The sequence below is a fragment of the Gallinula chloropus genome (genome assembly GCF_964237585.1).
Source record: "Gallinula chloropus genome assembly, chromosome: 11".
In the NCBI taxonomy this organism is placed as follows: Eukaryota; Metazoa; Chordata; class Aves; order Gruiformes; family Rallidae; genus Gallinula; species Gallinula chloropus.
Genome location: NC_140096.1, coordinates 9,807,748 through 9,868,695, shown reverse-complemented (window position 1 = coordinate 9,868,695; position 60,948 = coordinate 9,807,748). Strand labels below are relative to the sequence as shown.

General features: G+C 60.3%; 1 protein-coding gene across 1 annotated transcript; it reads right to left on the bottom strand.

The window, feature by feature from the left end:
• Positions 1 to 4,512: 4,512 nt before the first annotated feature.
• NALF2 (NALCN channel auxiliary factor 2) lies at positions 4,513 to 27,579 on the bottom strand (the record flags this gene model as incomplete). Its single annotated transcript, XM_084269319.1, has 3 exons — positions 4,513 to 5,175; positions 5,537 to 5,708; positions 26,809 to 27,579. 3 exons carry the CDS (start codon positions 27,577 to 27,579, stop codon positions 4,757 to 4,759), a joined length of 1,362 nt encoding a protein of 453 aa, XP_084125445.1. The 3' UTR covers positions 4,513 to 4,756.
• Between the last annotated feature and the right edge of the window lie 33,369 nt (positions 27,580 to 60,948).

Here is a 60,948-nt window from a genome sequence, read left to right as displayed (position 1 = left end):
TGTCCCAGGATCCCAGTGTGTTCCTGTCCTGATGCTGTCTCCATCTATCCCTACATCCATCCCATCCCTTTCCAGGCTGGCAATGAGGGATCACCGTCTATCACACCCGCTGTGTGCCACTTTGAGGGCAGAGCCTTGCAGCCCAGGGCTGAGCACAAGGCAGTGCCCCTTCCCATGGGATGGGGATGTGGGGGGGGAGAAGGACCCCAGCCCACCAGCTGTGTACCATCCACCTCACCAGCCAGAAGAGATGTACAGAGCTCAGCAACAGGCAGCTCCATCCCCTCCCCAAGAGGGATCCAGCCCTGGGAGCAGCAGGTAGCAGGGATTTGCTTTCCCCTCTTTCAAGCGTGGGCAGCAGCCCCGTCTCCCAGCAGCGCCCGCGGCCCTGAGTGGCAGTGAATGAACTGCCCTGACATCTCCTATTGAAGCAAAGCAAAATGTGTTGAACAAAAACCAGTTCAAGATGTTTTCTGAGTGTTGCCAAGTTACTCAACATGTTCTGCTTTAGTTGTCAGATGCTTTCAAAGCGATTTCCCTAACTCAGAGCACGAATGGTGAGGGCTCTCCCTGGGAATCTTTTGCCTGGGGCTACCATGGATCTTGTATTTTCATAAGAAAAAGGCTCAACTAATGATTAATCTTCACCAGAGGAAGCAGGGCCTTTCTTTGGGGTTTTTCTTCAGTTATTTTTAATTAATTTGTACAACTGGCAGTTACATTAAAGTGCAAAGCCCAGGAGTAACGCTCCAGCCAGGCAGGACCCAGCTACCTTCCCTCCTGCACCCCGTGGGTTTGGCACTGGCTCCCCAAGCTCCTTGGGGCACAGAAAGCTTCTTGCCAGGGAGGAATCACTGCTTCCCAACAGGCATCTTCCTCTGAGCAGAGATAAGCTTATCCCTGGAAATAAAGGCTGGGCTTTACACATTAATCCCAACCCATGGAGCTTACTTTGGGGGTGAAGAATCAAGATCATGGAAGGAAACAGAGGAAGCACCTCAGGTTTAGATTCCTGGTAGGATAAATCCCGGTGTTTTCCAAGGTACCAGGTGGCTGCAGGAGTGTGGCTCTGCAAAAGGCTCCCATTCCCTAGCTGGCTTGGGCACAGGAGGCCTGAACTGTACCTGCACAAGGAAGGAAAACCCCTTCTCTCCTTATCCCAGGTGCGTTCACTCCATGTTTTAAGACAAATAATGTGGAATCAGCCAAGATGATGTGAACGTCTCCATCCCAGGCTTCTCTCTGGTACAGCAAAGAGAAACCCATCCTGGATAGAGGATTCTAAAGGAGAAACCAAGCCTGGATGGAGGATTCCTAAGGTTGTAATGTCAGACCAAAGAGAAGACTCTTAACCACCGGCCTGCGACATACACCGCTCCCAGCTGCTCCGTCCTGCTCTGGGAGTCTGGATTCACTTAACGAGATTGGCAAAGTGTTGAATACAGCATATGGTGCCCTAAAACCACAGAACTTATTGACAGCAGCCCAGACTCGCTAAATAAAAGAACTCCTTCCAAGAGCCTGGGTCTGTGAAGACTCAGCACTTTCCTCCCAGTCACACTAGGTAGGATCCCAGCCCCGCGCCTGCCAGCGCGGCTCTGCAGCCCCCTGCCCAGGGACCCCGCATCCTCCCTGCCGACCCAGCACCTTATCCTCACACAGACACCTCCTTAGAGGACATGTGGATCTCTGTAACTGCCCTGCAGAGCCTCCTTGCCCTCCTGACGAGGCCGAAGTCATGACACCTCCTCAAAACCCCCACTCCAGACCCTGTTTTCAAAGCTGCCCCGCTCCCCTGGCTCACTGGGATGTCACACAGGCTCCCTGCTACGGAAGGTGAAGCCCTTTGCCACAGCTCCCAGGCTGACCCAGCAAAGCCCTGCCAGCCTCCCCTAGTCCCTGAAGACAACCTGACCTCACCCCCACAGCTCTGCAGGCATCAGCCAGCACAAAACCTCCACGCTCAGTGCCACCTCCTGAGCCTGGATGGATGCTGACGGTGCCATCCTATCGCTCCGCTCGCATCCCTTGAGCATGGTCCTTGCACCAGATCCACATCCGAGCCCATAACCCCCTCCACAGCATGTCAGGGAGCACACAGGCTCAGTGTCTCCCCAGCAGACAATGAAGAGGGCCAGTGAGTCAGGGCCACTGGCTGACGCACCACACTGGGCTATTCTCCCTCTAGATGAGTGGCTGGAAGATTGGATGCAGCCTATCTCCGGGAGAGGCGCCTGGAATTAGCTTAACTCTTGGCAGGACATGAAAAATCTAATTTCCTTCAGAGTGAACTGGATCTGGCTGTCTTGAGGCAGCCACAGGACCGTGCTCCCTCCCTCTGCCTGGCTGGACGCGGCTGCTCGTCACCGGTGCAGCCACACGACTCATTTCGCAGCAGCGAAGCCAACGGAGGAGTCAGGTCCCTATTTGCTCAACCTGCCACACATCCATGTGCTCAGGATGGTGGAAACCAGGCTGGAAACATGGATGCTGGGAGGAACCACCAAAACAAGGGTCACCCCACCTTTCCTGGGTAGCAACAGCAAGGAAATCTGCTTGGGAAACGCCCTCTGCATCTTCTGTGAGCCTCTGCACCCAGGGAAACTGAGGAACCCAGGCTTTGGGTCTGTGGGGCTTTGGTAACAGGTAACTGGTAACGTGTAAACATCACCCCAAAGCTCTGAGATTCAAGTCAAAGCAGGAATCAAACATTCAGCTGCTTTCTCAGAGCCTCTTTGGTCTGGAAATGGGCTGGAAATGGTCAGGAAACCTGTCCTTCCCATCAGATGGCTGGTACTTCCTTCTTTCAGCCAGGTAGGAAGTAGCTCTGCTCGGGGTTTGCTGCACCTCACCAGACCAGAAACTGCTGAACTCTGACAGACCCTGGGCTCTGCGACTCCTTGGACCCTCACTGGGATCTGGGATCGGTTTGGGACAGCAGGATGGGATGTTCCTCCTGCTCCATCCCAGCAGGGCTGCAGTGATCCACCCCGGGCTGGGCTCTGGGCTCCCCATCAAAAACCAGTGGGACCCTCATGTTCTCTGCAGGCAGCGAGCACATCCACATCCATTACTGGGACACTCTGCAGCTGACTCACACTGAAACACACCCTCCTGCTTCCCTGCACCCCGCCTGAACTCGGTAACTTTCCTGTCCCTGGTGCCTGGCCCAGAGGTGTTTGCACCAGAAACAGTCCTTGTGAGGGGAAGAATTTGGGATTTTCCTAGGAAAGTGGGACCTAATGCTGGGCATCCAGGGATTCACCCTGGATATGCTGAGCTTGGGTTGAAAACCACCATCAAAGCCAAGTGAGCCCAGAGGCTGCCCCAGCCAGCACCCTGCCCAGCCAAGCACAGCTGGGCTCCAAGATCCTGCCTGATCCGGGGGCATCCATGGGTCCAAAGTATTTACAAAACCTCTCTTCCCAGATGGGCTGGGCCAGAATCATAGAATCCCAGGATGTGTTGGGTGGGAAGGAACCTTCCAAGGCCATTTAGTCCAGTGAGCAGGGACATCTTTACTAGATCAGGTCACTCAGAGCCCCATCAAGCCTGACCTTGGGTGTCTCCAGGGATGGGGCCTCCACCACCTCTCTGGGCAACCTGAGCCAGGGATCCACCACCCTCACAGTGAAGATTTTTTTCCTAATATCCAGCCTAAATCTCCCCTTTTTGAGATTCAAAAAACCCCTCGTCCTGTTCCTCCCCAGCTTTCCTGCAGGCACCTATAAGCACCTCTTTGTGTGGGAGACTCTCCCCACAAGCCAGACTTCTCCAGCCCTTTCACCCAGTCCCTCTGCCACCCAGCTGATGATTTCCAGCTGGGAAGCAGGGTGGGATGCCTTCCAACACCCTACATCTAACCAGTACCACACAATCCCACTCCCTCCCTTACCTGGCACTGCTGGGGTCCCATCCCCCAACTCCTCTCATCCCAGCCAGGAAATAAAGTGAAAAGAAAACAAAGGTAAAACCGAATAATTGGGACACTGGGCAGAGCGGGATGCTGGGGATGTGCCTCCTGCTCCGTGCCTCCTCCCTCCCTCTCTGCCTCCTTGCAGGGAGGAGCAGGAGAGGCCAGGCTGGAGGAGGTCAAGCCCCAAGTAGTACCACAGTGTAGCTTAATACCATCCCACTCCTGTCCCCACGTCCCATGAGCGAGGGGGATGCTGCACCCCACGAGGATGGCTCTGCCTTTTGAGTGGGTGGGTTTTTCCCCAGGGACAGGGGTGGGGGGGTAAGGCTGTGCCAAGGGGTGTTGCCTCCCTGCCCACCTGGTCCTTTGGGATTCACAGACAGAGAAGGAAGAGGAACGGGGGTGGGGTGAAGGGGGGCTGGGAGGGCTCCCAAACCCTTGGCGTGGCGCTGGCGGGTAAGGTGCGGGCGCCCAAGGCACTCGCGGCAGGCGGCTGGGGGATGCATGGCACTCCCAGGGGGAACACCTCTTCCCAAAGGATCCTCCCCCTCTCCTCCCCTCCCCTCTGCTCCCTCCTCCTCGCCCCTGTGCCGTACCTTCCTGCCTGGCTGCTGCTGACCGAACCCTTCTCCAAGCCGAGTCCCGCAGCCCTGTGCGCATTAGAGACTCTTCATCACGGGGATGCCCCGCGGCGAGCAGCTCTTGGGGGGTATGTGTGGGGGGTGGGTGTGTGTGCGTCACCCCCCCAATCCCGTGCCTCCCATTGGAGGAATAGCATGTGCCCCCCCTTAGTGGAAAAAGATCTGGCATTCTTCTTGGAGGTCGGCTTTCCTCTCCCTGTCACTCGTCCCGTGCCACGCTCTCCTCCCGGGCGGGCAGGGTCTCCAGGCTGAGCCCACCGCCGGCCGCCCCGCCGCCGCCGTGCACGCTGGAGAAGGACACCATGGTGTGGAGAAGCATCAGGACCAGCACGCAGAGTCTGATCCTGCTGCTGCCGAGGCGAGACCCTGCGGAGACCGGCAGCAAGGATGGGGAGTGGGGCTGGTGGTACTGGTGGTGGTGGTGGTGGTGGTGGTAGAGGTGGTAGTGGTTCTGCCGCTGGTGATGGAGGTGGGGGTCGTGGCGGTGGAAGTGGAGTGACTCTGACGCGGTGGATTTGGGGGATGTGTTGTCGTTGCTGTCTGGGGGGTGGTCGCAGGAGTCCCATTGCACCTCGCAGCACTTGGCCTCCTCGGCAGGCAGCTGGCTCTCCAGCAGCCCTGCGGGAAGGAAGCGGAGGAAGAGGAGGGGGTCAGTGGGAGGCCGTGGATGGGGCTGCGGAGGGACTGAGCCCCAGTGCTGATGAACCCACAGACCCCCCTGGACCAGCCCCCCGTGGGGCTGTGAGCCTGCACACACTGGGACTGCCACCCTGTGACATGTTCAGGACACCCCGAACGCTGCTGGGAGCAGTCAGGCAGCACTTCATGTACTTCCACACTGCGCCTCCTCCCACTCCATCCCAAAAAGCCATACAAATCTGGCAAGGGGGGCTCATCAGCACCCATCCCTGCCCCATTGTCCCCCCATGCCCCCCGGGGGGTGCGCAGGAGCCCAGCCCCGCTCCCCAGACCTCCTTACCCGTACAGATGAAGCCAGGCAAACCTCCATAGATCAGCTCATCATTGTCCGGTAACACAAAGGGGCACCTGGTCTGCACCTCCAGGCAGTATTGCTTGCATGGGATCCGGTGTCGGCACTGGTGTTGGGTCACGTTGAAATACTCGGAGCACAGCCAGGCCTTGTAGACAGCCTAGGGGACACCAGAGGGACACGTCACCTCCCCGAACACCAGGGGAGCCCAAGCGCCGCAGGGACACAGGGAGAGAGGGGATGGGGGAACCTCTCGTGCCAGCACGTCGGGGTCACTTCTGACCTCACCCATCGATTACAATGAAGTGCTGAGGTGTCAGGACTGTGGAACTCATCTAGGAAATTAAATCCACTGCAGTAATGAAGCTAATTAACCACACAGACTAACGGCCCCTACAGACAGGCACGGTGGCACACTCTGCCAGAGACCGGTGGCCCCAGAGCTTGGTCCATCAGGTGAGAAATCCAAGCACCACTTACCACCTCAGAGCATCTTCCTCCTCCCCAGCCATCCCGCTGCTGCCCCAGGCAGGGCAGGCACTGATAGCTCCCCGAAAGCACTTCAGTCCCCACCAGCTTGTCCCTCTCTGCATGGTTCTTCTGGGTCAAAGGGGCAGACATTGGGGTTCCTTTTACAGCCACACTGTGACACTCAAATGTCTCAAACCGTGGGACGTACATCCCTGTGCTCTCCACTTGCCTTTCCCCCGGTTAGACCGGTGCCCAGCAGCGTTTCCAGATGGAAAATCACCCTGCGGGGTTGATCTGTGACTGCAGCTGTGAGGCTGTGAGGCCTCCAGTCTGGTCCCTGGTCCCTCTCCCTCAGGTCTGCCAGTGTCAGGACAGGGGCAGAAAGCAGCTTCCATCTGCAGCTGACCAAGATGAGTCACTTGTTCTGGGCTCCCTGGGATAGAAAAGCCAGGGATCTCCTGGAGAGAGTCCAGTGGAGGCTACAGAGATGATTAAAGGCCTGGAGCATCTCCCTGTGAGGAAAGGCTGAGTGAGCTGGGGCTGTTCAGCCTGGAGAAAAGAAGCCTGACAGGGGATCTGATCAATGGTTATCAATATCTGAAGTGTGAGACACAGGGAGACATGTCCAGCCTCTTCTCAGTGTCTGTGGAGACAGGACAAGGGGCCATGGCCTCAAGTTGGAGCACAGTGAGTTCTGCACCAATCTGGGGAAGAACTTCTTCCCAGTGAGGGTGAGGGAGCCCTGGGACAGGCTGCCCAGGGGGTGTGGAGTCTCCTTTTCTGGAGAGATTCCAGCCCCATCTGGACACCGACCTGTGTGCCCTGTCCTAGGGACCCTGCTTTGGCAGGGGGTTGGATCTAATGTGCTCTGGGGGTCCCTTCCAACCCCTGGGATTCTGTGATTCTGTGACCACCCTCAGCAAACCCCCACTCTTCCCCTCCACCCTCCGTGCATTCGTGCCCATCACAGCAGCTGGGCACAGCCCAGATGGCTCCAGTTAAGAGCTGATCTCCAGCATCCCCCCCTTATCTCCCGAGCATCAGGCCCGGGTGGAAGCCGTGTCTGCTCACTGTCCAAGAGAGGGAGGTCTCTCATTTCTCATGGCAAACAGTCACTCCTCAGGCCTCTAGAAACCCACAGCACCGTTGGGAAGAGCAGCACCCTCCACAGCACTTCCAGCTCATCTCTGCTCTATCTAGGCACCAGCAACAGAGCCAAGGTCACGGTAACAACCACATCCAACCTCCTTTGAAACCAACTAGAAAGGACTCCCCGTGACTCAAAGGGAATGAGCTTCCCTCCTCAGCATGCTCAGAGAAAACCCCGTGCTCCTCCTTCCAGCTGCAGTTTTATTTTCTGGAGGCTTTAAAAGCATCACTGCTTTGTTTCCCCATGTTTTCCACAGATCCTTATCGGCGGTTGTTTGGACCGTGGTGGTGCCCCAGGATTAAAGCTGGTTGGGAAATTCTTGGCAAGTTATTTTAGGTTTTTTTGTTTTGTGTTTTGTTTTTTTTCCTGGAAAATGCCAAATCATGAAAACCAGAAACTCCATGGAAGCGTGTTAGTTTTGGTGAAAACTTTCATCACAAAAGGTTTAATCAGGACCAGAGCGAAACGCGTGGAGCAAGGCTTTCAGAGCAGGGAATAGCCCTGAGGCCAGAGCTCTCAGCTGGTGTGGGGGAAATTCAGCTGCAGCCCTGCTTTTTCTCCCTGGCTTCCTGGATGTGAATTATTTAGACAAAGTGGAACAGCTCCAGAGAAGGGACTGAGTCTGAAATCAGACTGCGAGGATGCAACAGGGAGGGAGAGCTTTGAGGTCTGGAGCTGAGCATGGGCTGAGGAGGAGGAGGGGAGATGGGCAGGGAGGGCACAGCCTGTGCTCTGGACCCTGTCCTCTCCACTGGCCTCAGGAGCAAGGGGACGTGGGGCAGCAAGGAGGACACAGAGGGACTGCTCAGTGGGGTGGCTCGTGGCACTCTGCAATGATCTCTTCTCCTTTGGGAAAGCACCAGTGCTCGCTCTCCCTGGGAACCCAACGGGATGCAAAGGAGGGTTAGACATCCCAGGGGACAGAGACACCTCACAGCAGATGGGGTAGAGACCAGAAAGTACCAAACGGGCTTCAAACCATCCAGAGACTGCCCAGGACGCAGCCAGGTGGGACAGGACTCATCCTGACTCCGGTCAGGGGACTCGGCACGTCCCCACTGCCACGTGATGCTGTGACCTACACAGGACTACAGATGCACACACTCTGGAGCACAACAGAGAGGCTGTCCCTGCCTCAAGGGGCTGGCAGACACACTATGTGACACCCCAAAACGCAGTGATGCCTCTGGGGGGGGATACTGAGGCTGGAAAGTGAGGCTCCTGGGGCGATGCCCTCCCTTCTCCCCGTTAGAGAGCAGGGCAGGCAGCAGAGCCGTGCAGCCCTGCGCCCAGCAAGTGCTCCAGCAGAGACTGCTAAGGGAGAGGTTTTCCAAAGAGTTTTTAGGTCTACAGGGGATTTAAGGCATTTGGTGTGGGGGGAATTTCCTTCATTTCTATCTCCCCCCAAATTAGTTATTTTAGTTATTATCAATTTAGCTATTCAGGCTGCTTTCACAGGCAACAGAGAGGGCATCTGGAGAACACCACGAGCCTCCAGAGAACACCACGGGTGCTCACTGAGCACCCAGCAGCCAGGATTTCTGACAGCCAGCTTAGGCTAACCCCTAACCCTGACCCTCTCTGCTGAATTTCTAGGGGGTGGGATGAATTCTCCCCCAGGTCATGAAGTTTTGAGGGCTGAAAACTGGGTGCATTAACTACACCACAAACAGCTTGCAGATTTAAGCAGGGATTAAGGAAAAGAGAACTCATCACTCACTTTTTGTGACTAATGGTTTGAGGTTGTTCTGTGTGACAAGACTGGCGGTCATGGGGAGTCCTGTCACCCCAGTCTCCATCCCATACACACCCTTCAGCACCCCACGGTACCCAACAATGAACAGAGACAGGCGAGGCGCATCACTCACACAAGGTGTTGTATTTGCTCATGTAAACCCCAAACCGACAGCCCATAGAAGGGCAGAGCCCAAAATCCACCCACAAATGAATCACCAGTGGGAAAGGGAGTGAATCCTCAAGGTGACCCACAGCCAAGGCCCTGCCCAGGGCGGGTGGTGGGTGCTCCTGTCCCTGGGGTGAGCGGTCAGTGAGGGTCCTGCACCCCGAATTTTTTTGCAGTGCCCAGGGCCCACAGGAGTGCAGCACGTAGCCCCCCACAAGAGAAAGGTGATGTCTGCAGGGTAACTGCACCCCAAAGATGAGGCTGCCCGCTGGCCCAGCCAGCAGCCCCAAGGGACCCCCCCCAACCTGGCACAGCCTGTGTGGGGCAGGACAGGGACTGCTGGCACGTGTCCCCAGCCCCATCTGCCAGCCCGGAGGGTGCATGGGAAGGACCACTCAGGACACACTGACCCCATCCCTCCAGCTCAGGCTCCTGTCCAGACCCTCATCTGCCTCAGCACTGTGCATCTGCATCACCAGCACCTCCTCCCCTGTCCCGAGGAGGTTGTTTTGCTGCTGGAAGCACTCAGCGTGCTGCCTACAAACTTCTCCTCCGTACTTGACCTACATTTTTCCACCCAAAAGTTCATTCCCTTCAATCATTCCCTAAACCATCCCGCTCCCTCTGCTGTGTTTACACACTTCTAGTATTTGCAGACGTATCACGCTCTCCATTTAGTCATAACTCAGGCAAGCTCGGCTGATTTACTCTCTCCCCCTTCCTGTCTCCCTCCCAGCCTTTCCATCATCTCTGGCTCTATCCAGAGCTGCTTCCTGGGCCTTGGGCACAGTCACACCCGGAGGGATGCTGCAGGCTGTGCCACCTCCACAGCCCCAGCTCCAGCTTTGGGATGCTGCAACCCACAGCTCATCCCCGCTGGCAAAGGGGCAGCCGGCACAGGAGACTCCTGAGAGCTTGGTAGGAAGCAGCTTGGGATCATCCCAGTTCCCAGACAAACACAGCTTCCACATGCAGATTCTGCATGGATCCACATGTTCTCCCCCTAAAAGGTCTCTTGGGAAAGTCTGGCAGAGGGTTGGGGGCTTGGACAAGGAGATTTCCATTAATTCAATTAAACTCTGCAAAGAGCCAGCGATACCTCAGCCACCGGAGAGGCTCTCACCTAAAAACTGCACCCAGGGACCAGGATTTCCCAGGCACCTTCCTTCTTCCCTTCCCTTTCCAGGGCACCCACCTGCCCAGAGGGAAGCACAGAGGGAGCTGTGCAGTCACCCCTGTGGCAGCCATGGTCCTCGGGGTGTTGCAGGAGGCATTCCCACACCCGTGTGTGATGGAAGCTGCCCACAGTGGTTCAAAACCAGAAGCAGCAAAGACCTGCTAGGAGACCCCCAGGAGACACCAGCATCCTCCTGTCCCACATCTGCCAGGATCGGTGGCAGAGGCAAGGAGTGAACCCCCTGGGATGCTCAAGCAGCAGCCTTCTGGCTTCGGTTTCTCGACAGCTTTCAGCCTCTCCGAGTTCACCCCACCCACCCTGCTTCCTCTTGCTGTTACAGAGGATGTGGAAGAATTTAGGGCAGGAAAAGAAGACAAGACAAAACTATTCTCTGCTTAAATCAACAGGGAAAGTTCCCTGTTCTCCAGCCTTGCCCCGTGTGGCTCCTTCAGGAGCCAGTCTGGTCGGAACTTGTGTTTCTGCCATTATATTTTTGCTTTTGGCTGCTTTCTGGCTGGGCCAAGTAGACAGACAGCAGTGACCTGAGCTCCCACCAGTGCTGTGTCAGTGCCCTCTCCCTGTGTTTTCAGCTCAGGGGACTGGCCAGACGACTCCAAGGAAAGCACAAGGAGTTTTACTGCCAAGGAAAGGGGCCAACTTCAGACACCCGACTCACAGGTGAGGAGGAGGATGGACTATCTACCTGCATTGGACTTTTGCAGGTCTGCCAAAATAACCCATCACAAAACACATTAAAACCCCAAAACAAATTGGGTTTCAAATAACTGTCCAACTAAGCTACAGGTCTGCTCACTGATACCCAAGGGCAGCAGCCAGAGGGATGGTCCCGCTGCCTCCTGTCAGTACCAGCAGAGCATTCCCCCCCGCCATCAAACCACCCCAGCTAAATCTGGGGAGAAGTAAGGGGCACGGGTGGAGCAGCTCCCTTGGGAGGCAACGCCTGTGGGTGCCCTCTGGGACCACCAGCTGTAACGAACCCACGGAGCTGCTGTTTTCCCATGAGAGCAGGGATCAAGGCTTCCCCTGGACACCCCTGCCCAGTTGCAATCTGTCCTTCTCCCTAATTAGGGGCAGGGGCTGAGGCAGCATCCCCGGCCCAGCACCCAGCTCCTCTGGATGGGGGGGGGGATAACAAGAGTTGAGAAGCAGGAAGCCCCCCCTACAAAATAACCTCGTCCTGCACAGAAGAGGCAAGACATCGCTCACCCCCCACTAACCCCACCCCTAAGCAAGGTGGGGAGATCACCCCCCGACCCATCATGGTGCTCCCCTCACCCATGCTGCTCCCATGGCAGGGGTGCCCGAGGAGCAGAGCTGCTGGGAGCAGTGAGAAGCTGTGACATGGGGTGCAGGCAGATGGGATGCTCTGAGAAACCCAGCACAGGGCTTGGTGAAGCTGTGTTCAGCTGCACTAACACTGGGCTCTGCTCAGGGATGGAGGAAGCACTGCGGGCAGCTCTGGAGGGAGGCCCAGCAGCGTGCTGGGGCCAGTGGGCAGGGAGGGGGGTCATGCTGGAAGCTGCTGGGTGCTGCTATCACAACTCCCCTCCTCCTCTTCGCTGCTGCTGAGGCTGTGCCCCCCCGACCCAGCCACAGCTGCGTGGGGCTGGGATGGTGCAGGAGCATCCCGCAACCCCCTGCCAGCCCCAGCGCTCCCCCTTGGACCAAAAACCCTCCCCCTCCCCCCAGACCACTCCATTCACTCGCTCACATCTTGCTCATCACCCAGCCCTCAGCTTCCAGAGGAGAAATCCCTGCCTGCCCCTGCCAGACCGCCCACCCCGAGCTCTGCCAGACCCCCCATCCCGGCCGAGAGCTGCCCCCTCACCTCCCGGAGCGGTTCCTGGGTCTCTCATTTCCATCGTGGCCTGAGATGAGCATCTGGAGTGGCTGCGCCTCATTAATCTTGGACACAGGGAAATGAGTACTGCTAATGAGCCGCTCGGGCATCTCTCCAAGCTCTGGCACATCAGGATGCGGCGCGGGGAGCAGGACTCTGGGAGGGGGGGAGAGAAGAGCCCCCTTGGATGGCAGAGGATTAAGGGAATGCGAACGTCCACGGCCGGCCAGGAGGAGTCACAAACACAACTGCAATGTCCAATTACCATTGTATTCAATTACTGCCGCCTGCAATCCTGACATTAACAATGTTGAGCTTTTTAAACAGCTTTTTGGCTTTTTTTTTGTTGTTGTTGTTTGGCTTTTTCTTTTTCCTAATTAGACTTGCTATAGGCTGTTCTACCATCCTATCTGGAACAGCTGGCTGTTCCACAACTGCTTTGATAGTTCTGGAGCTGTGTTAATCCCTCCCTGGCACGTTGGCGTGCTCTGATTTAAGGGGTGGTGGGGAAAAAACACCCCCAAAACCCCACAACTGGCTGAGATTGGGTTTTATTTTTTATTTATTTTTTTTAATATAATGCTGACTTGTGGCTGGTGATGACAGCGCTGGAGCCACGGATCCTCCGTTTCACAACCAGGGGAGGAGAGGGCCAGGGAGCCTCTGCCCATTGTACCCCGGCACCGTAGGGCATGGAGGGAAGTCAGAGTCTGCGGCTCTGGGCAGTGTGTGCCAGCAGGAATGGTGTGGGACAGGGATGGGGCTGGCTGCATGCAGGCTGTGGGGTGCTGGGAGAGGCACAGGAGTGAGCCCCAGCCTCTTGCCAGAGCTGTGTTGGGTGCTGGATGGGTGTCGTGCCTGCTGCCCATCCCGTGCGTGACACCAGGCTGCATGTGGCACAAGGGGAGGCTGTGCCAGGTCTGGCACTGACCAGATCGGTCCTCATGGAGGTTCCTGGGCAGGTGAACCCCCCGCCCAGTGCTCCCCAACCACTTCTTCCTGGAGATCTTTGTGCAGATTATCGATGCAGGGGCTGCAGGGAGAAAGGACGACCCTGGAAGCACTTGAGGGACAAGGGGGATGAGGAAATAAGGGGAGGAAAACCCTCTGCTGGGACAGAAAGACAAAAACTTGGTAAAGAGATCATATAAGAGTGCATGGAGTCCCTGATAAAAGCTGAGATGCAAGATTCAGAGGACAGAGGTCCCTGCAACAAGACTTTAAAGCAAATAGAAAACCTAAATACATAGTGGTTAAATTGATTCCTAAAATATCATCAGCAACTTGACAGTACTAGGCTGTGTGAAACTCTTAGAGCTTTTGTTTTCTACACAGAAACCAGACCCACGTCCCTTGACCTCGCTGATGAAGCCACTCCTGAATCACCCAGAAACCTCCTAGGTCAGTTCTTGGATTAAAGAGACTACCTGAATGCCTCTTCTCTTATGGGTGGGGGGAAGCCCCCCAGTATAATACCCCCTTCCAAGCTACTCAAAACCAGTCCGAGACACGCATATCCCCCTAAGCACTAAGAGAAACCAGCCCCACAGCACAACCACCCCACACATCACACCCCCAAAGGGCAGGTAACAACCCCCTGCAACAGTTCACCACCTCGGGTAGCTTGGCACACACCTCAGGAACACCCGGAGCAGGCAAGGATGGGAGAACAAGCATCCCAGCAAACACACACACTCCTTCAGCCCCTGTGGGTGTGCTGGGCTAGGGGAAGCCCAGCTCCCAGCCCTGGGATGCTCTCAGGGGAGCGGGCACCACGCTCACAGGCTCGTTACTCCATCATCTGCTCATGGGGAATCAACTTCTTAACAGGGCAGACACTGGCAGGACAAGGGGGATGGAGTGATGCTGGAGGAGGGAAGGGTTAGATGAGATACTGGGGGAAGTTCTTTACAGAGAGAGTGGTGAGGGGCTGGAACAGGCTGCCCAGAGAGGGGGTGGATGCCCCATCCCTGGGGGTGTTCAAGGCCAGGTTGGATGGGGCCCTGGGCAACCTTGTGTAGCTCCAGGCCTGGAGGTTGGTGTCCCTGCCTATAGCAGGGAGTTGGAGCTCTGTGATCCTTGGGGTCCCTTCCAACCCAGACCAGTCTGGGATTCTATGGCAAGTGAGGGCTGCCATGTGTCTGTTCCAGGGCACAAACCAGGGAGAAGCCTGGGATCAGCCCAGCAGATCCAACTCTCCCCTTGGAACAGACCCAGGAGGAACAGCCCGAAACAGGCAGCACCCCTGGGAAAGCCGTGCTCGTGGCATTGCTCCGGACACCACACAGCCCTCACTTCACCAGGGACTGTGCTTAGGAGACATGGACTCAGCATCCCCACTGGCAAGGAAACAAAAGGAAAACATGCTGCTAATTAACATCACTCCTGGATAAAGGTTTCCCCAGCTGGTACCTGTGAGCCTGCAGGTCACAGGTCCCCCCTTTTCCCTGCATCCCCACACACAGCAGCACAGGGTCACGCTGCGCTACAGGGTCACAGCACCCAGTGCTGAAACCGGTGCTGGCAGCCACAGCGATGGTGTGTGGGGGCAGTGGGACCCCAGGCCACAGGGCAGGCAGCGCTGCCCACTCCCTCCCCAGAGCCCCCGCTGCTCCCACCCTGCCCAGCACAGGTTTGCTACCCCTGGATGAGGTTCACCCCCATGGCCAGCCACTCGCTCTGCACAGCCGCTCCTGCAGACCCCAGCCCACTGCCCGAGGCTTCTGACCCCGTGCCAGCAAAGCCATCCCCACTCCCACAGAGCACCCTGGTCACTTATCAACCCCCACCTTGGGGCAGCCCCGTCCTTCCTCCAAGGGAGGGCGAGGAGGGCTCACCGCAGACCCCGGCTCTCGCTCCAGCGTACGTGATGTTGGCGCCGTGTTGGGTTCCCCTCCCAAACCCCGGGTCTGTCCCCTCTGCTCACCCTGTGATTTCTTCTGGCAGGGACTTTACCCTCTCTTGGACAGTGTCTGGTACACTGTGGCCCCAGCCATGGTGGGCTGCCTGCAGGCGCTGCTGCGCGACAAATGTACTGACTCCAAACTACATGCACATGGAGCCTGATCCTTCTGGAAGCACCCTGGAAGGAAGGACTGGGCCCCATTGTGCTACAGGCTGCAACACACCAGCAGCAGACAGGCTCTGTCCTGAGAAATGTCTGATGCACACAAGCCCAAGAGCACAGGACAGGCGGAAAGGGACCGGCGCTCCCACGCTGAACGAGAGGGGCAACAGTAAATCCAGACTGCTGCTTCATGCTCTCCTTTCAAGAAGGGTTTTTGGCTGGGCTTTAGAGAGAAGACAACCAGCTCTCTGGGAAGGCAAGGCCAGGATGGGAGCGTGAAGGTATGCGTGGGAAGGGGACCCAGAGCCGGCCAGGAGACTGGGACAAACCGCCGGTGGGCAGAGAACGAGCAGCTTCTCTCCAGCATCTGGAGGGCTTTGTCCTTCTCCATCTCCCCCCATGACACTGCATGGCCAGGGCCCAAGGGGGAAGGCATCCCAGGGCTGGGGGAGAGCAGACCACGTGGGCGCCAAGGCCCCTCACCGGGACCCTGACCCTGCCAGCACGCCAAAACACCGGCATGGTCCCAGCCAAGGGGTGGGAAACACCCAAACAGACCAACATCACCCAGCTCAGCCACACCAAACCAGACCGGGCACTCTCTGGGCACCCAGACATGGGTGCACCCACTGCTGGGTCAGCCACAGCAGCACAGGGAGAGGGGACAGCTTGGTGACCCAGCCGTCACTCTCTGAGACATGCCAAGTCCTCCCTCCCAAACCCACCCCGGTAGCTGCGCAGCCAGGGGTGCATTTTGGCAGGTCCCCCGAGCCCCAGCCCCTCTCCCTCTCCTGCCACAGGGCTGCGATGCCGCTGGGATGCTCCAGCTTGGAATCCACCCATCTGGGCATGGGAGCCCAGCACCCTGTGCTCGTGGCCAGGCTGCACCCCTGCACCAGCACCGAGCTCCTGACATGTCTTCTCACAGCAAGGCTAGTGGGAAGCAGAGGAGGCAGAGCCCCAGCACCCGCGTGTGGGAGCACTGGGAGCGTTCCTGCACCAGCCCCTGGCAGAGCAGGGTCACAGAATCACAGACTCACAGACTGGTCTGGGTTGGAAGGGACCCCAAGGATCACAGAGCTCCAACCCCCTGCCACAGGCAGGGCCACCAACCTCCAGGCCTGGAGCTACACAAGGTTGCCCAGGGCCCCAGCCAACCTGGCCTTGAACACCCCCAGGGATGGGGCACCCACCCCCTCTCTGGGCAGCCTGTTCCAGCACCAGCGTCAAGGCAGCAATCAAACTCAAATAACCCATGAACAAGGATGAGTGACTCCAGCTGCCCAACAGGCTGGTCAAGTGTCCTAGCAAGACAACAATAAGAAATTTAAAAGACCATTAACGAGCATCCTAAAAAATAACTCGGGGGGGGTTGAGGGTGCCTTGGAAGAGGGAGGATCTCAGCACGGCAGAGCAGTCATGGCTTTGCAGTCCTTGCCGTAGCAGGCAGAGCTCTGTAAGGACACATGTGCCCACCACTCACCAGTCACAACCCTGGTGAGGCTGCAGGTAACCAGTGGGTTAGTCAGCAGCCTGGTTAAAAGGTAATTAAAGGCCACTCTGAAGCCGGAGACGAACACGATCGAGCCGGGACAGAGGCGAAGTCAGGTCCCTGCAATCTATTAACATTGCTTGAGGAATTCAGTGCTATTAGCTGCTGCTGCAGCCAGGAGCTTAGCAGGATTCAAAAGTAGATTAAACATTTATGCAGATAATGAGAACATCCTGTTACATTAGATGGGATATAAAAAAACAAAGGCTAGACACTTCAGTGCCACGAGCCATAAATTACCCACCGGCTGACGGGGCCGAGGAAGAAGCTTCTCTGGCAGAGGGGTCTATGTACCATCCAAGGAAAGCAGGGAGGCTGGAGCATCGCTGCCAGGAGGGTGTGAGCACCCAGCACAGCAAAGGCTACGCTGGAGTGTCATGACAGAGCTGCCCTCACAACTGACCTGCTTGGAAAAGCCTGATCCTGCCCCTCGTCAGGAGCCCCCTGCTCTTACTCGGGTGTTTAAATGGTGCACAGCATTCTGCACAGCATCCTGCACAGACCCATCCCGTGTGAACGGGAGCACAGCGTGGCACAGGGCCTCAGGACCTGCCTCCTGCCATCACCGAGGCATGAGAGAGGATCTGCCCAGTCCCAGCTCTGCAGGCAGCAAGCAGCAGGGAGAGAGGAGCATCCTGCCTTGGCAGCCAAGCTCGCAGCACCTCTGGAGAGCAGAGGGAGCTGCACAGCCTCCCTGCCCCACTGCTGGGGTTGTTTAGGCAGCTGTACACTTCACTTGTGTGCAGATGTCTTTCCAATGCAGCAGGGGATGGTTTCCTAGAGGCTTAGCACCACTCCTGGCAGCTTCCACTGATGGAGGCAACAGGACCAGACATGGCTTGTGTCGGATCCAAGAGCTGGAACCTCTTTATTTTCATCCCTGGCCAAACACCACTTGCAGAGATCTCCCTCTGCCTTCCCAGTGGCGCCCTACTGCACCCAGGGAACTGGGAAAGACCCAGGGTGGCTCTTGGTCTCCATGGTGAGCAGCAGGCAGATGCTCCCCGCTGACATCGCTCCTCCTCGGGCAGCGAGCCTGGAGGGACGATGTGCTCCTGTGGGGAAGCCCCATCCCTGCTGCTCTGCCCTGGACAGGCTGGGGCTCTTCTTTCTGTAAAGCTTCACCAACGCAACTGCACATCTGCTCAGTCCTCTCCATGTCAGCCCTGCTTGGAAGCTGCCCCCTCCCCTGTCACACCAGGATGCAGACAAGCCCCAGGGGGTCCCAGCTGCTCTAGACCCTTGGAAAGAGGCAGCACCTGCAGTTTCGGGGCTGAGTGCCCTCCACCCCATCACACACGGAGCAAACAGGTGCAGGAGGGAAGGCAGCAAGTCACAGGCAGGATGCTGCAAGACAAGGAGGTGAACAAAGGGACCAGCATCCTTGGTAACACTAACACAGAGACTAACACTGCCAAAGCACGGTATGAAGGCTGAAAATCCTCCTCTGCAGAGTGGAGCTGCTTTCCCTGTGCTTCCACCAGCAAGCAGTGCCCAAAGAGCTGCCCTTGCACACATACACAGACTTGTGTGGAGGCTGCTCCGCCAGCCGTGCTGCAGATGTGATGGGAACACTGAGAACACCAGGCAAAGGTCAGAAGCACCCAGTGAAACGCCTGCATCTCCCTGAGCATCACCTCAGATGTATCTTCCAGAGACCTGACCAGCTCAGCACAGGGGTGCAACACCCCAGGTGCTTCCAACTAGGTAGGAGAGGCAGCAGGCTGGCTCTGTGGGCATGGCTGGGCTCAGCACAGGGCAGCTCTGCTGCAGAGAAATGGCCTCCCAGGTCTTCAGCCCCCAGGGCTGTACAGATCCAAACCATCCACACCTAGAATTCACTGGGAACTCAGGAGGAGGCAGCAAAAAATCACAGGGCTTGGGTGTTGCCCATGCCCCCTCCTCAAGAGGCAGGCAGTCACCCTCCCTGGGCACGGAGCCTTCCAACTCCCCCATCCATGGGGACCAGGATGCAGCTGATGGGGATGCCAGGCACGCCACACACCTCATAGCTTCTTGCCCAGCACAAACAGTACTGGCAGGGGTGGTGTTTCTGCTAGCAGCCGTGCTCTAAAGAACCCCAGGGATCAAGTAAGGATCTGGAGATTGTATCCAGGAGCAAATTCCTCCCTGACAGCACCAGGCAACTGGTGCAGGGAGCCAGCAAAACACATGGCATGTCTCCACCCCAGCTTCTGTCACCTACTTGTGCCTGCGCCCCGCTGAGCAGCCTGAACAACTGGGGGAGAGCAGGGGTACCAGACACTTCAGAGACCTTTGGGGTGGAGGTGGGGACTGTGAGAAACATCTCAAACACCCCCCATGGAGAGCTCTGCAAACCCAGCCAGCATCCACCCACCCAAATCTCCCCTCTCCTGACAGCCCACATGTGGCAAGGAGGGGGGGGAGAGCAGCTACTGCTTCTGAAGTCAGCATCACTAACAGGGCTGCCAGACCCTGCCTGCCTGCCTGCATCCCCTGCCTGCCTGCATCCCTTGCCTGCATCCCCTGCCTGCCTGCCTGCATCCCCTGCCCAGTCCTGGCTCAAAGAGCCAGACAGCCCCTGTGTGGGGAACAGGCAGGGGAGGAGGTGGCTGCAGGTCAGGACGTCTCCTACCTCCATAAGAATCTCCTGCCCTGGTTTGCAGAGGCAGGTTGGTGCAGCAGTTGGTGTCACGGCTGCCTGGGACCATTCTGGTTAAAGGGTTTTTTTCCCCAGTTTTAAAAATGCCAGTTCCTGGAGATGGGGAGACTGTAGCTCAGAGATGTCTCCCTGGTCTAGAATGGGAACTCCAGTGAAACCAGGTGGAGGCACCCACGGGTGCCACATCAGCAGAGTCTGGGGACCCATGTGGGCTGTGGGCCCCCAGCACTGCTCCTCCCTGACACCCCAGGAGCAGGGCTCTGGGCAAGGCCCCGGGGAGAAGCCCAGAGCAAAAGGCAAGCTGGGAAGAGGAGTGAGGCCGAAGGTGGAGCCTCCCCAGGCAGGCAGCTGCCAGTGCTGCCCACGGGATGCAGGCAGCGTGGACAGATGGCTACTTCTCGCCCAGGCAGCCTCCGTGTCTCATTCACAGATTTGCTGTCTCTGAGTCATTGCCCTTCAAACGGCAGCAGAGCCGAGCTTCCTCTGAGCCAGGCATGAGCCGCATCCTAATGGCATCCTGGTGACAGCGGGAATAGCCCCTGGCAGCCAGGTATATCCTGTGCTCCTGCCTCCCCTGCCCCTCAGCCTGGCAGGCAGCTCTGGAGCAGGGCAGTGGAGGGAACGCCCTGTGAGGATGGACCTGGGGCCGTGGGGTGTTTTGACGTGACCCCAACACCTCCTAGGGTACGGAGGGGCTGCTGTGTGCAGTCCTCAGGGTGCCTGGGCTCTCTGCCATGGGGAGAGGCCAGGCCGTGCGGGATCCCCAGCATCCTGGTGACATCCCCGTGCACAAAAGGCTCCTTTCTGGTGCAAAAGCTGTCCGTCTCTGAGCTCCCTGGGTTCAGGCAGACACCATGTGCATCCTCTTCCCACTGTGGGGCCAGGCACTGCCCCCTCTCCCCGGACAGCACAAGGATGCTGGGACACTCAGGGTGACACCAGCAACCCGCTCTGTCCGTATCGCTGCCTCTTACCATGAGCCACATCACAAGCTGTCCCGGATCTGGGCCACCCCATGCAGTCCATGGCAACGGATGTGTACAGGAAGGGGGGGTACAAGGTGGGGGCTGTGTCATTCTACCAGGCCACACATTTTTCTGGTACCATTCACACTCTGCTGAGCTCACTGAGGCAGGGGCTCCCAACGGGACCAACCACGGCATGTTGGACGCCTTCCCAAAGCCATCACTACCTGCTGAAGTGTCACACTGCACCTCGGCTGCTGGAGCTGAGCCCGCTTCTCCCAGGAGCTCAATGAGCCCCCCACCAAAGCCCCTACACACAAACTGTGTACCCAGGGATGGGCACACACGAGAGGAACCCGGGCTCCAGCACCGGCAGCAGGCACAGCCGGGAGCACCCGGGCACGGCAACAGGCGCTGGCGCCTGCGTCACCTGTAGCTACTTGGTGCCAGTTTGATGGAGACGGATCTCTCGCCCTCCCTCGCACTCCTCCCTGCACCATTTGCCGACCTGCCTGTTGCTGCCAGGAGACCTGCTGCCTCTCCAAACTTCCTTTTCCTCCCTGAGCCACCAACAGCCGGTAACAGGAGAGGACTCACAGACAGCCCGAAGCAGGCAGCCCACCACCAGCGGAAAATCCTCCCTCAGTCACACCACCACCCAACAGCCCTCCAGCTGGAGTAGGGGTGGGGAAGCACCCCATGGCCACAACCCCCACCCCAGACTGCTGCACCCCACAGCAACCCTGTGGGTCTGGCTGCTGGCCTGCTGCACACCCCCAAGCATCTTGGGATGTCTCGATCCCAAGCCAGGCATGAGACTGCTGGAGCACCGGCTCAGCATCCCCTTTCCCTCCTGGCAGGGCTCAGGTGCACCCCAGGTACCACCAGAACACTTCTGCCACCTTGACACCTTTCTTTAATTACACAGCAAGCTCCTTTCACCATCCTGTTACCGGTTCTTCTGTATGTCAATCTTTGATCTCTATTTTCAAGCATCCAAGTCGCACCCGACCCAAGCTGCGGGCACCGAGCCCTACCAGAGGCTGTGTGATCTCACCCCTAACCCCACACCCTTCTCTCCTTCAAGTTCTTCATACAACTGAATCACATCTTGGTGCAGAGCTGCAGAAAGCCACCCCTGCTTACAGGGAATGGGTGCGTAACGTGGAGCCGCACGCTCGGCTAAGCCCGTGCTCGCTGGCCTTGCTACAGTCGCCCAGGGAAGTACTACACTGATCTGCTGGAATTACTCTGGGATTTATTTTCACCTGGTGAAAGGCCAGTAAAGCTCCACCCCAGCAGCCAGGCTCATTCCCAAGGAAAAGCTCCATGTGCAGACAGCAGAGCTGCCCGGGGGGTTGGGAGCAGCTTCTCCCTTCCTGGGCACTGCTGCTCCTGGTGTGGCATCCACAGGGCCATGGATGCTGCAAGAGGGGACCAGGCACCCATGTAACCCCACCCAGGGCTTCACCTTTAAAAGAAAAAGAGGAAAAAAAAACAAAGAAAAAGGCACAATTTTGGTGACAATGGCTTTAGCTGTGGGTCCCAAGGGACATCCCCCGCCTGTGCATGGGTCTTCATGCAAGGAGCCATCCTGGCTCAGAGCCAGAGGGCACCAGGCTGAGCAGCATTTTGGGTAAGCCCAGATCCAACTCAGCTCTGCTGCTTCTCTCGATGCCAAAGGCTCCTTTAGTTTCCCTGAGGGGCATCCCCAGCCCTGTGGTGCCTGCTGGACATCGACCTCCCAAAGCTCCTCATCCCCAGCACGCTTGGGTTTCCAGTAGATGCTTGACAGGAGGGGATGAGGAGCAGAGACACAGACCAGTGATGCTGGTTTTGGCTAAACAAGGGCAAGAAAACAGGAAGCCCCGGGGGTGCTGGACCCCAGCACAACAGAGTTGCTCTCCAGCTGCTTGCTAAGAGCTGTGCCAGGCATGATGCTGCAGCACCTTACAGCAGGGAAACACCAGCACGTCATGAAAACCTCAGGATTGAAATCCTGCCCTGCCAGCACCCCCCCATGGGGCTCTCTGGTGGGTAACAGGGAAAACAGAGGTGCAGACCCAGATCTGGCCAGGGCCACGGCAGGAATCAACAGCCCCTGGCCCAGAGAAGCCCCGCTAATCTAATTTAACTTGAGATGCTACAGGTCCTGCCCATCCTTGCCTTCCCACCAGCGCTCTGGTCCCAGCCCCGGCCCTGCAGCTCCCTGCTGTCAGTCCTTCTCTCTCCACAGCTTTGTTTCTCGCAACCTAATGAGGCCTTAATTGGGCAGGCTCTGTCCCATAGATCTTGATTTGCTCTAGGACCGGTGGGAACGTGCACTTCTAGGAGAGCTCTGGGTAGCGGCTGCTGGCGAGGGAAGCAGCGCAGGCACAGCGCTCTGCCTCTGCAGAAGCAAACCTCTCCTCTGGCGCCGGCTCAGCTGGAGCATCACAGTTTTCTGCCTGGTCAGAAAGATGGGAAGAAGATGCAAACCAGCCATAGGGATCCCTCAGGGCATCGCTCTGGAGGGACAGGTGCTTCTTCCTGCCCCGCATCCCGCACAGGACAGCTCACAGGCTGGCCTGCATCGCTCCAGAGCCATCCAGCTGCAACATCCCCATCCCCAGGGCCGTGACCTGCTCCAGCCCTTCTAAAGATGCTGCTGAGGACGTGTTGCCACAGCCACTCCCCCCAGGGCTATCCAGCTGCAACATCCCCATCCCCAGGGCTGTGACCTGCTCCAGCCCTTCTAAAGATGCTGCTGAGGACGTGTTGCCACAGCCGCTCAGCGCACGGAGCGTCACGTCTCGCAGCGGCAAAGGGCACAAATCACACAGGGAGAGGGGAGATGGAGGTGACACCAGCTGCTCCCACCTCAGTTAATGAATTTCCCCCTTCAGGCAGAAAAAACAACCCCCACAAGGTTTTTTCCCCACCTCTTTTACACACATCCCCAGTAAACAGCCCCACGACCCCAGGTAACACTCGGGTCCTCTGCACTGAAATCCATTTCAGAAGAGGGATGGATGTGCAGACCCACTTTGTCTCCTCCCTCCTGTGTGCCTGGTGCCAGGGAACCTGCCCACAAGCACCAACATCCCAGGTTGGATGGGGCCCTGGGCTACCTTGTGTAGCTCCAGGACTGGAGGCTGGCAGCCCTGCCTATTGCAGGGGGTTGGAGCTCTGTGATCCTTGGGGATCCTTCCAACCCAGACCAGTCTGGGATTCTATGATCCCCCCTGGAACCCCACCACGTACCAAACACAAGCAAAGTGTGAACCCAAGACGCTGCCTTGCATGTCTCAGCCATAGGGGTTTGGGTGCCAGCTGTGGGAGCAGCAGGTAAAACACTTCCAGACTACGGTTCAGAAGCTGAGAACACTGCACAGGAATAACAGCAACACACACAGAAAGTGGGATCTGCCTGGGAATTACTTCAGAGGCCTAGGAGAATATTACACCAGTGAGTAATCTAAGCAGCTGAGTTACACAGAGACCAGACCATTTCAGGGCATTTCCACCTCCCGCAGCTCCTGGGGAGGTTTTGTCCCAGCCTTCCCTGAGCATCCCCCTGGGCTCTGGTGGACCTGGGATTTGGATACTCAGGATGGTGCTTGCCACCCCCATGCAACACCTGCCTGTCCCCTACCAGAGCCAGGCTCAGCCTGCAGGATGATTTACTGACGGGGAACAAGGGGACTCGTGTGCCTCCCAAAACCAAGGTGCGACACCCAACTCCTCCCAGGTTCTTAACTCAGGGCCAAGCCTGCTGCCGTACAAAGGGGCTGGCTGCTTCAGGGTGGGGGGGGGGGGTTGTTGGTGTTTTAAGGCAGATGCAAGAAAAAGCCAAAATCAGTGGGGTGATCTGGCTACTGAAGGGCTCTGGGTGCAGGTGAGCTGGAGCTGCTTTGTTTCCCCACCTATATTTTTCCAGCCCCCCATCATGGAATAGGAAGGATGCGGCCGGGAGGCAGCACTAAGCCCCCTGCACAGAGCCACAGGCAGGACTGGCTCCCACAGCAAGCACTGACCCTGCCCCACACACTCCCCCAGCCCCAGAAACATGATTGAAAGCCTGTTTACACAGTGCAGGGCTCCCCGCAGCCAGAGTCCCACTCCAGGATCCTGTGGGAGCCTCTCACACTGGCTGAGCTATTACATTTTCCCTCCTCCTCGTTTGCTCTCTGGTGTTGTTACCATCAAGCAGTACTCTCTGCTGTCACTCCCAAGCAGGGGTGCTCATGTGAGCGGTGTGCAGCCACCAGTCCCATCAGAAGATGCAGGATTATTTAGCATCCCAGCAGGATGTACCAACTCAGGGTGCTTTAAAAATCCTGCCGGTCAGGTCTTTCCAACACAATGAGTAACTGCATCCCCCCAGCTGACATCCAGGGGACTCCAAGCCAGGCCAAAACTCACCCATCACCACTGCACTGGATGTGCTGGGTGCTACCCTTGTTCCACAGGCTGAGAACAGCCACCGAGGGGGCACGGTTGGGACTCACGGCTGTGGAAGTCTAAAGTAAGGCACCTAAATATGCCCAGAAGCACCTTAAGTAAGTGGCCTGGTTTCCAGCCAGTGGGAGCTGTGAGGGCTTAGGGCCACCCACCATGGAAGATTCCCTCCTGGGTGGCCCAGGCTGTGCCACTCGTGCCCTCCTGGTGCTCCCACACGCTGCCTGCACGGTCACAAAGCCGGTGCTCATGGATGATCTACGGATGGTGCCACCAACGGGGCACGGAGCAGGAGAGGAGATACATGTCTTGCTGCCACTACCTTCAGCTCTGCGCTTTCAAAGCCCATTTCCTCGCGGAGGATGTTCCGAACAGGGATTGTTAACGAAGACCCATCTGGCACAGCTCTACTTCTAGGGGCCTGAGAGGCCCTGGGAACATCTCCTTGCCCAAGACCCAAAAGTAACAATTATATTCGTATCTCCGCTTCCTCCTCTCCCTCTCCAGGTCTCTGTACGAGCGAGCACAAGTCACACTCTGCAGAGATGGGTGCTAAGCCTAAAGTCAGGGCGCCTGCCCTATGGAACACGGGTTCTGCTGGGCCCTGGGACCAGGAGCAGCCCAAGGGCGGGCAGCACCGGAGCCCCTCTGCTCACCACGGAAGCGGAGCAGCGGGACCAAAGCACTCGGCGCAGGCTGAATAGGATGTTACCTTTGAAACCACAGGGGGAATTCGGGCAAGCAGATTGTAATTACCTGGCCTGGCACCAGCCCAGAACGCCAGCACCAGCTCCCTTCCAAAAGCGATGCAGGAACGTGGGCCTGAGCGCGGCGGCCAGGATCTCACCGTCGTGCCCTTGATGAAAGGCACCACCTCGGTGTCCCCAGAGCTGCGCCCCGGTGCTGCTCCTGCGCTTCCCCAGGGGACAAGCACCATGCCAAGAGCCTCAGGCACCTCCACCGTGGCTCCAAGCGTCCCTCAAAACTCTCCCAGAAGAGCAGTGGCCAAGCCCCATCCTGTCACTGGAGGGAAGATCTGCCACTGCCCCCCTGGGGACAACGCCACAAGCCACCCTGCTGCCTTTCCCCCAAGACACAGCTCTGAGAAAGGGAAGGAGGCTTAATTATTGAGACTGTTATGGTGCCTGAAGGTGAGGTCTGGAGGGAGTGTGCACAGGTGAGCCAGGCAGCTCGGAGCTGGGGATGCTGGGGGCTTGAGGAGGGGAGCACCCAGCAGAGCCATGCCAGGCTCTGGATGGAGATGCGACCACAGCTCTTGTTTTGGAGAGGAGACGGCACCGTGCTGAGACTCAATCCAACTGATGCTGGGAGACGCAAGCCAGTCACCTTTGGAACATGGACCATGCCCCAGGACTGGGGATGGTCAGTGACGCCGGGGGAACGCCAAGCTGGGAGGCACAACCCGGCACCCCCATCCTGTCCCCCTGGAGAGGAGGATGGAAGGGCTGGCAAAGAGCTGCTGCATGCGGGGAAGGGGCTCCAGTGCTGTGGTTCATCTCAGGTCACCGCTTGCCTGTGCGCCTCAGCTTAATGATGGCTGGGCAGAGCCCTGGCCCTGTGCAGCGGGAGGCCAGAGGCAGCGGTGAGGGGCCCCATACCTGCCCCAGCTCTGCCTGTGTGCACACCCATGTGCACACCCATGTACACTGGAAGGGGTGCGGGTGAGGCAGGCAGGGAGCGGAGAGGCTGGGGTCTCCCTGCATTTGGACAGGTGCGAAGGGAGGCAGGAGCGTGCACGCTCAGGCCAGGCCTTGCTCTGCCCTCTCGCTCCCACCACCCCCATCCCAGCTGCCATGAGCGCTCCAGACCTGCTCTGCCAGCACAGCCAGGCCAGGGCACGGGGACCAGAGCAGCACCCCCAGCCCACGGGCAGGCAGGCAGGCTGAGCAGGCAGGCACACCCCCCTCCCTCAGCCAAGACCCCTGGGCGCTCATCATGGGCACGGGCGCACAGCTCAGCCCAGGCCCCTTGGCACAGGGAGAGCCCCAGTCTTCCCCCCCCCGTCCTACCTTGCAGTCCGTCAGGCAGGATCTGACCGAGTACTCTTCCGATTGCAAGTACTTCTCCAGCAAGAGGTCGAACTCCTCGTATTTTTCCTGAGCGTGTTGGTCCAGCCGCTGGTACGCCTGGACGCAGCTGCTACAGGCCTCCCCGCCCAGCGCCCCGGCTGCCGCCGCCACCAAGTCCACCATCAGGTTGTCCACGCTGCAGTCCAGGCCGTCCGGGCCGGCCATCTCCCGCAGCAGGTCCCAGATCGAGTAAGTATCACAAAAGGAGAGGTTGAAGTTCCTAAAGTAAGCCTGCAGGAAGGTCCTCTTGGAGGAGGGCGAGGCGAAGAAGGGGGCGGCGGCGGCGGGGGGCGAGCGGAGGGGCGCGCCGGCCGGGGAGCCCCGAGGCCGCTGCAGGGCGTGCAGCCGGGCGCAGGCCGAGTCCAGGTCGCCGCGGGCGGCGGCGGCGGGGCAGGGGCCGGGGGCCCGGCTGAGGTTCCCGAGCAGGGCCTCGCAGCTGCCGCCCGCCGGCTCGGCCGCCAGCAAGGCCCGAGGCCCGCGGCCCCTCGGCCGCCCGGCGCCGCTCCGCTCCCGCGCCCGCAGCTTGGCCCCGGCGCAGAGCCACAGATGGTCGGAGAGGAGGACGGTGAAGAAGAGGAGCGAGGCCAGCGAGAGGCGCCATTTCTGAGCCCGCTCCGGGTCGGCCACCGGCTTGTCGCTGCGGCGCGGCGCGCAGCACACCGCCCCGCCGGCGGCGCCCCCGCGGGGGTACATCCAGGCGCCGCGGATCATGCCGCGGGGGCGGCGCGGGGAGGAGGCGGCGGCGGCGGCGGCGGCAGCGGCGGGGCGCGCCGCGCTGCCGCCGCCGTCACCTGCGGCCGCCGCGCCGCGCCTCCGCCGCCGCCGCCGCCGCCATGCCCGCGCCCCCGCCTGCAGGCCGCCAACGGCCGCCGCGCTGCCTCGGCCCCGCCGCCGCCGCCGCCTCTCCCCGCCCCGGCCCCGGCCCCGGCCGCGGCGTGCCGCCCGCCGCTCGGGGGCATGCCCCGGCCCCGCTCACTCGGCTTTCCGCTTCCCCGTGGGCTGCGCCAGCTCGCGGGCCGCGCCGCGCCCGCCGCCGCCGGGCCCCATGCCCTCAGTCCGTCGCCATCTTCGGCCGCGCCGCCAACACCTTGAGGAGCCGCGCCGCCCCGCGCCTGCGCGCCCGACCGGCCCCCTTCCTTTCCCCCCCCCCCCCCAACCTCCCCACCACAACCGACACCCCACCGCCCGGCCCCGGCCCGGCACGGGCACCGGCGGCGGCAGGTGCCGTGGTGCTGAAGGACAGCTCCGCCCGCCCCGCCCCGCCGCTCCCGGGGCCGCCGGGCAGCGCTGCCCCGGGGCTGGCGGGGGGGGAAGGAGCCGGGTGGGGGGGGGGGCGACACACGAACGGGGCCGTGTGTGTCTGTGTGTGTGTGTGAGTGTGTGTGTGTCTGTGTGTGTGTGTGAGTGTGTTTGTATCCCCCCACTCCCGGCCCGGGAGCTCCGTGCGCGCTGGCCGGGGGCTCGGGGCCGGCCCGGCCCGGCAGCGGCCCGGGGAGAGGCTCCCCGCCGCCCTTTGCGCCCCTACGGGCCGGAGCCGCGGCCGCGGGACGCTCCGGGAGCCGGCACAGCGCCCTCGGGGTCGCAGGGCTCGTCCGCGGCACAGCCGGGGGGGCACCCGCTGCCTGCTGGGCCCAAAAAGAGCCCCCGACGGTTCCGTGCCGGGGTTCCGAAGCCCAGAGGGAGCCGGCTCCCGGGGATGGATGCTGCTTCCTCGTGTCCCCAGCCCCGCTGGCAGCCCGTGAGGGGTCTCCTGGGCTGGTTAACCCGGGGCTCTCGGTGGGAAACAGGCAGAGCTCGGCAGCGCGGTGCCCTGCTGCTGGCAGAGCGGTGGGCAGAGCCTGCTGCCAGGCTCCTGCTCGGGCACGGAGCTGTCCTCGCCCTCGGGCACTGACCTGGCTGTGGGGACTGGCTCCAGAGTTCCTGGTTTTGGGGTTTTCATCCAGCTCTCTCCCAAGGAGAAGCAGCTCCTTAGCGGTGCTCAGCTGCCCCAGCAGCCCTTCAGCAGCAGAGCTGGTGGTCCAGGCTGGCCTGGCTGTGACCCTGCCAGCACAGGGCAAGCGGCTGGAGGCTTCACCCTTCTCCGTTTGTCCATCTGCCCCGTGAGGAGAGCGAGCCCCATGGGAAAGGGGAGCTCGGGGTGCTTGTGCACGCACGAGATGGCCCTCAGCTGGGAGTGCAGTGCCTGGAAACCCTCCTGCTCAACACCCCTGTGATCCCAAACATCCAGACCAGTGCCTTGGGAGTCTGCACGCTGCTTGGGCCACCACACTAAAGCCACCCACCTCTGAACGTGGGCTCTGTGCGACAGGGTGAGACCCACCCGACCCTCTCTGCCCTGGCAAGGGCAGGGCGATGAGGCATCCCAGTGGGTCGTGCAGCTGGAGCCAAACCCCTGCCCCTCCTGCAGCACACCTAGAGCATGTTCATCGCGAAGGCCGACATGCCTGAGCTCCAGCAGTTAGCTCTGCTCTGGCTGAGGCACTGAGGTGAGAAAAGACCTGGTGTGGAGCCAGGAGAGGCTTTACAGCCGGAACGAACAAATGTTGAGCATCACTGAGAGTGATATATGGAAAACCACAACCCGGGATGCAGGCAGAACCTCTCTGAGGCATGGCATGGACACCTGTGGCTCCCTCTGGCTCTTCCACCCCATCCCTCCCTGTCCAGCGTGCCCATGGCCTGGTTGGGAGGAGATGCTGGAAGAGCTGAGCGTGGCATTCCTGTGGTTCTAGGGTTCCTTTCCCGGGGCTGCCAGTGCCTGCCTTGTGCACACAGGGTCGTTCTAGAGGTTGAGGTGCTGGATCTGTTATGTCAGACACAAATACTGACTGTGCTCCTCCTGTGTGTGCAGCGAAGTGGCTCCGATAATCTGAGACTCCACATCCCCTGGGCAGCCTGTCCCAGGGCTCCCTCAACATCACTGTGTAAAAATTCTTCCCCAGATTGGTGTGGAACTCCCTGTGCTACAACTTGAGGCCATCACCCCTTGTCCTGTCCCCACAGACACTGAGAAGAGGCTGCCCATGTCCCCGTGTCCCACCCTTCAGATATTGATAACCATTGATCAGATCCCCTCTCAGGCTGCTTTTCTCCAGGCTGAACAGTCCCAGCTCACTCAGCCTTTCCTCACAGGGGAGATGCTCCAGGCCGTTCATCATCTCCGTAGCCTCCTCTGGACTCTCTCCAGGAGATCCCTGTCTTTTTTATGCCAGGGAGCCCAGAACTGGACACAACACTCCAGGTGGGGCCTGACCAGGTCCTGGTGCTGGGAAGCTCAAGGCAGGAAAGGAGACCACATCCCACGTCCCCAGCAGCGGGTTTAGTGGCCCCTGCTGAAGGCTAGCAGGCTCCCAGATAAGCCCAGTACTTCAGATGATACTGGAGCCAGCAGGGTGGATCTCCCCTTCCTCCAGTGGGGAGCTGCCCTTAAGAGAGGAGAGGCTCATTTCCTGCTCATCTCCCCGAAGCCCCACTGTTCCTCTTCGTCCTCCTTCAAGTTATTCCCCAGCCAGAGGACCCTTCTTCCTTCATACCCCTGTGCTCCCAGTCAGCAGGGAGGGCAGGGGGGAGCTTCCTGGGGAGCCCACCCTGCCAGGCTCAGCTCAGCCCCAGCTTCCCTGCCTTCTCATGCAGGGAGAACTCATCGCTCATGGGAAGCAGAGCCTGTGCCCTGCTCAGCATCCCCCCAGCTGAGACAGAGCTGCACAAACACACTGGCCTGTTTGGTGAAGGGCTCCGTTTCCAGGGCACAGAGCTATTTCCACCTGGGAGTTTCCCCTGGCTGGGAAAACATTAACCACTCCTCCTGCTCCCTGCCCTTGGTGAGACAAGGGGTGCGTTCGCTCTGCCTTCCTGATGCTTCTGCGTGCTGCTGGCATTCAGAGGGCAATGGGGTTTACTGGTGCTTTCCTTATGCTGAGCTGGCTCTCAGGAGGCTTTTCTGGCACCTTCAGGGTGCTTTTATGGGCTCTGGATGCTTCTCTTGGAGAGGCAAATCATTAACCACAAGAGGAGAGTGGCCAGGCACCCAGAGAAGGGAGGAGGAGCTCGAGCAGCTCTCGGAGATGCCAGGGCACAGGCTAAGCACCTCATGGAGGGGCTGAAGTGATGGGGTGGCAGGAGGGACTGCTGGACCGGGTCTGCGCACGCACCTCTGTCACCCTGCCGACTCGAGGCTTTTGGCAGGCACCCCTGGCACTGCGATGTCACCTTCTCTGGACCCAGCCAGTGCTCAGGAAGGACCACTCCTGATCAGCCCTGGGTACCTGGGATGCAGGGAGACCTTTGCTCATGGGCAGAGGGAGGACGTGCAGCCAGAGGGATCGTGGGGCAGCAGTTCTCAAGGACTTCACCCTGGAGCAGTCCTGGCCACGCTCATCCTGGTGCATCTTACAACTGAGCCTCTGGACCGCAGGCCTCTGCATCCCCCCAGCTTTATTCCTTCCCTGCCTCAGAGTCCTTGAAATCCCACCCTGAGGCACAGCCCCCGTGCTCCTGCAGGAAACCAGCTCCAGGAGATGCTCTACCCATGGAGCTGGAGCGAGCCTTGCCTCCTGGCCTCACATCCAGCTCGCAATGCAGCGACAGACCCAGCAAGCCCTACTGCTCACCAGCTCCTGGTGAGGGGTGGTGAGGAACTGAGCTGAGCTGAACTCAGCTGAGCTGAGCACTGCTGGGCTTGGAGGGGATGTCCTGAGGGATGACACCAGCGTGGGATGGCTGGGTTTGCTGCAGCTGGGGTTGCTCCATGCAGCTCAGCCCCGAGAGCTGCCCAGACACAGCAGCCCTTGCTCGGGCAGCGAGTCAGTTGGTGTGATCAGGTGGAAGAGTCAGGAAGTGGGGAAGAGGGAGGTGTACATCCCAGACCTTCTTTCAAAGAGGCTGGGAAAGGCAGGCAGCCTCACCACGGTGCCCAGGGCTCTCCACTGTCAGACCTTGGTAGCCCCCTGCCCAACTGCACCCATGGGACCCACTTACTCCAGGCTGGGATGGCAGGGATGCTTGTGGGGAGGGGGAGCTAAGGGAGCCCCTCTCCAGTGGGCATCCCATGGTGTCTCCCCCCTGGTGCTGCCCGTACCGCTCTCATTCACAAATCCCCATCCTGGCTGGCTCGGGGCCATCCCCACCTCGGTGGCCCCTCATGCGGCGCCGCTTGGCTGCGCTTCCAGACATACCCGGGATGATGTCAACAGCGTCCAGCCCTGCTTCTATATGGCCCCCCTGGGAAAGCCTTCCCACCACATTGCTGGCCAGACCTGCCAGGCTCCAAGCTCCTTGGGCAAGGGCTCCTATTGCTTCAGCTCCCAAACAATGGGTGGTGGCAGGGGCTCTCGGCTAGCCTCCAGGCTACGGGCTGCTTTTCCCATCAGGTCCCACAGCTGGTGCCACCATGTCACCTCTTAGGGCAGGCCAAAACCCGGGGGACCTACAGTGCACAGCCTGGGAGGAAGCTGCCTTGCACCCCCATTCTGGGAAACGGCCATGTTTGCATCTCACCCCTCCCTGGGGAAGAGGGGAGCTGCTGGGTGCAGGACGCAGAGGTGGCAGCAATGGCAGCTGGTCATCAGGGAGGCTGTGGGCTGGAAGCTGTGATGGTGGCACCTTAACCTGTGTGAGCAGTGAGAGGGGCTCACCAGTTGCCTGAACCCTCGCACACTCATGCCATGTCAGAGCCGTGCTGCACCAGGCTGGAGGGGAAGGGATGGCTGAGCTCCTCGGCCTGTCCCTTTCCCTGCCCTCTTGCTGGGCCCTTTTCTTGCATCATCAATGCTGTTCCTGACCTGTATTTGCAGGAGAAAGGCTGTTCTGACCCTCCTCAGTACCTCTCCCTTCTGCCTGCCCCACGCCTTGGACCCTTTGGCCCAGCAGCCTGGACCATCAGACCCAGCTCTGTGGCTGCACAGGGATGGTCCTCTCCATCTCAGCTGTCCCAGCCGCTGGCTCTGCAGCCAGGCGTGGGGTGAAGCAGCCAGCCTGGCCCCAGATGGATCACTCTGGGAGGAAGGAGTGAGGACAGTGCAGAGCTCAGTGCCCTCCCAGTGTGACTGCCCTTGGAGCAACCGCCTGCTGTGGGTGCTCCCTGCACGAACCCCAGTCGGTGCCCATCCCACACCACAGGCAGGGATCCCCGCCTCAGAAGGGAGTGGGGCTGGAGGGGGGTACACACCACCCTCTGCCATTCCCATTCCTTCCCTCACATTCCTTACCTGCATGAGCAGGATGCACACACTTCACTGAGGTTTCTACCCAGCTGGAGAGGTCCCCAACTCCTGTCCTGTCTCGGGGTCCATCACCCCACGCTCTGCACATCCTCCCCCCCCCCCAACCCCTCTGCCCTTGCCCCCAGTTGCTTCCCCCCATCAAGCTGTGATCCATCCCTGGCTCCAAGGGGTTGTGGGAGTGGTGGCAAAGGTGGCATGGCACAGCACAGCACGCCACGCTGGCAGGGCAGCCACCCGTCTGGGGACAGCCGCTGCGGCTGCCGGGCAGAGCTCCCCTGGCCCGGGCTGGCTGCAGCCCCATGCTGCTCCCAGCTGTGAGCGCTCAGAGCGAGGGAGGGGAGCAGGGAGAGGGTTTTACAGCCCACAAGAGCAGATGTTGCTAATTGAGCCTTTGAGCTGCATGCCAAGCCCATGGCATGGCGGCTCTGCCCGGGTTTCAGAACCACTGCCAGGTCGCTGGCTTTGAAGAGGGTGGGGGTGGGAGAGGGGGCTGGTGAGGGGGAGGCCCTGCATGCCTATCAGATTCGGCAGGCAGCCGGGCTGATAGACCCACAAGAAGTCCCTGCAACAGCAGCTGCTGGTGCTGGGAACCTCGTCCTGCTGCTGGGAAGCTCATCCTGCAGGATGCAGGTCCTGGAGTGAGGGTCCTGGCACCTGCCCCTCAGCCACGGCCCAGCCAGGACTGGTTAATGGGGGAGGGAAGGTGATGCCTACAGGCACCAGTGGCTGCTCATTCCCCTTTCTTCTCTTCAGCTGTAGAAGATGAAGAAGCCCTCGTCAGCAGCAGCAGGTCCCAGAGTGGCTGAGGGAGGAGGGAGGGTCTGAACATCCTCCCCAGGACTGGGGGGTCTCCAGCAGCTGCAGCCCCAAACCAGCTGGCTCTGTGATGGCAGAGACATCCCACAGCCTCAGCCTTGCCTCTCCTTACCTTTCCACTTGCCCAGGGCCCGGCTTTATCCCACCAAGTGCCCAACTCTGGCTGTGTCCCCGCTCCCAGTCCTCTCCAGCAGCATCCGTGCCCTGTCCCAGCAGGACGAGGGGTGCCCTGGGTACAGGCGGTCCCGCTGTGACAGCGGCTGTCACCAGATTCTCCCCAATACCTGGCCGGGTCCCTCATTGCTCCCCGAGGAGCTGTCCCTGTAGCATCTCCCCGCTGGCTCCGGACACGTCGGGTACCAGCCCGTTCCTTTTCGGGGACACGGAGCAGCCGGGCAGGGGGAGCGTTTGCCCCCCCCCCCCAACCTCGGGAGGGAGGTGGGGGGGGGGGAGCTGCAAAAGCGGCTTTGAGCGCGTCGGGGTTACCCGAGGGGACCCGCTGCGGGGGTGGGGAGGGTCCCGGTACAGCTGCCGGTGCCGGTGCGCTGCCAGCACCAGCCATCGCCGTCCCTCTGCTGCCCCTCCGCGGCCGCTGCCGGCACCGGGGGGTGTCCGGGGGGGTGTCCGGGGGGTTATGTGTGTGTGCGACCCCCCTTGCACACCGCCACGAGCCTCGCACACGCGTGGGCATCCCGTGGGCAGCCGGTTGCATCCCGGGCTGCCCATCCTCTGCTCTGCTGGAGCGGTTGTCCTGCTCCACAGAGTCTTTTTGGCTTCGGTGTAATAAAAGACAAGGGATGGGGGAGGTCCCAGGAGGAAAGCTGGAAACAGGCTTCCCTGCAGCACGGGACGGCTTCATCCGAGGTCAGGTTGAAGGATGGAGAAGACTCTGGTGAAGATAAACTCTGTGGGAGGGGGGAAAGGGGGGATAAACAGAGAGGGGAATGCAGGGTCCTGCAAAGGGCGGCAAGGGAGGGCAGGGAGGAAGCACCCTCACCTCTCGGGAGATCCCCCAGGCAGGGGAGGATTCATCCCCTCAGTGCGCATCGGACACGGGCGCAGCCCAACCTTCCCACCCGGCCAAGCACAGCCCCCTCCCCACAGAAGCCCCCCGGCTGAGACCCACTGCCATCCCCTGGGACAGCAGGAGGGGACACGGAGGGGCTGGGACAGCAGCGCCGAGTGGCACTGCGGCCATCCCCCTGCCTCGGGGCTGGGTGTCCCTCTGGGCAGCAATGGCAGCGGTGACAGAGCCCCCAGCCCAGGCAGGGACGGGTGTGCAGGGCAAAGAGCTGGAGGCTGAAAAAACGGCAAATCCCCCCCAAAATGTGGAGGTTAATAGGGAGTGGGAGAGTGAAATGTGGGAAGCAGTGGGGCGGGGTGCCTCCTTGCCCTGCCCTGCCCTGCCCTGCCCTGCCCCGCCTTCCCCCGCCCACCCCCCACCCCCCCGCCCGCCCTCCCGCATGTCATGGAGCCGGCCGTGCACTAGAGGACAGCCGAGCTCCATGCGAGCGGCCCGGGCAGGGGCCCCACAGACCCTGCCCTGCCTGACAGCACCCTGCAGCCCCCAGCATCCCCACAGCCCCCCAGTATCCCCGCCCGCCCCCAGCAAACCCATAGCCCCCAGCACCCCCACAGCTCCCAGCATCCCCACAGCTCCCATCATCCCCACAGCCCCCAGCATCCCCACAGCTCCCAGCAACCCCACAGCTCCCAGCATTACTGACAGCCCCCAACATCCCCACAGCCCAGAGTATCCACACAGCTCGAAGCATCCCCACAGCCCCCAGCGTCCCTGCCGCTACTGAACGCCCTGCCATCCCAGAGCACCCTTGCAGACTCCTGGCAGCACCCGGCATCCCTGACAGCATCCCTGCAGCCCCGAGCATCCCCCAGCCCGGCGCACAGCCCAGCCTCGCCCCGCGCTCACAGGACTCCCAGACCCGGAGGCTCGGGGCTGCGTGCTAAAACCCTGCCAAGCAAGTCAGGGCAACGGTGAAACAGGGGTACGGGGTGGGGGTGGTGGTGGTGGTGGTACTTCCGCGTGTGGGGGGGGCTCAGAGAGCCACACACTTCATGTAAATCCAGAACCGGGAGCGTGGCTCAGGGGGAGGCGGTTGCCGGTTCCCACCCCCCGCTCTGCCTCGGAGCGCTGCGGGTGCATAGTAAATATGGGAAACGCTGCCTTCCTCCTCAGGGTCGGGTGGGGATCCCTGCGGGGTGGGGTGCACAGCGGCCCCGCTGCCAGGACCCACTCCCTGCGCTAAAATGAAGGAAGAAGAAGGAAGCAGATGGGAAATCCCAGCTGCGGTGGTGTGGTGGGCACGCAGCCGTGGAGGGGGGGGTACCCCTAGGCAGCCCTTGCCGAGCCACAGCCTTTCCCTAAAGCCGGCTCTGCTGCCCAAATCCTGCCTCCATCCCATGTCCACCCATTCCAGGGGTCACAGCCTGTCCCTGGAGCTGGTTCTGATGCCCAGGTCCTGTCTCCATCCCATGTGCCCAACCTTTCCAGGGGTCACAGCTTGTCCCTGGAGCTGGCTCTGATGCCCAGGTCCTGTCTCCATCCCATGTGCCCGACCTTTCCAGGGGTCACAGCTTGTCCCTGGAGATGGCTCTGATGCCCAGGTCCTCTCTCCATCCCACGTGCCCAACCATTCCAGGGGTCAGGACTCCCGTGGGGTCTGAAGCTGCCTCCATCCACAGCCCTGGCCACAGCCAGGGGCCTATGGGTGTGCGGCTGCCTGAGCAGTGCATCCTTGTCCCCTCGGCGCAGGGACCACCGCAGGCAGGCAGGGTGGGGGGTCCATGCTGCACGGGGGGAGCGCAGCAGCTGGGGGGGAGCGCAGCAGCTTGGGGGGTCCGTGCAGCTCGGGGAGAGCACAGTGGCTCGGGGGGTCCATGCAGCTCTGGGGGCACGCAGCAGCTCGGGGGGAGTGCAGCAGCTGGGGGGGTCTGTGCTGCTCAGGGGGATGCAGCAGCTGGGGGGGTCTGTGCTGCTTGGGGGGCGCAGCAGCTGGGGGGTGCGTGCTGCTCGGGGGGCGTGCAGCAGCTGTGTTTACTCCGCATCTGCCCGGGGAACAACACGGGATCGTTGGGTTTCTGTAATTTCATTTTCTTTTCTCTGCAGCTCCACGTGTCCTTGGCCGGGCAGAAAACGTCCTGTAAACATCCTGCTGCCGGGCCGGGGGAGTGGGGACGGAGGGGGTGTCCTGCCCCCCCATGCAGCGGCACTGCGCCTCTTGTACGTGGACACATGGACACACGGACACATGGACACATGGACACATCAGAGACACACAGACACACGGATGCATGGACACATGGACACGCAGACCCACCAACTGAGGGGTCTGAGGGGGAGTTTGAAGGTCACTGGGGACATGCCCCCCCAACTCTGAGCCTCAGTTCTGTCTCCCTCCATCTGTCCATCAGGGACAGCTCAGGCATGCAGGGATGCTGGGATGCAGGGGTGCTAGGATGCAGTGATACTGGGATGCTGAGATGCTGGGATGCTTGGATGCTGGGATGCGGGGATGCAGGTATGCTGAGACGCTGGGATGTAGGGATGCTTGGATGCTGGGATGCAGGGATGTGGGGATGCTGGGATTCTGGGAGCACCCCCAACACCTCGCCAACCTCTCCTGGGCAACAGAGCCAGGGCAGTGGCCCCACATCACCTCCTGTGTGCCCGCTCCATGTCACTCCCATCATGAGGGACATGGGGGACACAGGGTCAGGCAGACAGCTCCAGAAGAATGCAGTCAATCACTTCCCAAAGGTTCCTGAACCCTCGTGCTGTGCCGGTGCGGGAGGCGAGGGGGAGGAAGGTCCTTAGCCCACCCTCCTCCCCACCCCTGCCAAGGCTTAATCAGCAGGTTTGTTCCGAGTTGTGGCCAGGCTGATTAATCCAGGCTGTCTCTGCTGGGATGCTGATTCCAGAGCCCGCTGCTGAGAGCAAATTTCTGGCTATTATGCACAGCAAATTGTTCAGGTTCTGGCTGAATTATCGGTGTCCAGGGAAACGGAGCGAGACCTCGGTGGGACCCATGCTAATGGCTTGTCGCGGTGCCGGTGCCTCTCCGTGGGTGTCAGAAGGGTTTGGGGCGGGGGGGGGGGGGGTGGACTTTGGACAAGCTCTGAGGCTCGGAAACACACCAGTCCTGCCCTGTCTGGGAGAGAATAGACCCACGGCTGGCCTGGAGCATCATTGTCTCCAGTGAGGAGGAGAGGAAGCATCTGCCTTTGAAGGAAACATTACCCTCCCGACCCCAGCACTCGGGCCAACTGTTGACTCATTTAACATCATCCCCTCCTTGGCCAAGGAATCTGGGAAGAGATGCCGTAGCCCAGCTGCCTTTGCTCCTCACAGCCCCACGAGGAGCAGGGGCCATGTGTGCTGTCCCAGGGGGCTGGGCAAGGTGGGGGGAATCTTTGCCCAATTCCATGCCCGCTGTGGAGCCTGTGCCCTGGGGGCTGTGCCCTCCAGAGGGCTGTGGGGAGGGGGGAAACCCAAAGGTAGGTGGGATGCTGGAGCATCCTTGGGAAGCACCCACGGGTTAGAGGTCCTGGTGAGGGCTGTGGGGCCGTCCTGGGACCGGTGGGGCCGGTGGGGCTGGGATCCCAGGATGGGATTGGTGGCGGGAGCTTTGCTTTGTTTACCCTGTACCTTGGGCTTGGCTGGGGTCTGTGATGGGGTCAGCCTGATTGGGCTGTTTTCCTGCACTTTACAGTTTCCTATGTGGTGCTTTAATAGGCCTGAGGGCGCCTACGGCTCCAGAGAGGCACTGGACTGGGAATGGGAGTCAGTATGGGAATGGATACCCGCCTCCCCCTCTCCGCCCGCCTCGCTCCCTCGCTATCTCTCCCCAGCCCCTCCCCAGCTTCCTCTGGCTTGGGGGGAACCTCCTTTAAACCAAGCCCAATATATTTTTAACGAGGTCTGTTAATTAGCCCCGGCCCCAGCCCGCTGCGCATGGCTTCCTCGGGCTGGGGCTCGCTGGGCTCCTTCCTCGGGGGCTCGATAAGTGCCGGGCAGGCGGCTCTCAGCTGGTTCCCTTGTGGGGGCTCCTCTGGGGAGAGTTGTGCTGGGATCTGCTGGAGGAGCCTGGGAGGGATGGGAGCCCCTGGCATGATGCTGGTGCACCCAAGGGCGCTCTCCCCTCCACCAATGCACCAGCCCTGCACTCACATCCTGCTGCAGCCATGGGTCCTGTCCTGCTGCTCTGCACTGGGATGGGGCCATCGCTGGGTCTGCAGCTCCAGCAGCACCTCTGAGCTGGGTGGGGGTGATGCTGCTGCCATGGATGGACTTGCCAAGCCTAAACCCCCCCTCCCCAGACCATCAGTTCTCCAGGCACTCTGGTACAAACTGTAGTGTTGAGCAGGGGGGAGATGGACCCTGAGGAGCTGCACACCCCACATCACATCACATCACATGCTGCCACTGCTCAGCTCTCCCCGAAAAGGGGGCAGCACTGGGGTGTGAGGCTGCTCTGGGTGCAGCTGGAGGGCAGGTCTCCCATTGCTGCTGGGGTGATGTGCCCCTATGTGCCCCATCACTGTTGGGGTAATGTGCCCCCCATGGCACCCCTTGGTGTCCTGCCCCATTGCTGTTGGGGTGATGTGACCCCCAAGGCACCCACTGGCATCCTGTCCCCATCTCTGCTGGGGTGATGTGCCCCATGTGCCCCATCGCTGCTGGGGTAATGTGCCCCCCCCCCCCCCCCCCCCCCGGCACCCTCTGGCATCCTGCTTGGGGGTGCAGGCAGCTGCTGCTGGCCCTTGTTTTGGGACAAACAGTGGGGCTGGTGTGTTGATGAGGTGCCAGCGGTGCCTTTCTTGGGGCCTTTCCCTGCTCTCCCCAGCCCTGAGGACAAACATTCCTGGCATATTTGTCATGTTCAGCTCCACACAGCATCCTTCAGAAGAGGGAAAAAAAAATCCAATAAAAGAAAATCCGGTTCTTCCAGTGCTCCTGTTCTTCCAGGCTGCAGCTTTCCCATTCCAGCTCTGGATAATGCTCTGTATGGGGAGGCCTGGAAAGCTGTGGGGATGGAAGAAGCACAGCCAGCGGCTGGGCTTGGGGGGATAACGGGGGACCCCCAGCTGATGCCCCTGCTCCTGGCACCCACAGTGACCCCACTGCTCTCCAGCACTGCAGTGTGGGGAGCAGAGGGCTGGGGGTGCGATGGGGCTGTGGTGGGCAGTGCCTGAGGGGGCTTTGTGGGTGGCAGGGACATGGGAAAGGTGGCACTAGGTGACCTTAAATTAGACTGGGGAACAGGGGCTGTCAGACTGGAGGGTTTCATGGGTGGGGTTTTATTGGGGTACACCAAAAAGCACCTCAGTCCCAAGGATGCTCTGTTCCAAGGGTGCTGAGCCCGGGGCTGGGGGACTCACAGCTGGTGTACGGCCATGCCCAGCACAGCCACTCTCCTCACCATAACCCCTTCCCTTTCCACTCCTCCACCCCATTCCTTCCCCCCCAACGCCTCCCACCCTCCTTTTATCCCCTTGTCCCTAAAACCCCCAACCCGAACATCCCTGAAGGCTGGTTTTTGGGGTTGGGCATCCCGTGAGCTCCCATGTCCCGGGGCGTTGGGTGGTCGCATCTCCCAGGGTGTTGTGTGGTGGCATCTCCCAGTCCCTCTGTGGCCCCATCCCTTCCTGGCCCACGCGTGCCGCCCGCTCGCCGTGCTGGGCCTGGCAGCACTTCCCTGGCGCTGCCCGTGCCGCGGCTTGCCGGGGCTGCCGCCTTCCGAAGGACACCTGGGTCCGGGGGCGAGCGATGGGCGGCTCCAGAGAGCTCCTGGAGCTTGGGAAAAAGCCTGGGAGGCTCTTCCCCAGCTGCCTGTGGGTTCCCCCACACCGCTGGCACGCTGCCTCCCCACCGCGCTCCCCACCACGGACACGCACAAGCCCGGGCACTGCCGGGATGTGCCACGGGGCCAGGTTGGGCTGGGGGACCGTGGGGTGTGGGGGTGGGCTGTCCTCACTCACAGGGGTCTGGGAGAGGGCAACAGGGATGGGAAGGTGAAGAGAGTATGGGGAAGGGGTGTGGGCAGAGCCCCCCGCTCCGCGTGTGCAGCTGGATGCGCTGCCGGGGGGATGCTCACTTCTTCCCCTCTCCCTCCCCCTTGTGCTGCCCCCACCCCCCGCTCAGGAAAGGGCTGTTTTTGGAGGAGAATGAAAGGAAAGCTGGGGAGCGCTCGCTGCACTAACTCTGTCAGGGAGCCAAGAAATATGAAGCTCCCCTTTGGGGGTTTTGAGCAATGAAGCTCCGTGATGTGGCTTTTTGTGTGTGTAAAACAGGTCATTACACCCATCCCAGCCTCCCCTCGTCCCACCCAGGCAGCACCCTCTGCATCCCACTGGGCACCAGAGCCCTGCCTTCCACGTGGAGAGCTGGGAAGGTGCAGAACATCCCTAAAATCAGTGCTGAACTCGGGCACTTGTTCTAACCCTGTAGTCATCACCTGCAGCATCCCCTGGAAAGGGTGCCCAGCTCTGGCCCAAACTGCCCCATTGGGTAACAGGAGGGTGCAGAGAGGTGGGCAATGGTCTCTTCAGCCAGGGGACAGGAGATGGGACAAGGGGCAATGGCCTCAAGCTGCCCCAGGGCAGGGTCAGCTCAGATGTGAGGGAAAAGTTCTTCCCTGGCAGAGTTGTGGGGCTGTGGCACAGGCTGCCCAGGGAGGGGGCTGAGTCACCCCCTGGGTGTGTTTAACAGAGGGGAGATGAGGTGCTCAGGGATGTGGTTTAGCACGGGACAGGAACGGTTGGACTTGATGATCTTAAAGGGCTTTTCCAACCTGGTGGTTCTGGGATTCCAGAGCAGGACAAACAAGGCTGCGATCCTGGGGCTGACCGCACACCCGGCTCTGGAGAGCATTACAGCACCCCCGACCCCGCATCCCTCCTCCAGCTGCAGCTGCCTCCGGTCTGCAGAGGGTGCAGGCGGCCGGTAAACACCGCTGCCGCTGCGTAAACACACCGCGGCCAAACAGGACGTGAGCGATCACATCCGTCCCTGCGCCGTGCCAGAGCCTGTGCGCGGACACGGAGCTTCCTGGGGGATGTGGGGAACCGGGCTGGGTGCCAGCGGTGCTGGGAGGGTGCTGATCCCTCGCTGGGTCACAGGGCAGAGCATCCAGCCGTGGCATCCCGCTCTTGCCACCCCGCACCCTCTGAGTCCTCTTGGAAGGAGGGATGTGGAGATGCTCGGCACCCGCCGCGGGCGCAGCCGCGGGTGCTGCTCGTCTCTGTTCGCTGCTGGTGGAAAACACGAAGCCTGTGATGTAAATTCCATCCTCACGTCCTTCTGAAGGCGCTGTGCACACGCTGGGGTGATCCCTTGTGCTGGGGTGATCCCGTGTGCTGGGGTGATCCTGTGTGTTGGGGTGATCCTGTGTGCTGGGGTGATCCCGTGTGCTGGGGTGATTCCATGTGCTGGGGTGATCCCTTGTGCTGGGGTGATCCCATGTGCTGGGTTGATCCATGGTGCTGGGAGAGCCTGGGGTGGTTCTATCTGACCTTGTGCCCCAAAGAGGACAAGCAGCCGCCCTGATGCTGATGGACAGACCCCGTAACTTGCTCTCAGGCTCCCTGGGTTGGGGGGGGAAGAAGTGGTGAAGCCCCCTCAGGATGGTGATGGCTGGGAAGAGCCAACCCCACACAAAGTCCGGATACAAATCAGCCTGGCTCGTTGATGAGCTTCCTGCATGACAAGGACGTGAGCAGAGCTTGGGTGCCCCAGCTGTGGAGGGGGAGCAAGCAGCACTGCTGGGTGCAGGGGGACGTGTGGGTGCTGATGGGGGGGCAGAGCTGCTCCCCCCACAACCCACATCTGTGTGAGGCACCTTTCTTATCAGAACCAACCTGGCAAAGCCCCAAGCATCACACGGGCAAAGTGCTTCAGCTCAGAGAAACGAGCTGACAGCTCCCTGAGATGGGGGGGTCCTGGCAGAGGGGGGACACACACACCAAATCCACGCCAGGTGCCGGGACTTGGCGGCTCCTCGGGAGCATCTTTGCCTGGAGGCTTTAATGGCAAACCCAAACGTGTGTGAGTAGGTGTAAGCCAAGGAGCCTGTGCCAGGTCTTGCTACCTACTTACTACCTGGGGCCTGTTCAATTACCACGGCTCCCTCCTGGGTAATGAATATTTTTAGCACTCTGCTAGAGCCATTCCAGTGCCCGGAGAGGCCGGTTCCTGGCCGGCCTTGGAAGGCGGCGCTGGGGCTGCTGATGTTATTCCAAGGATGTCTTCCCCTATACAGATCCCAAGGGACCTACAGAATATCCTGATCTCTTTCTCTTTTGTTTTTCCTTCTTTTCTTCCCCCTCCCACCCCCAAACTTTCTCTGATGTAAACGGAAATCACTCTGCAGCTTTGGAAGCCGGGGGAACCCCCCGGTCCCCTCGCTGCTGGTCCCCTCGCTGCTTCAGCATCAGGCTCTGAGCTTGGACAAAGGGCAGATCTGTCCCTCCTCACCCCCCCTCTGGAGCCTGGGGCTGAAGGAAAGGTCCGTGCTGAGAGCAGGAACGCGGGGTTCGCCCCCACCCTTTGGTCTCCATCTGGAAGCACTAAGGACAGAGGGGGGGGAAACTGAGCTCCTAATATTGTGTTTGGCTGCGATCTTGTTGTAGCGACTGCTGTTAATGCAAATCCTGCCTTGATTTTCCCCAGCTCACCTCGCTCCAGAGCAAGGCAAAGAGCAGGGTTCCTCTCCAGCTGGAGCCAGAGGAGGACACAGGGGGGGTCAGTTTAGGCAGGCAGGGCAGAGGGTATTGGGGTACCATCCCCAGCTTCACCCAGCCAGGATTGCCTCGTGCCCACCCTGACATCCTGCTGGTGTATTCGCTGGGCTGGGGGAAGCATGATCCCCAAACTGCTGGGAGCTGCTGCGTTCAGGGGGCAAACACCCACCCTGCACCCCGAGAAAGAGTCGGGGTGGCCTGAGCTGTGGGGTGCCCCTGAGGAGGGGTTTCCATCACCTGCTGGTTAATAGTGGGGCTCCTGTGATCCCCGCTGGGTGGTCTCTCCTGGAGTCAGGGAGTTACCCCCCTTGAGCCCCTCAAGGATGGCACTGAGGGGATGCTTTGCTGATAGCTCAAAGGTGCTTTTTTGGGTAGGAGGTGGCTGGGTGCAACTAAGCATCCCGCTGGACCACACTGAGGAGGGCACAGGGGGCAGCCCAGGGGTCACTTCTCACCTCAGATGGGGCTCTGGAGAGCTTCACCCAGGAGCAAGAGAAATTCATCTGGCATGGGGAGCGAGCGCCGGCACCTCTCCCCAACCACCGATGGTGGGTGAGGGTTTTCTGGCGTAGCTGCCCCCCAGACCTCCCCTCCCTGCACCCAGGGCAGGGCCAGGGTCAGCAGGTGACAATTTGAGCCAAACCCGATCCTGTTCCAGGTTCTTGAAGTCATTTTGCTTTTGTAATGTGCTAATTCCTGGGCCGGGGGAATAATTGATTCCAGATCCCCGAGCCGTGCTGCAGGAGGGAGATGGCTCTTGGCAGCCCTTCCCACCTCCAGCACCAGCAGCACAGGCAACCTGCTGCTCCAGAGGGATCATGTCCCAGCTCCTGCTGTGGGAAGGATGGGCAGCAGGGATGGCACTAGCTCAGCCCCACAGAGCCACGCTGTGACGCTGGGTACCATCCTCCCTCCTGACCCTACTCATCCTCCCCGGCTGCTGGCGTGTCCCCCCACCGCAGGGGGCATCTGCTCGTGCTTCTCTCCCCCTGCAGCTCTCCAGGCTTCAATCTTTCTCAGAGTTCAGGAAGGTCAAAGGCTTTTTCCAGCCATTCCCATCAGGCAGCATCTTCCTCAGGCTGCAGCGAGACGAGTGGCTCTGCATCACCCACCGTGTCCGACCCCGTGGTGAGCTCATTCCTTGGCTGGGATCTTCCCATCCCAGTTGGATTTATTCACCCACCTGCCCTTCCCACAGCGTGCGGGTCCCAGGGTGGGATGGAGTGGGGGGGCTGCCTTCAGATCTGCCCCCCTGGACACCCCCAGCCAGAGCATCTGGGAAAGCTGAGGGGTGGGTTCCTTACCACAACCCCCACTGTGCATCCTCCAGCAAGGCGCTGTGCCTCTGCAGCATCCTCCCTGGCTGCAGGCTGTGACCTGGCCCCCTCCCTCTGCTGTCCAGGGGCGATGGGGGGGGGACATGCATGGGGCTGGGGGGCAGCCAGGCCCCCCAGCACTCAGAGCCTGGGGTGATGCTCTGTGCAGCCTGGTGCTGTCCTGGTGCAGACAGGACATGAGCAGAGTCAGCTCACATTTGTTTTTCTCTCTAATAATAATAATAATAAAACTAATAAAGGAGAAAATGAAAAAACAATGCTCTGGAATTTGGCTGCTTCTGCCCAGCTCCCTCTGTCCCTGCAGCGGGGCCGCGGGTGTGCCAGCGTGTGAGACGCGGGGTCACTGCGGTGTGGGTGCTGCGGTGCCCTGCATCCCACTCCCCTTCCCTTCCCTTTCCCCTTCCCTTTTCCCTATCCCTTCCTTTCCCTTTTCCCTTCCCTTTCCCTTCCTCTTTTCCCTTCCTTTTTCCCTTCCCTTCTTTGTTTCCTTTTCCCTTCCCTTTTCCCTTCCCTTCTCCCTTCCTTTCTCCCTTCCCTTTTCCCTTCCCATCTCCCTTTCCCCTTCCCAACCCTCTCCTTGGAGAGGCACAACACCACCAGGTCCCCATCCCACCCACAGACCCCCTTCCCCGGCTGCCTCTCGGGTGCCGCCTGCCCTCACAGCATCCACCATTACCCCTTGGCAGGGGACAAACCTCCCTGGCTGTTGTTTTGGGCTCCATCCCCCTCTACACAATCTGCCCGGCGTAAATCTCCACGCGAGGCCCATCCCGTGTTATTTATGCTCACAACAGGACCCCTCGTGCTCTTTTATCCTGCCCCTTTAATACGAACCAGAGGGGGTTTTGGCTTAAAAAAGCCTGCAGTGTTCCCCATCCTCCCCCCACCCAGCCCTGTCCTCCCCCCACCCAGTCCCAATCCCTGGAAGTCCAGATAAGGGAAAGATTTATACGGGCGAGGAGGGAGGCGGCGAGCAGGGGGTTAAGAGCGAGTGGCTTTTGGGGGTTCTTTGAAGATAAATTTAACTTGGTCTTATCTGGGCTTGGAGCACTCAAGGAAACGTTGGAGCTGGGGGTGGGGGCTGGTTTTAATCTCCATCCCGTTCCATTTTGGGTTCGTTAGGGCCACATTCATCAGTCCGGCCAGGTAAACAGCTCTGGGCCTCACTCTTGAAGTGGGAGACACTGGGATGCCCATCCCGGGCGCTGGAGAAGCCCTGAGCATCCCCAGGATGCGCCTTCACGTCACCTCTCACCTATTAAGGGGTGGTGGGTGGGAATGTGGGGGGTGGAGAGGGTCCCATCCCTGTTGGGTACTGACCAACACCCCCACTGTGTCTGCTGAGAGCGGCTGGGAGCGTGGCCCCAGCTCTGTGGCTAATGAGCTCCGGGCTCATTAGTGACCCACGCGCTCGCCCGCGTTTGGCGCCAGGGGTTATTAACGCGCTGCTGGGCGGGGTGACGGAGGGGGTATGGGGGGATCCCCTCTCTGGGGGGTGGGTTTACAGCTCCAGGGGGATGCGGGGGGGTATGGGGGGATCCCCTCGCTGGGGGGGTCAGCTTACAGCCTGGGGTGATGCAGGGGGTGTGGGGGGTTCCCCTCGCTGGGGGGTGGGTTTACAGCCCAGGGTGACACGGGGGGGGGGGGGGTGTGGGGGCATCCCCTTGGTGGGGGGTGGGTTTACAGCCCAGGGTGACACGGGGGGGTGTGGTGATCCCCTCAGTGTGTGTGTGGGGTCAGTTTACAGCTGGGGGTGATGCAGGGGGTGCAGGGGGATCCCCTCAGTGAGGGGGTGGGTTTCCAGCCTGGCAGCTCTACACTTGCCTTCCCCAAAGCCGTGAAGTCGCCTTTACACATGGGGGTCTCTGCCTGCACCCTGGGGGCCTCTCCCAGCACACGCTCAGGAGGAGACCTGAGACACCCTGGGACCACCCTGAGCTCAGCACCGTGGGGTCCCGGGGCCCCAGTGTGGGGACTCCCACCCCTCAGCACCCCCCAGAAGGGCAGCGGTGCCTGGGGCGGCTGCGTGTCACTGCAAAGGCCACTTCCCCGGCTCGGCGGGACGGTTTGGTGCCTGACCCGTGACCCTGGTGTCAGCAGGTATTAACGATCCCCCTCATGCCTGGCAGGGAGGGGGAACAAGCCCAGCCCAAGGAGGAATTCTCTGCCTTTGGGGAGGCAAAGAGCATCCCTGCTGCTGCACCAGGGATGGACACCCACAGCTCCCAGCACGCTCTGCTCCGGGCCCCTCCAAGCCAGGGGCCGGCTCCTATCTCTGATCCCCATCACTAATTTATGTCCCAGGGTCTCAGCTGCCAGGGCAGCTTTAATTCACCAGAGGAGGGGGGGGCACATCCCTTCAGCTGGGCCATATATCTGCCTGGGGTTATCTCGGAATCCAGCCCCACCATGGCAGCCCTGAGCATCGCTGCCCTGCCCTCTCCCGCCGGGGTCCCTCCCGATGCACTCCAGGCTCCCTCCCTGGGGTCACCGGTGGTTGACCCAGTGGAGAGGTGTGGGGTACAGCTTTTGGGGCAGGGGCACATGCTTCTGCGCTGGGGACATGGGGAGGGAAAGGGTCCCCACAGTGCTGAGAGGGTCCTGGAGGTTTTGCTTCCCAACAGGGGTTTTCCACAGCATCTTCATAGACTCTTCAGCATGAGGGATGTTTAACGATGCTCCAGCCAGTGGTTAGAGCCAGCCACAAGTGTCTGAAAGCTAAATAGAAAGGACAGAAACAGTGAAAGGAAAATCTGGGGTGGAAGGGGATGAAATAAATGACTTTCCTAAGACTGCACCAGCGGGTCTGGGAGGCGAATCGGTACCTTATCCACAGAGCCGTGATGTGTTCCATGTGCTCCCTGCTCTCTGGGTGCAGAGGGCTGGGTGGAAAGCACACAGGGAACCATTTCCTCTCCTCCTCACTCCCCCTCAAAGGCAAATGCCACTGAGCAGAAGCGATCCATCAGGCTGAGGACCTGTATTTGTGTTTCAATGGACTGGAAATGAGTGAGTACCTGGGTAACAGGGGTGGGTGTTTCGCATCTGGCTGTTGAAAGGGCCGGGACCCCGGGGTCTCTGCTGCTCCTGATGGATTGTGGCTGCGTGTTCCCATCCTGCCTGGTGTCAGCCCCTCTCCACCTGGGAAAGAGATGGCAGCACCTTCCTGGAGCCGGTGCTGGATCGCTGGACCATCGCCCCGGGTGCATGGGAAGGGAGAGCAAAGGCATCCACCTGGCTCTCACTCCCAGCACCCCCCTCTTGAAGGCAGCCTGTGTCATAGAATCATAGAATTATAGAACAGTCTGGGTTGGAAGGGACCCCAAGGAGCACAGAGCTCCAACCCCCCTGCCACAGGCAGGGCCACCAACCTCCAGGCCTGGAGCTACACAAGGTTGCCCAGGGCCCCATCCAACCTGGCCTTGAACACCCCCAGGGATGGGGCACCCACCCCCGCTCTGGGCAGCCTGTTCCAGCCCCTCACCACTCTCTCTGGAAAAAACTTCCCCCCAATATCTCATCTAACCCTTCCTTCCTCCAGCTTCACTCCATCCCCCTTGTCCTGCCAGTCTCTGCCCTTTAACAAGCTGATTCCCCTCCTGTTTCTCTGCTCCCTTCAGGTACTGGAAGGCTGCAATGAGGTCCCCCCACAGCCTTCTCTTCTCCAGGCTGAACCAGCCCAGCTCCCCCAGCCTCTCTTCATAGGGGAGCTGATCCAGCTCCCTAATCATCTTTGTGGCTCCTCTGAACCCTCTCCAACAGTTCTACATCCTTAGGACTCTCTTCCCTGGTGAGGCCTGAGTGCTACATCCCTATGTCTAACATGCTCACCAGTGACCTTGTGTTCCAAACCATTTGTTACCGCTCTGGAGGCTGAGCCCTGCTCCCTGATTGGGCTGGGGTGCTGGGGACCCCTGCCCAGGCCTGTGTGTCCCAGCCCCATGGTGCTGACAGAGCCCTGTCCCCCTCACCAGCATCCTCTATCCTGGCTGAGCCGTGACTGTCCCGGTGCAGGGAAAGAGCCCAGGTGGGATCTTGGCATCAGGACTTGGTGGCAGCAGTGGCAGAGCTTGGGCTGGGGGCGGGCAGGATGCTGAGAGCCACAAGGCTCTGCTCAAGGCACAGACCTGAGTGCCTGTGGGGGGATGTGGGAAGCCTGAGCCCAGTGGGGGAGCGATGGGCACGGCTCTGCGGGCAGAGAAGGGACCTGAGAGGCAAAGGGGAAGGTGAGGCAGAGGGCAGGACCCTGTGGGGTGTGAGGTAAAAAGGCTCCTTTGGGTATGGAGGAGCCCAGCCTGCCTGAAGGCAAGAGGAAGGAGCGGGAATGTGGCAGGACACGGCTGTGGGGACACAGGATGAGGGGGACCAAAGTCCTCGTGGGCATCAGCGGGAGCGGGGCTGTGGGGGGCTCCTCCTAAACCCACAGGCAGGCAAGGAAAGGAATGGAGGAGGGAAGGACCCAGAGGGGGGCGAGGGGGTCTCTCTGCACCAGCCTCCTTCAGAGACGCCGTACGTGTGACACCAACGCCGGGTGACCCCGGCCATCCCATCCACAGGCAAGGAGCTGCCTCCACAAGCTCCTGAACCCAGTGGCACCTCAGAGAGCACCCAGCGAGGCCAGGCAGCCTCCTCTAGACTCCAGGAGGATGAAGCTGCCAGGCTAAACACCCAGGGCTGGGAACTGGCTGAGGGGGAAAAAGAATCCTGTAAAAATGCCGATTCATCAACTTCACCCCGAGCGGCTCAGGGCTCTTCTGCACTGCTAAAAACAGAGGCAGACTCTCCACATCACCGAATGCTCAGCTCTCTTCCATAAAATCCCAAAATTAAAGTTAATGATAGGAAAACATGCTTAGAAATAAAAGCCCCTCATGGCTGAAACAAAAGCTTATGGAAACACAGGGAGAGCACGTTAGGATTGTCCCGAGCTCTTCTGCGCCAGCAATTCCCCTTCCCCCACTCCCTTTGTCTTCCCTTCCCTTCCCTTCCCTTCCCTTCCCTTCCCTTCCCTTCCCTTCCCTTCCCTTCCCTTCCCTTCCCTTCCCTTCCCTTCCCTTCCCTTCCCTTCCCTTCCCTTCCCTTCCCTTCCCTTCCCTTCCCTTCCCTTCCCTTCCCTTCCCTTCCCTTCCCTTCCCTTCCCTTCCCTTCCCTTCCCTTCCCTTCCCTTCCCTTCCCTTCCCTTCCCTTCCCTTCCCTTCCCTTCCCTTCCCTTCCCTTCCCTTCCCTTCCCTTCCCTTCCCTTCCCTTCCCTTCCCTTCCCTTCCCTTCCCTTCCCTTCCCTTCCCTTCTCTTCCTTTCCCTTTCCTTCCCTTCCCTCCCCTTGTTGTTTGGGATGGGATGCCCTTGCTGCCCAGCTCTGGCTGTGGATGGAGAGGGGTGAGGGGAGTGTTGGCTGCCGGGACCCTGAGGATGGGGCTGCAGCACTGTGCATTGGGTGGGTTGGTTGGGTCACTTTAGCTGGTCCTCATCACCCATCACAAACCACCATGGAAGCTGTTTGGTGTTCCACTCCCCTCGCACAAAGGGAGCACAAAGTCTCTGAGAGGTTGCTAGGTGCTACTTATAATGAATTGTGTTTTAATTAAGCTTGTGGTCCCTAAAATACCTTGGTGAGAGATGGGAGAACATACCAGAGGGGAAAGACCCCACGTACAAGGAGCGAGGCTGTGTGGCACCAGTAATGGCTCTAGCAGAAGTTCTCTCTGCTGGATACAGAGTGAGAAAAGATGCCTTAATTGCTAATCCAGAGGAATTCGGAGCGAGAGCAGGAATGTCCCTTCCCCAGCACAAAGTGGATCTGCAGAGGATTCTTGGGAAGATTAATCACGGGACAAGTTCGTTATACACATGTAGATGGACCCAAAGACTTGAGGCTTCACAAGGCTCCTCTGGAAAAGGGATTTGAAGGAGAGGAAGCAAGAAGGGGCGTCAGAGCGGCTCCGAGCAGGGATTGCTCCCTGGTGACCACGCTGGTGGCTGCTCAGGGCTGGAAGGGCAACAGTGGCATTTCCTGGCTGTGGTGGCATCACCATCGAGGCTCCTCAGGGACCGTGCTGCTCCCAAAGGCAAAGCCCTGCTGCAGCTCTCCATGCTGGGCAGCAGATGGGATGGCAGTGGGGCTCGGGATGTGGGGAGCAAGGGGATACGCTGTTGGCTGTGCCACCGCCGGCTGTGTCACCCCTCGGTGTCACCACGGGGCTGTGAAACACCCCAGACAGAACAAGCCCCTCGTCTGCTGGAGGGCACGTCCCTGAGGGATGCAGGAGCCTGGCACTGCTTCTGACCTGAGCTTGCACAATGGGACCCCTGAGTGCCATGAGCTGGCAGCAGGGCTGCAGGCAGGGCAAGCTGGGATGCAGGCAGGGCAAGCTGGGATGCAGGCAGGGATGCAGGTAGGGCAGGCAGGACCACAGGCAGGGCAGGCAGGGATGCAGGCGGGGATGCAGGTAGGGCAGGCAGGACCACAGGCAGGGCAGGCAGGGATGCAGGCGGGGATGCAGGTAGGGCAGGCAGGACCACACCGCAGGACCACAGGCAAGGCAGGCAGGGATGCAGGCAGGGATGCAGACAGGGCAGGCAGGGCAGGCAGGGATGCAGGTAGGGATGCAGGTAGGGCAGGCAAGCCCAAAGGTAGGGTACTGATGCTGCAGGCAGGGCCCTGCCTGGCCAACCCTCTCTCTCAGCAGCAATGACCAGACTCTGAAGCAGAGCTCAAGGTCTTGTTTTCCCATCTTCACAGCTGCTGGTGGGGTGTCCAGGGAAGCCCCCGGTGCCTTGAACCATGTCTGGAAGCACTTGCAGAGCCCCAGCTGGGAGGGGGTGTCTGGGCACTGAGAGGATGCGTGTTTTGGGGGGGAAGGGGCTGAGCAGAGCAGCATGTGTGGTGGGGATGCACGATTTAGCACGTCCATCCTTCCTGTGCTGCTGCTGACAGGGCCCCGGCTTGGGGGGACCCGGTGCTGGGGACACTCAGGTGGGTGTGTAGCTGATGAAACTGCCCCTGGGCAGCTGTACCCCAGCCCCATGAACCACCTGGGGCTCACGTGGGACATGCCAGACTTTGCTCCTGAACTGGATGGGTGCAGCTGGGGAGGACACAGCCCCTCCTGCCCTGCAGCCCCTCCTGCCCTGCAGCCCCTCGCTCAGGTCCTCATCCTCACCCCATCCTGGCAGCACTGGGATGCTGCCACAGTCCCCGTGCCACCTGACACATGCAGCCAGGATCGGGCCCCTCCAGGGCTGCTGGTGAGCTCGGTGGGCTCGTGTCTGTCTGACACAAGCCCATTGGGATTTCCTGGTGCTGGGAGAGCCAGGACCTGCAGCCCCAGCAGCCCCTCACCACAGGACAAAGATGAGCAGAGCACCAAAATGTGAAGGGGGGGCACCCTGCATCCCCCAGCTGTAGGGACCCCCTTTCCCTGCCCCTCAGGGCTCCCAGCCTTTTTCTTAGCTGTAGTAATTTAGCTAATGAAGGCCTCTAACCAAACCCTCTGAGCTGCTCCCAGGGTGCAGGAGAGCCCTCAGTGTCAGGGCACAGCACGAGAAGGTCCCCGTGGGGTGTCCCGGGAAAGGACCTGATCGAGGGGGGTGTGGGATGCCCCAGGGGGATGGGATGACCCCGCACTTAAGCGGCTCTGGGTGTGGACAGTCCCCCCAGCGCTGCCCTGGTGCACTGACCCGGGGCTGGAGGTGCAGGCAAAGGTCTCCATCAAAGATGGGTCAGCCTTGGAAACACATCTGAAGCTGCCCCCCCGCCCCGCTTCCCACCCAGCATCTGCTGGGTAATGGCTTTCAGGTGTCTGGGCAGCGCAGGGGAGGGGGGATGTTCAAAGGGAGGGTGAGGGCTCCCTGAGCAAGGGGTGCAGAGGGGTCTGGGTGGGGTGGGGGCACAGGGGGTTGCAGCATCCGGACAGGAAGAAGGGTGATGCTAAACACGTCCACCTGCTGTGGGACCGCCGGCGGTCACAGTTCCACCCCCCCACCCCCCCCACCAGACAGCTGTTAGAACACAGGCTGTGGGCAGTCCCGACCTGGAAGCTTTTGGGGGGAGGGGGGGGGGTGGAGGGTGGGGAGAAAGTTCCACACGAAAATTTGGGGAGTTTTTCATTTTTCCCCATTTCACTCCCAGAAATGGCTCCTGTTCCCTGCCCCCCCCCCCCCACCCCACCTCACCCCCTCACCCTGTTTGGGTGAAACACCCCATCCTCCCCCATCTGAGGGAAGCATTGACTATTTTACAGCCAGTCCCACTGCCCTCTAACCCCCCTTTTTCACCTCACCCCTTTTATTTGCCTGAGTCACGGGTGCTGGTGGGAGCCCTGCCAGCACCCATGCGGAAGCGGCGGCGGCGTTATCATCCCCTAACGAGTGATGCCACGTCAGCAGGGCCATGCCAAGGCCACCACCTCACCCAGCCCCTGGGGAGTTCATGGTAAAGGAAGAGATGAAGGAGATTTCATCGCCTGGAATGGGGGAGAAGGTGTTTCACCCCCACCACAAACACCAGGGAAGAGCCCGTGGCAAAGGCTGCCCCAGGGCAGGGTGCCGATAACGGGATGGAGCTGGGATGGAGCTGGGATGGAGCTGGGATGGAGCTGGGATGCTGCTGGCTGGTGCCGGTCCTGCTCAGCTGGCAGAGCCTTGGGCTGCATCCCAGGGTGCTGCAGCTGATCCCAGAGCAAACACTGAGGGGCTTGGCATGGATAAAGGTGGCTATCAATAAAGGAGAGCCAGAAAAGGAGGGTGAGGGGGCTCAGCAAGTCACCTGGCCTCCTTATCTCCCACACCTGTTTGCTCCAAGATTAGGGCAGAGCTTGCAAGATGCTAAAGTCCCAGGAAATCCAGCCCCAAGGAGGCCGGGTTGGGATGATCAGGGGATTTCCCCCACCCCCCTCTGACCCCCCCCCAGCTCCCATCACAAGATTCCGGGGCATTGACACCCAGGGCTGGTGTTTAAAGTCTGTGCAGGCCGGTGGTGTGACTTACAACCTGTTGTTACTCCGTGCCCAGGCTGGTTAATGTGCAATGAAGGGTTGGGCAGGCTGGGGGGATGGGGGTGAGGAGGGGGGCAGGCTGGGGGCACCCGTGGGAGCTTGAGGGGAAAGTGCTTCTTCCCCCAGCAGCTGCCCAGGGAAGGGGTAAGGCCACCCTCAGATGCCCCCCCCCAGCCTGGGGACAGGACATGGGTGGGTTGGCAGGTGATGCTCCCCAAACCTGCTCTCCTGGAATATGGTAAAACCCATGGAGAGGGACCCAGCTCTGCCCAACTGCCTGTTTCCAACCCCTCAGCAATCTCTGCCTGGCAAGGGGGGGTGTCACCCCAAACCCGGGGGTGAGGGGAGGGTGGATGGGGTGAGGGATGCTGGCTGCACGCCCCATGCCCGGGACTGGCTGGCTGGGAGCTGCCTCTGCCCAGCCCTTCCCGACTGAGACTGGGGCACCATAAACATTAACAGGGGAAAAACCCAATAAAAGCTCTAAACTGGCAGAAACTGAGGTGCTGCGGGGGGGAGGGGGGAGGGGGCGGGGGGAAAGGTTGGGGAGCAAAGGTGAGCAAGGCAATACCTTGAGAGGGTGCTGAGGGACAGGGGATGGTGCTGAGGTACACAGGAGGGTGCTGAGGCACACAGGAGGGGGCTGAGGGACACAGGAGGGTGCTGAGGGACATGGGAGGGTGCTGTGCCCCGGTCCCACCACCTCGGGGGCACACACCCACGCTGGGTGCCATGGCACATCCCAAAGCCCTGCTGCTTCCCAGAGTGGGAGAGGGGCCAGGCAGCCCCCGTCTGACCCCCAGCCCCCAGGCTGCACTGCTGGGGGGCCCTGGGGCTCCCCCCACTTCCTCCCCAGTAGTCCCTCTGAGGATGTTTCTGGAGCCCTGGTTGATGCCTTCCAGCCTGCCCCCCATCCTAGGGGTGGGTTCCACGGGCAGATGGGCTCTGCCTGCTTCAGACAGGCTGTTACCATAAATCACTGTGAGGGGAGGGGGTCTGCAGCCCCCCCCCCCCCCCCTCCACAGACCCCTGGCCACCACGACGTGCTGCCCACAGGTCACTGGCCACGGGCAAAGGGCACTGCCTGGGGTCTTGGTGTTTGCTCTGGGAAGTGACTCTGCAATAACAGCTCCTGCTCCCCTCACACTCTTCACACCCCCCCAGCATCCCCCCATCCCACAGCCTGTGTGCACAGCCTGGAGGTGATGACAGCCCCAAGCCTCCTGTCCCGTGCAGGGTGGCTGCACCAGCAGCTGTGGCTCGTGCTCTGGAGCATCCCCAGCACCCTTTGGTGCAGATGCTGCTGTCAGCTCCCCTCTCCCTGGAGCAGGAGCTGGGAAGAAGTGCTCCCCTGGGTGGGATGCTGTCCTTCCCACAGGGACCCATCCCTCTGCATGGAGCTGAGCTAAAGGCCAGCACCATCCCACGACAGAGCTGGCTGCCCAGCACCCCCCTCCCCACAGAGCCCCTCTGCTGGGAGGTGCACAGACCCCATCTCCTCCCTCCCCACCAACAAGGACCCCAGCCCTGCCCGTCCCACCCCCAGCTCCAACCCCCACCCCCCCAGGAGCCAAGCCAGGGATGGAGCTGAGCACCCACTGCCCACCCCAGGGACGAGCTCCCTGTGTGGCACATGCAAAGTCCCTCCCCAAGGCAGGGCAGGAGGGGAGCACACCCACCCCGAGGTGGGGAAGGGGCTGGGGGCTGCAGGCTGAGCCCACATGGGGCAGCGGGCAGGTGTGGGGTACCCCAGGTGATGCTGTGCAGGGTGTGACAGCCCCATGGAGCCCCCAGGACCTGGCAGCAGCTTCACTTCTCAGCTGCAGCATCCCCAGCAAGGACCCAGCAGCCCATCCAAGCCACCGAGGTGACAGTGGTGACACCAGAGCCATGTGCAGCCCCTCACACACTCCTCAGTGGGTGCCCGGTGCTGGGGGTAGAGCCCCCAGCAAAGCCCCTGTGCTCCATCCCAGCAGGATGGGGAAGGCAGTGGGCTCTCCAAGCCCCCTGTGTCTCCTGGGTGATGGGTATTTAGGGCAATGAGGAGGGACGGGGGGCCCAAATCTGCTTTAAGCCAGGGGCTTGCTTGGCCTGGGGAGTGCTGGCTGCACGTGGGGGCTGGGGGGAGGCACCCAGTTTGGGACATGGGGAAGAGTGGCTGGTCCCGAGGCCCAGGCACAGGGCAATTAATATCTGTGACTAATTGGGAAGGATTTGGAGAGAAAATGGCCTCACCTTAAGTTAAACAGCAACATGATCTCAGCTTTGTTAGAGATCTGCTTTCCTAGAGAGATGGGCATAGGGTTGGGTGGCCACCAGTGTCTGTCCTGTCCTGTCTGTCCGTCCCCCCCGCTGTCCCTGCTCACCTGGGTGGCACTGGGGGCATCTACCACCCCCCAGCAGCCGGCCCTAATCCTGCCCCTGCAGCATCAGGGCTCTGGGAGCGGCTCAGAGCTCATCCTGCAGATGCTCCAGCTCTGTTTGGCCAGGGAGGGGGGGCAGAGGAATCCTCTCTTCCTCCCCAGGGATCAGATATCAGGGGAATTAAGCACAGAAACAGGATCCAAATCCTCCAGTTCCTCCTTAAGCCGCCTCTTGCACGAGCAGGTGCCTCCAGGGCTATCCTGGGGCTACAGCACCCCGTGCTTGTCCCCAGGGACAGGTGCCACCCCTTGCCTTTGCCCCCCACAGGAGCAGCAGCTGGTGGGGAATGTCCTGGTGAGGGAGGGCAGGTGGCTTTTCCCCAGGGTCAGAGAGATGGTGCTGCTTTTTGGGGGGCTTTGGGGCACTTGATGTCAGTCTGAAGCCCAGACAGCGGGTCTGAGAGGAGGAGGAGGAGCAGGAAGGTGGGTGCTGGGATGCTTCTCCCAGAGAAAGTACCGCATTTCCCCCTGCCCAACGCCATCCCAGCTGCCCCGTGGGGGTCTCTGCCCACCATTTGGCTGCTGGTGCTACCCCAGCTCCTGCCTGCACCCCACTCCTTGGGGCAGCACAGCCCCAGCTCCTGTGAAAGTGAGGGTGCAGGACCGATGTCCCCCCCTTGCCCCCTGCCCATGCCCATCCCTGCAGCCCCACTCCCAGGACACCAAAACCCAGCTCTTCCTCCCCTCCATGCTGCAGCTCATCCCTCTTCTTCCTCGCCTCCTCTTCCTCCCAGCACCGTGGTGCTTTGCATCCTGCCCTGTGCAGCCTGGCCAGGGCTCCCCTTCCCTCTGCCCAGCTCAACACAGTGACTGGGACGTGCCCAGCCCCGTCCCGGTGCTGCCACCCTCCTCCCCAGCCCCCTGGGAGGGACTAAATGCTGCCAGAGGGATGGAGCAAACACGGCCACAGCTTCCCACCTCAGCGGATATTTGCAGAAGAGGCGTGTCCATCCCGCCCACAGTGAGTCAGTGGCTGTGGCTGGTGGGGGGGGTACCCAGGGGGGACCCTGCCTGTGCCCATGGGGGCTCCCCGGGACCAGCACCCAGCTTTCCTGGCTCTGGGGGGTGGGCACCCACAGGTCCATGCATCCTCCTCCTCCTCCTCTCTGTGGGTCCCCCCCCCCCCCGCACCAGGGTGGGTGCCAGCACCTTGGGAGACCCCCACCTCGCTGAGGGGTCCCTGGGAGATGCCTGCTCTGCACCCCCTGCTGTAAAGCTGAGGAGCAAGGGGGGTTTGGCTGGGTGACCCAGAGCCCAGCTCCCAGGATCTTGGGAGGGGCTTGGGAAGAGCCCTCAGCACCTCCAAGGACCCCAACAGGGAATGACCACGGTGGTCCCACAGGCAGCCTCAGGAGCAGCTGGAACAGCCTTGGAGATGCTCTGCAGCATCCAGGTGCTTAGCACGGAGCTGGGAGATGCTCTGTAGTGATCCAGGTGCTTAGCATGGAGCCAGGAGATGCTCTGCAGTGATCTGGGTGCTTAGCACAGAGCCAGGAGATGCTCTGCAGTGATCTGGGTGCTTAGCACAGAGGCAGGAGATGCTCTGCAGTGATCTGGGTGCTTAGCATGGAGCTGGGAGATGCTCTGCAGCATCTGGGTGCTTAGCACAGAGCCAGGAGATGCTCTGCAGGGATCCAGGTGCTTAGCATGGAGCTGGGAGATGCTCTGCAGGGATCTGGGTGCTTAGCACAGAGCCAGGAGATGCTCTGCAGGGATCTGGGTGCTTAGCATGGAGCCAGGAGATGCTCTGCAGGGATCTGGGTGCTTAGCATGGAGCCAGGAGATGCTCTGCAGGGATCCAGGTGCTTAGCATGGAGCTGGGAGATGCTCTGCAGCATGTGGGTGCTTAGCACCCTGATTTATCTTGCCACAACCACAGCTTTGCTTTTCCCTTCCCTCTGTGCATCTGCCCACCTGCCCCATGACAGCATTGGTGGCCGTGGCACCCCGGTGTCACCACGTGCACCCCAGTAATTGGTGGTGATGGATGAGGGAAGGAGCAGGCTCACATCCCAGAATGTGTCTCTCAACGTGATGGTGACAGGTCAGCTTCTTCAGACCCAGAGAGGAGCTGGGGCTGGGCTGCTCTCCCAGGCATCACCTTTGGGGACTGTCAGACAAGGTCCCAGGAGAACACAGACCTGCCCCACAGCCCTGCTGGATGCAGGTGAACCCCATTCACCTGGGTGGGCTGTGGGTGCTGCAGAGATGCTCCCCCTGCTCCCTCCCAGCTCCGTGGGACTTGTGGGCTGAGCCCCACCGTGTGCCACAACACGTGTGTCACACAGGGCTGGTGCAAGCTGCTGGGGCTGCACCAGCATCCAGGGAGCAAGTCTGCAGGGAGGCTGCACCTTCCCGCTGCACCCAGAGGTCAGGATGGGTCAAGAGCAAAGGGAGACCTTGGGGAAAACTCCCACAAGGCAGGTTTATGTTCCCAAAAATACCCCACTTGGGAAATTCCTTGTAACATCAGGGGTGTTCCTGGGGTGCAGATGAAAAGGTCCTCGGAAGCACAAAGAACTTTCCATGGGCTGTATCGGGCTCAGGAGCTGGAAGGGGGCTGTGGGGAGCTGGGCTCAGCCTCTTCTCATGGATAAGGAGTGAAGGGTGAGAGGGAATGGCTGTGGGTTGCTCCAGGGGTGGGGGGTCAGGTTAGAAATGAGGAGACGTTTCTTCTCCCAAAGAGCAGTTGGGCATCGGGATGGGCTGCCCAGAGGGGTTGGTGGGGTCACCATCCCTTGGGATCTTCAAGGAGAGGTTGGATGAGGCACTTGGGACATGGGTTAGTGAGTAACAGAGGTGGTAGGGGGATGGTTGGACTGGGTGATCTTGGAGGTCTTTCCCAACCTCAATGACCCTGTGAATCGCCAGGAAAATTGCTAGAAAGGTCCTTGTCTGAGGAATTTCTGGGAAGCAGCAGAAGGGTCTAGAAAAGCCCTAGGTGACTTCCCAGATGGGGAAGTGCCTGAAAAGCATTTGGGGAATTTGATGAAGAGATTCTAGTCTGAGGAATTTCCTGAGAGCCCTTGTGGGGTTCTCGAGATGCTTCGGGATACTCCTAGTCCGGCTGGAGGTAAGGAAACACCAGGGACCTCCTTGAAAGACAGAAAACTCCTGAAACTCCAGAACTGCTGGTGAGTTTCTAGGTGGAAGAAGGTCAGCAGAGCTCTGGGGTGTTCCTTGAAATGCTCCAGGTCGGGGAAGCCCTTGGATCTTCCTGGAAATGTTCTAGACACAAGTCACAGAAAGACCTGGGGAAAACATGGAAGGGCTTTGGACTGAGGAATTCCTGGGGAGATATCCCAGGAGATTCCTAGGAACCGTGGAGGCACAGTGAAAAATGACCTGGAGGAAGGATTTAAGGGGAACACCCTCTTCCCCAAATTCATAGCTCTAGGAAAACCACCAAAGGAACCCCCCAGACTCTGGGCAGTGCTGCTGTGGGGACTCCTGGGATGCTTCAGAGACATCCCAGGAAGTTCCAGGAGCAGGAAGGACTCCAGCGTGAGGCTCAGCTTCATCCCCTTCCCTTTTCTCTTCCTCATCCATAAGCTCTCCCTCTTCCACTCAGAGCTCCTGGGATATGACTTTCTTGCCTCAGGGACCTTGAGGGGACACATGGAAGGGCTCAGCCTGGCCGGGAGCAGCTGCTGAGAGCCTGGCAGGCACTCGGGCCAGGTTCCCAGCTCAGTGCAAGCAGCAGCACGGCCTGAGCCTCAGCAGGGTTTCTCTGGAGCTGATCCCACTTTCTGAGCCCAGCCAGGGAGCCATCGGGGTGGGTGAGGGGCCTCCTCTGATGACGAGTCCCACAGCTGGATGAAGCCCCTTTGCCAGCACGGTACTTCTAGTCCCCCCATTAGACTGTTCTCTAAGGACTGTGCTGTTTCCCACTCACTCTGGATTTTAAAGCTATTTCCCTCCTCATCCCCTCCTCCAGGCTGCAGGGCCCAGGTCCCTTTTAACCCTCTCCACACAGGCACCATCCCAAGCCCCTGGTCAGTGTCATGATGCTGTCCATGGTGTGGGGCAGTCGGAGCTGAGCTGCTGGAGCTCCACAGCTCCAGATGAAGGGAAAACCCAGTGTCTTTCTCTTTTGTTCTCTCCTCTGGCTCTAAGAGTCCTTAATATTCCACTTGCCTTTCCCAGCTCTCACTAGCCATTGGAAGCATGCCTTCAAAGAGCTCTCCTCAACATCTCCAAGATGCCTGTGAGGAGCAGTGGTTGCTGATACAGCGCCCGTTGCTGTGCGTGTTGGGCAGGGTGATGCTCTTCATCACCCATTACTTGGCCATTACCAACATTTCACCCCCCTGTTCCACACAGTCATTACGTTTCTCCACAGTTCTTTGGCTGCCCAAGGAATTTAGTGCCATGTACAGGCTCCTGGCTCTCCCCTCTCCCAGATATCTCCTGGGAGGGGACAAGCAGAGGTCCTTGGCCGGGCTCCTCGCTGCTCACACCAAATCCTTGCCTGCTGTCTGTAACCAGCCAGACCTTCCTGTTTAACCTACAGCAGCTCTCTGGCCTCACA